Source organism: Miscanthus floridulus, chromosome 8, assembly GCF_019320115.1.
Source record: "Miscanthus floridulus cultivar M001 chromosome 8, ASM1932011v1, whole genome shotgun sequence".
Classification (NCBI taxonomy): Eukaryota; Viridiplantae; Streptophyta; class Magnoliopsida; order Poales; family Poaceae; genus Miscanthus; species Miscanthus floridulus.
Genome location: NC_089587.1, coordinates 105,535,677 through 105,605,608, shown reverse-complemented (window position 1 = coordinate 105,605,608; position 69,932 = coordinate 105,535,677). Strand labels below are relative to the sequence as shown.

General features: G+C 49.6%; 7 protein-coding genes across 10 annotated transcripts in view; 4 read left to right on the top strand and 3 right to left on the bottom strand.

Annotated features, from left to right (window-relative positions):
• Positions 1–24,229: 24,229 nt before the first annotated feature.
• On the top strand, positions 24,230–25,076 carry LOC136469683 (transcription factor AIG1-like). Its single transcript, XM_066467779.1, has 2 exons — positions 24,230–24,397; positions 24,531–25,076. The coding sequence occupies exons 1-2, from the start codon at positions 24,230–24,232 to the stop codon at positions 25,074–25,076; spliced, it is 714 nt and encodes a 237-aa protein (XP_066323876.1).
• Positions 25,077–30,213: 5,137 nt separating this feature from the next.
• LOC136477124 (vegetative cell wall protein gp1-like) lies at positions 30,214–31,318 on the top strand. Its single transcript, XM_066475159.1, has one exon. It carries the CDS (start codon positions 30,616–30,618, stop codon positions 31,114–31,116), a length of 501 nt encoding a protein of 166 aa, XP_066331256.1. The 5' UTR covers positions 30,214–30,615; the 3' UTR covers positions 31,117–31,318.
• Positions 31,319–31,478: 160 nt separating this feature from the next.
• On the bottom strand, positions 31,479–38,134 carry LOC136477122 (uncharacterized). 4 transcript variants are annotated; one of them, XR_010763864.1, is made up of 8 exons: positions 37,780–38,132; positions 37,400–37,441; positions 37,200–37,315; positions 36,912–37,017; positions 36,780–36,833; positions 34,951–35,156; positions 32,146–32,358; positions 31,479–32,038 (listed from the first exon to the last, which is right to left on the bottom strand). XR_010763864.1 is itself a non-coding variant. In XM_066475157.1 (6 exons), the coding sequence occupies exons 1-6, from the start codon at positions 38,071–38,073 to the stop codon at positions 35,001–35,003; spliced, it is 768 nt and encodes a 255-aa protein (XP_066331254.1). In that variant the 5' UTR covers positions 38,074–38,133; the 3' UTR covers positions 34,709–35,000. The 4 variants fall into 4 exon arrangements, 1 of the variants encoding a protein (XP_066331254.1); XR_010763863.1 differs by having other exon boundaries at positions 31,479–32,358; positions 34,945–35,156; positions 37,780–38,134; XR_010763862.1 differs by having other exon boundaries at positions 31,480–32,358.
• On the top strand, positions 32,367–34,559 carry LOC136477123 (vegetative cell wall protein gp1-like). Its single transcript, XM_066475158.1, has one exon. It carries the CDS (start codon positions 33,533–33,535, stop codon positions 34,031–34,033), a length of 501 nt encoding a protein of 166 aa, XP_066331255.1. The 5' UTR covers positions 32,367–33,532; the 3' UTR covers positions 34,034–34,559.
• Positions 38,135–39,663: 1,529 nt separating the features above from the next.
• Positions 39,664–42,545, bottom strand: LOC136473163 (ATP synthase subunit d, mitochondrial-like). The gene is made up of 5 exons (XM_066470847.1): positions 42,211–42,545; positions 41,150–41,231; positions 40,449–40,513; positions 40,173–40,259; positions 39,664–40,058 (listed from the first exon to the last, which is right to left on the bottom strand). Exons 1-5 carry the CDS (start codon positions 42,382–42,384, stop codon positions 39,957–39,959), a joined length of 510 nt encoding a protein of 169 aa, XP_066326944.1. The 5' UTR covers positions 42,385–42,545; the 3' UTR covers positions 39,664–39,956.
• Positions 42,546–47,362: 4,817 nt separating this feature from the next.
• LOC136469682 (uncharacterized) lies at positions 47,363–47,665 on the top strand. The gene has a single exon (XM_066467778.1). The coding sequence runs from the start codon at positions 47,363–47,365 to the stop codon at positions 47,663–47,665; it is 303 nt and encodes a 100-aa protein (XP_066323875.1).
• Positions 47,666–69,062: 21,397 nt separating this feature from the next.
• LOC136473162 (AT-hook motif nuclear-localized protein 28-like) overlaps positions 69,063–69,932 on the bottom strand; it is a 1,609-nt gene continuing 739 nt past the window's right edge. Inside the window, exon 1 of the mRNA XM_066470845.1 lies at positions 69,063–69,932. This exon is cut by the window's right edge and continues 739 nt beyond it. Coding sequence (XP_066326942.1) covers positions 69,494–69,932 — 439 coding nt within the window. The 3' untranslated portion in view covers positions 69,063–69,493.

The window sequence follows — 69,932 nt, the reverse complement described above, 5'->3', positions numbered from 1 at the left end:
CGGTTCTTTTGGTTCGGTTCTCAGTTAAATTTGCCCAGGGCTACGTATGGTTACAGCGTTTGTGTGTACTGTAGCTGGTGAAAAGTGTTTCTGGCAGAAACAACTCAGGTCTCCTGGCCTATTTGGTGGCGCTCACAACCGTTTCAGATTATCTGACACAGGGCACTGTAGTAAGCCGGGAGAAGCTAAAAATTTCAGCTCACAACCGCTTCGCGACCCTTCGTATCCATCAAAATCGACAAAGCATTCTCGTCCTCTCCTGTCCAGCAGCTCCCTCTACGTCCTCTGTCTCTAACTGTATGTTTGGTATTAGGAATCAAACCTACTGTATTCTAGATAGTATGATGTATTATGAGTCTATTTTTAAAATTTAGTGAAATGTTTTTATTTATCATACTAATACTAATTATTAGCTTATGAGAAATGAGATGCTATTCTATAAACCAAACAAAAAAACTAAAGAATGAGATATTTATAGAGTATTTTATTTCACAAACCAAGCACCTCCTATGTGAACTGATATTCTTTTTGACATGAAGTGCCAAAGTTGACATGCAGTGCCAAAGCCAGAACTTCGAGACTAGGGGGGCAATATTTGTAGGGGTCATTTTATCTTAAATTTGTATCTTAGATAATTAAGAGATATGTAATAGAAAAACAATAATATTAGAGGGGCTAAGGCGCTAAGCCCCCTCTAGTCCCTCTCTGTCTTAGCCACCGTTAATATGCCCTCACGTACTCCTTGTCATTGACCTTTGTCCTCTGGAATCATGGCCTTAACCCTAGCAACTGGAACCACCATATGACGACTTTTTTTTTTTTTTTAAAAAAGACTGAGCCACGACCACGACAGTTTCACTCTAAGCTCATGGGGCCTTCAATTAGCTCCTAATCCCTAATCGTTAATCCTTAAACTACATTCACAACTCTAAATGCTTGGCAGAGAAGTTCAACCCTAAACCCAAGTCACTACTACAGAAATGATTTGTGATAACGCCTCTATTTTTTAGTACGGGCAACTCCCTCACTAGCCGTCCCTATAGAGCCAACGCTCGGGTCCCACCTGTCCAACCGCCCCTACAAATGGATCAGTAGAGGCCGCTGGAACTACCAGCCACCATGAAAATGAATCCATTTTCAAGGGCGACTGGTAGTTCCAGCCGCCTCTACTGCTCCATTTGTACGGCCGGCTGGTAGTTCCAGTCGTCTCTACTACTCCATTTGTATGAACGACTGGATAACCAGCCGCCCCTACTAATGTTGAGGGGCTGTTGTCGGGGGAATGGCCTAGCCCATGAAGGAAACATGCCTTGGGCCTTATGCAAAAGCCTAAGGGCCTATTTGTAAATAATGTACCCATCAGGGGCTTGGTGGCAAACTACCAACCCCCTTCTTCTCAATATAAAGGACCCAATGGGTCATGAGAAGGTGACTCAATTGAACTCTTCTCACTTGCCCCCATATTTTTGTCCCTTATTCATCTCAATTTGATCTTTTTAATCTGCTCCCTCTCTCTCTTCCCTGTTTGGAGGAGTAGCATCCTATCAAATAAGAACTAGAAAGTCTCTGAAATAGTTATCCCTCATCTCATGCCCATCAAAATCACACCCTCTCATCTCGCACCCCCACCCATCAACACAATAAGAACCCACCCCCTCATCTACCTCTCCATCGTACTGATATAGAAAATACAAGATTACTACCCACAAACAAAAACAACACTATGTGAGTAAAGGAGCGAGTGTGTAAATGGAGTGTCGGTGCAGAAAGCGACCAACAAGTAAATATTTGTAGTTTTGTCGTACATTGTGATCGGAGGTGGCCTAACACTCAATGACACAGGGTTTATACTGGTTTAGGCAACGTGCCCTATGTCCAGTTTGAGTCGATCGGTAACTTTATTCCTGAGCCCAGGTGCTCGAAGTTTGCAGTGGGGTTACAAACGGGAAGGAGAAAGATGGGGGTACAAGAGGTCCGATCGGCTCTGGTTGGAAGGGCCGAGAGCGACAGGAGCTCCGCTATGAGCTAAGTGTTCAAGCGTGTGCTTGAGGTCCGAACCTGGCGGTCCTGTGGTTGTGAACTAGTGAACTTGATCGATCTAGTGAAAATGGAATGACTTTGATCAACTGAGTCTTTTGGGAGAGAGCGCATCCCCTTTTATAGATGAAGGAGATGACCTTACAAGTGAGAGGGAGAGACTATGTATGCTTCTAAACCTTGTTGCCCACGCCGGCGGGTATAGGATGATGGTAGGTGCCCACAACACTGTTGGATGTTAGATGCACATGGGAGGTTCTGTCGTCCTTGTTTGGGTATGGTAGATGTCGGTATCTGCATATACTGTTGATGCCCAGAGGCATGTGAGGAGTTTCACCATATGCACTCGGTACGGTAAATCCCGGTGCCCACAACACTGTCGATGCCCAGAGGCATGTGGGGGAGCCTTACCGTATGGGAGTTTAATGGCGCCCACAATACTGTAGGGGAAATATAGGCACCTACAACACTGTTTGTGTCAGGGCGGTTGCAGAGTATTGTTCCTGCAGGTGTACAGGGTATGGTCCCTGGCATCGTGGTTTGACTTGTGCGCCTTGCCCTGCTTTCTTCGTCCGTTGCCTGATCCTTTTTGAGCGGGCGTCCTCGGTCGGTTAGTCCTAGACGGCTCTGGCTGCGCTAGTCATAGAAGAACAGTGAGCAGGGTTTTCGTGTACCCTGGTTGTAGACGTGGGGTTGGAGTCGGAAGTGGTGCTTTGGCTAGCCCTTCCGGTCGGAGAGGCCGTCCGGAGGCGACTGGAGACCGAAGTGAGCGCTCCGATCGGAGAGGTGGGCTAGAGTCGAAAAGCGGACGCTGCTCCTCCTCAGCCAGACCTTTCGGTTGGTTGATTGGATCGTCCTTCTGGCCTGCTATTTAGATACTTGGGCCGGCCCATGAGTTGCATGTTGTCTGCTTGGGCTGAGCCTTTGGGGAAGCCGGTCCATGAGGGACCCCGAGTTTATGAACCCGACAGGAGCCCCCAGGGGATTCGGGCAGAATCGTCTGGGGATTTCCGCCTTGACAGCGGGTGCGTGCGAGTGCACCCATGGGTGTAGCCCCCGAGCCCCTAGGCGGTTTGGGCAGAACCGTCTGGGGGGTTTTTCGTGTTGCCAGCGGGGGAGGTTTTTGTTTTGTTTGCGGGTGCGCACGAGCGCACCCGCGGGTGTAGCCCCCGAGCCTCCGGGTTATTCGGGTAGAATCGTCTAGGGGGTGTTTCTCAGCGGGCGCGTGTGTGTGTGCTTAGTCAAAAATGGAGTTTGTTTAACCAAGGCGTCGTTGCGCAGCCGTGGCATTTAGTTTTTTTAGGGATCGGGTGAGACGGAGCTTACGGATCCTGGCATCGATGCGCGTCGTGGGATCGAGCGAGGCAGTTTAGTCAAGGGATCGGACGAGACGGAGCTCACTGATCTTGGCATCGGTGCGCGCCATGGGATCGGACGAGTCGAAAGTCGTGGATCCTGGCCTTGGTGCTGCCTGTGCAGCCGAGGCGGTTAGTTAGTTTTTTAGGGATCGGTTGAGACGGGGCTCGCTGATCCTGGCGTCGGTGCGCACCGTGGGATAGGGCGAGTCGGAGTTGTGGATCCTGATGGGGCGAGATCGGGGTCGCAGACCCAGGTAGTTTTTGGAGTGACCCAGGTGTTTGGAGCGCAGTCGGAGCATAGCTGGATGGGGTGAGTTTGGGGTCGTAGACCCAGGTGTGTGGAGCGCAGTCGGAGCGTAGCCGGATGGGGCGAGATCGAGGTCACAGACCTAGGTTGTTTTGGAGCATAGTCGGAGTGTAGCCGGATGGGGCATGTTTAGGGTCGTAGACCTAGGTGTTTGGAGTGCAGTCGGAGCGTAGCCGGATGGGGCGAGTTTGGGGTCACAGACCCAGGTGTTTGGAGCACAGTCAGAGCGTAGTCAGATGGGGCGAGTTCGGGGTCGCAAACCCAGGCGTTTTGTATCTTGAGCCCCCGAGCCCTATTGGGCTGTAGTAGGGGTCGGTGTGAGTTATGTGCGTTACCCCATCCTCGGTTCCTCACAACGGAGGGGCTGAGTTTTGTCGCTTGTCCCGATCGCTCGGGCTCAAGTGACGCGCTCGGTGAGTTCGCTAATAGGTATGATCGAGTGGAATCTAGGTCCGTCGTTCGTGACGGGGTCGGCATAGACCTCTTATGGCATTCCACTACTCCTTTACCTGCAACCCGGCAGATGCCTGGGTCATTCCAAAGACTGACCCAGGTGGCCTAACGGCCTCCCCTCGACGGAGATTCTGTGGGCTTGGCAAGAGGTTCAGGATCAAACGAGAAGGTTAAGATGACCCTGTCTGCCAGACTAGGCGAGGGCCGCACGGGGCTCATCTACGTTTTTCTCCCCTGGCTCTGTTGTTGCTCATGTTGAATGAGGCAACTGCCGCTTTGTGATGCAACACGGAGCATTGTGATGCATTTTGCTGTATGTGCGATGCTTAGTGCTCGAGCCCCCAGGCGGTTCAAGGCCCAAATCGTCTAGGAGGCATGGGCATATGGAATGAATGCACGTATGGATGTATGAAATGATTTATAAAGAAATAAAGGGGGTCGGTAGTGTTACCTCGATGACCCGAGTGATGGGGTTTGAAGAGCTCTAGTCGGAAATGTCCGACCGGGACCTATGCTCGTAGTTCGTGACGGAGTCGGCATGGCCTACATGGGGCGTCCCTTTGATCCCTACCTTTCTCTCGGTGTGTTTCCTGAGCCGTTTGAATGACTTAAGAAGCCCGACGGTTTCTCTTGGCGAAGATCTCGTTTTGGGTTTTTTCTAAGTCCCACCTCAAGATGCGGAGAGCCGCCTATGTGCGGGGGTGCTTTGGTTCTTGTGCCTAGCGTGCGGTAGTGGCTAGCGTGTGGTAGTTGCGGGCACTATTCGCCTAAACGGTCGTTTAGCCCGTTTAAACACCGTGTAAACGCTACATGGTGGTGCGCCGTTTTCGTTTAATCACCCGTTTACCCCGCTTAATTGGTCGTTTAGCCCGTTTAATGGGATGTTTTGCCCGAATAATGGCTAAACGGTAGGTGACCGACTGTTTACCGTTTAGCGTTTAGGAAAACACTGGTTGCGGGCCATACCCAGGCCATGTCCCATCTGATCAGGAGCCGTTCTGTCGGGCAGGGCACGTCTCATCGGTCAAGGCATGTCTTATCTGCATTAAATGGGAAAGAGAGAGGGTTTTTCGCTCCGACGTTTTGTCTTCCCCGATCGGCACGCCCTCTCCTAACTACTGTACCCTTTTCCTTAAGTAGGAGAAGGGAGAAGGTTTTTGCCCTGTTGTTTCGCCTATTCCTCATCCGCCGCCTCCTTTTCTCTTCCTTCTTGCCGAGACAGTTTCTAGGAAAGAAAGGGGAGAAAGCGAGGGAGAAGAGAAAAAACTCACCAATCCTTTCTACGATCCCAGAGCGAAATGTTGGACTGGAGGTCGTCCACTATGAGGGAGTCGGTGTTGAAGGCCTTCATCGCAAAGGGGTTCCTACCGCCGAAGGAGGTGACGCATTGGAGGGCTCCCGGGGGGAGGAGTTCCTGCAACCTCGCCATGACAAGGTGGTGTCCTTTCTCACCTTCCATGAGCGTGGGTTAGGGTACCCTGCGCACTGGTTCCTACGTGGGCTCCTCAATGAGTGGGGTCTGGAGTTGCAGCACCTTAATCCGATGGGGGTGCTGCACATCGCCGGCTTCATCACCGTCTGTGAGGCTTTCCTCAATATGGAACTGCACACGGACTTCTTCCAGTGGCTGTTCTCTAGGAGAGCCTTGATGGCGGGGAATCCAGCCGAGATCGCGCCGGTGGGGGGTTTCGCCCTGCAGAGGAAACCAAGTGTGGGAGGCTCATATCCCGCGTACATCCCCTACGACTCCAACTGGGGGTGGCATAGGGAGTGGTTTTATATCAGGAATTCAGTGGAGGCGACGTTCCCAGCGTTCATCGGTAGGAGGCCAGAGAAGTAGGACAGTTGGTCGTGGGGTTGTGCCTGCAAGGAGAAGAAGAAGGTGGAGGTCATCGAGGAGGAGCTCTGGAAGATCATGCGGCACGGTCTTGATAGGGTGCGGGTGTTCCACAAACTCTACCGCCGCTGGGTTGCGCTGTTGGCGGAGAGGATGCAGCCGATGTGGATGTACGGTGGCCCGTCAGACTCGGACCGCGCGTCGTCGGAGGATCTACCGGACAACGAGGTCTAGAGTCGCCTTGGCCGGGTGCTGCAGCTGAAGCCCAAAGATAGGGTAGAAGGGAAGCCCACACCTTTCAATTCCACGATCATGTCTAGACTGGTATGCTCCCTTCTATTTTTGTCCGTGCTTCTTCCTCTGCTTTTCCTATTTCTTGATTTTGGGGCATTCGTTCCATAGGGGCTTGGAGTTTACAAGTCCTGGCCACACCTTCCGAAGGGACTGAAGGGAATGGCCTGGTAGGCCACCCAGAAGGAGGCGGCAGACTCCAGGAAGAAGAGAACCAGGGAGGTTCGGCTGAAGCAGGAGAAGGAGCAGGAGATCGCCCGGCGTGTGAAGGCTGGGAACGTAGGAGTGACGTCGAGTTGGAGCTCACGTCAGAGGATCCCACAGATGTGGATGACATGGTTTTCTCTGAGGAGGAGGAAAGTTGGGAGGTCGTTGTGACCTCGGCGGAGCGTCACAACCCTACGGCGATGTCTGCTGGTGATGAGCAGGAGGCGGAGCGGCGTGCGGTGGTTCCCATGCTGAGGAAGCATGCGGCGAGCACGGACGCCATCGATGAATGGGAGGCAAAGCAGACACGGTCACCGCGCCCCTTGGTGGCATCGCCGGTCCCATCACTGCCTACCGCGGACGTGGCCGAGCAAGCCGGGTGGTCCGAGGAGCGGACTGGCACCCGTGTGTCGCCGTGGCAGGTGCTAGTGCGCGACTCACAGCCGAAGGATGCCCCGCCTATTGTGTACATGGTCGAGCAAGCCGGGTGGTTTGAAGAGTGGACTGGCACCCGTGCATCGCGTGACTCGTAGCCGAAGGAAGCCCCGCCCGCTACTGTGGTCGGGAAATCCCGAGTTGAGGGTTGTGGTGACCCGAAGGCCGAGCAGGAGCCGGTTGGGACGACTCCGCTCTCGGCTGAAGTGAGGGGGCGTAGGTCATAGCCTGGGAGCGGCCCTTACCCCGCAAGCCCATCGACGTCGGGTCTTGCCTTCAGAGTTGTGTCTCTCACCTCCCGGTATGTTTTTCTTTGTTTCTTTTCGATCTTTCGCCATTGAGTCTTTTTGGAGTGTGATTTACCTGAACTTTCTATCAATGGCCAGGCAATGATGGGGTTGAGCATCGCCCCAACTCCCATGCAGGAGGCTTGGAGGCCCACCCTACAGCGTGTCGCGGCAAGCAACAGGGGGAACAGGGTGGTGGTGGTGAACCCTTCCCTTCCGGGGGTGGTGCCCCCTGGGTCGGTTGTTGGTACGGTGGCGGCATCGGCGTTGGCAGCGATCCCAGTGCTGACGGTGGAGGTCGCATCGGAATTGACTCTCATGGCCCCTCCTCCACTAGGCACGGCGTAAGAAGAGAGGGAAACTGAGCTCCCTGCCTCACCGGGTGGAGGGTTGCAAGGCCCACCCTTGCGATCGGAGCTGAAAGCGCTGGGGGGAGACGCGGCTGGGATGAAGTCGAAATGCCCAGCGACGGCCCTCGCAACCGAGGTGGTGGAGATCCCGTCCGATGACAAGGTGAATGACATGGTGGAGCTACCGGTGTCATCGCGGGAGCTAGCGGTGGTTCAGTTGGAGGCTGGGCCCTCTGGTGGGCTGCCGGAGGGCAACCTGGAGTGGCCCTGCCCCGAGGACCCAACAAAGGTGTGGTTCGTCCTTCAGGATTCGCAGGAGCGTCAGCTCTGGGACATCCTTGGGGAGCAAGGACATGCCGCGGTGCCCGAACTCGCCAACCTTTCTGTGAAGCTTGGAGACGCCCAGGAGCGGGTTAAGTCCGTCCAGCAGTTAGTCAAGGTCGACCTGCAGCTTGTCGTGGAGGTGAGTTTCCTGTACTTGTCCTTGACCTCTGAATCTTTTGTTGGTTGCCTTAGCATGCTTGTTTTTTGTAGAGTCTGAAGGGGATGTCATCTCGCAAGTCCCGCTTCCTCCGAATAGAGCACGCTCGGGTGGCTGAGCTTGAGCATCAGCTAGATTCCGCTCGCCGCGAGTCCCAGGACCAGGCGGCCGAGGCGACCGTGGCGCGGGCAGAGGGGCAGCGTACAGCAGAGTGGTCGACCGTCGTCGAGCGAGGGCTCGAGGCGGCGAAGGCCCACTAGGCGGTGACCGATGCGGGGTTGCAGACATCCCTAGCGAACACTGAGGTGGCGCTCTAGAAGTCCCTAGAGACCCTTGAGTCGGAGCAGAGCGCCTTGGTGTCAGAGCGGAACGCCCTAGAGTTGGTGCGGAAGGCCCTGGAGTCAGAGCGGAAGACCTGGTCAGAGGCAGACCAGGAAGTGCTTGCGCTTCGGGGCTGGGTGATGGGGACGGAGGAGGTGAACGCTCGGCTGTGTGCGCAGGCGACTCGACAGGCGGAGGAATTCTCCGTCCTTGAGAACTTCCGCATCGGTACGTACCTTTTCTATTTTTTGTCGTGTTGGTTTTTTCCTTCAACCTAATTCTGAGCTTGTCGCCCTTCTTTCAGAGCTAGGTGGATGGGTGAAGACGCTGGAGCGGGACCTGGAGACGATCAAGGCGACCTTTAGCCGGAATGCAGAGGAGCTAGCCAGGTCCCGTGAAGAGCAATGTGCTCTCGAGGGGGAACTTGACCGGATCCACAACGTTGCCTAGCTCGTCATCTCGGAAGTGTTTGGGTCGGCGCCAAGCACTAGCGTGCCCGCCATCTAGCTGGCGGAGGTCCTAGATGCGGTCCGGGACCTTATCACGAGCGGGTTGTTCTACGGAGCGTCGGGGTGCTAACTTCGGTGGCGATGCACCACCCGACCCTAGACTTCGCTACTATCTGCAGTGGGTATGCTGAAGGCTTGAGCACGGAGGACATCCAAACGATCAGGGAGAGCTTGCTGCCGCATGCACGGTCGGTGGCAGAGCAAGTCTCTGCTCAGTGGGTGATGGACGTCCGTCATGAAGACATGGCTAGAAGCATGCGTGGGGAGGATATTGCCTAGCCTACGGATGGCACGGAGCCTAGGTCGGAGGTGGATGTCGCCCCGGCTTTGACTGAGCCAAATGTCGTGCCACCGGGGAGTGAGCAGCCCACGCCTTCGCTGGTCGCACCGACAGCAGATGCCGCCAAGCCGGTCCAATAGCTTGTAAAATATAAGTAGTTTAGTGAACGTAAAAAGTTTAAGTTCGTGGGGGAGCCCCCATGTAAATGTTCCTGTGTGCTTAATGACTACAGTTGGTTTCATTTTCTGTGATGGAGTCAATCCGTTCGGAGAAGCTTGTTCCCTTTTGTTCCTTAGTTTTCCCTTAGCATAATTTTGTTTTTTATTCTTTCTTTCTCATACCTGCCTATTTGTCCCGTAGGTTGCAACCTTGGGAGCCTAGGGCATGGCCCGTGAGGCTCAGCTGCTCGTAACCGTAGGGAAAGGCGGGGTGCGATCGGTCAGAATATTTTAAAGCAAAGCTACGTAAGGGAAATTAAAGGAACGAACTCCCTTTTGATCGGGTAGGAAGGAATTTCACCATATGATAGTAAACAAAACAGAGAGATAGTAGTGCCCCCTAGTGGAGCCCCCGAGCACCCCAGGCCGAAAAGTGTTTGGGTCGGGGTGCTTTTATTAGAGCATACGCTAAGTAAACAATGGTAAGACTAAAACTTAGGGGAAGAAAATGACATAGTTGTTCCAAGCATTCGGAGAGAATGTCATCGTTGTTGTCCTTCAGTCAGTAGGCGTTTGGTCGGATCACTTCAACCTTCAGTCGTCTGGATCCTTGCCTGCTACACCCCCTTTCTCAGTCGCTGCTTCTTCGCCTTTTTCTTCCTTTGGCCTGCCAGCCTACCGTAGAAGGCACTTGAGCAGCTGGCAGTCCTTGTAGAGGTGTTTGACAGGGTAGTCGTGGTTGGTGCACGGGCTCTCCATGAGCTCATGGAAGTGGCCCAGAGGGTCCTGCTGGGGCTACATGCCCACGTGATCAGCCATGGCGACCAACGCCGAGTTGGTCGGTCGGCGGCGATCCTTTCTATTCTTTTTCACCCTCTACGTGGAGGGACCCTCGCCCTGATCCTAGTGCTTGGCCTTGCCTTTACCCCGGTCTCCGTTGGAGCACGGCGGGAGCGGCGCTTGCTGGAGGTTTTGGACAAAGGTCCGTGGTTCTGGGCCATCAGTGCTGGGACTCCAGTTGCTGCTGCTTGTGTCTCGGTTCGGTCCGAGCAGCGCTTAAACAGGCGGTCGGTACGAAGCGGTCGTCAAGTCAAGACGAGGTGCTAATGCGGCCTCCTGTGCCGCGCTCGGCAGTCGTCGTGGTGATCGGGTGGGGCAACCCATCTGTTGCGTCCCCATTCCCCTGGTAGGGAGTGAGGCCACGAGTCAGCGTCATGATATGGAGCTCTCTGCTTGTTGCACGACAGCGGTCTCCACTAGTGCCCGAAGGTTTCGGTGGATCGCCTGTTCATAAGGGTCGTTCTGCTCAGACAGGCCGCGCAGAAGCATTGCCATAGTGACAATGTTCTGGCTGCCCCGAGCGAACTGTGGGGGATCATTCCCCCTGTCCATGGAATTGCGCTAGACCCGACGTGCGTGACCCTGGGCGTCGCTCTCCAATCTATGCGCACGGGGAGCAGTGTGGTGCGCCGAGCGCGCTGGCGCAGTCGGTGGCTGATGCAGCCACTGTTGTCATAGTGCCTCGCCGTGCTCCCGTGTGAGCTCGGGGGTCTTCGCATGAGAGTTCGGTGAGGTGTGAGTCTGTGAGGACTCTGCTTCCGCCGGTGGGTGTCTCAGAGCGTCTGCCATAGCGCACTCCCGGGACGGACGATGGCTAGGCGCCATGTCACCAATGTTGGAGCCGTCACTCTCGCCATCGTCATCCATGAGGTCAAGGAAATAGGTGGGAGCATAGCTCGCCATTCCCACGAATTCAGACGTGAGAGGGGGCGACGCCGGCATCCTTCGGAGCCCCCGGGCGTACGTGTCTGCGGGAGACGTGAGGTCATAGGGGAACCAGTCGTATGGCGGTCGCGTCGAGGACAACGGGGTCTCTCTGGGTAATCGGCAGACGATAGAGAATAGTAAGTAAATAACAGCATGTACATTACTCACAGCACGGTTTGAGCAGAGCGTTTGCTCGGAACGAAGCGCGGATGCCGCGTCGTCGAAGTTGTGCGTCTTGGAGTCGATGGAGGGCGCCCCTCCGACGGGTGCCGGAACGTGAGCCTCCTCACTGAGGTGTAGTATGCCGAGCCGGTCGGCGACAAAGTCTAGGCTTCCGAAGAGGAAGGCCTGGGATGGCTCGAAGACAGGTGGAACCCGCATCCCAAACGGTGGGAGAGCGGGAAACTTGAGTGAGCCAAAGCGAATCGTATCGCCTGAGCTCGCCACAGCGAGGGTGGCGGAAAAGTGGGCCATCCTATGACCAAAAAGTGTTGAACGTACGACGTCTTCCCCACGGACGGCGCCAACTGTCGGTGCAGAAAGTGACCAACAAGTAAATAATTGTAGTTTTGTCGTACGTTGTGATTGGAGGTTGCCTAGCACTCAATGACACATGGTTTATACTGGTTCAGGCAACGTGCCCTACGTCTAGTTTGAGTCGGTCAGTGACTTTATTCCTGAGCCTAGGTGTTCGAAGTTTGCAGTGGGGTTACAAACAGGAAGGAGAAAGATGGGGGGTACAAGAGGTCCGGTCGGAAGGGCCGAGAGCGATAGGAGCTCCGCTATGAGCTAAGTGTTCAAGCGTGTGCTTGAGGTCCGAACCTAGCGGTCCTGTGGTTGTGAACTAGTGAACTTGATCGATCTAGTGAAAATGGAATGACTTTGATCAACTGAGTCTTTTGGGAGAGAGCGCATCCCCTTTTATAGATGAAGGGGATGGCCTTACAATTGAGAGGGAGAGAGTATGTATGCTTCTAAACCTTGTTGCCCACGTCGACAGGTATAGGATGATGGTAGGCGCCCATAACACTGTTGGATGTCAGATGCACATGGGAGGTTCCGTCGTCCTTGTTTGGGTATGGCAGATGTCGGTACCTGCATATACTGTTGATGCCCAGAGGCATGTGAGGAGTTTCACCATGTGCACTCGGTACGGTAAATCCCGACGCCCACAACACTATCGATGCCCAGAGGCATGTGGGGGGAGCCTTACCGTATGAGAGATTAATGGCGCCCACAATACTATAGGGGAAATGTAGGCGTCTACAACACTGTTTGTGTTAGGGCGGTTGCAGAGTACTGTTCCTGTAGGTGTACAGGGTATGGTCCCTGGTATCATGGTTTGACTTGTGGGCCTTGCCCTTCTTTCTTCGTTCGTTGCCTGATCCTTCCCGAACGGGCGTCCCCGGTCGGTTAGTCCCAGTCGGCTCTGGCTACGCTAGTTGCAGAAGAGCAGTGAGCAGGGTTTTCGCCTACCCCGGTCGAAGACGTGGGGTCGGAGTCGGAAGTGGTGCTTTGGCCAGGACTTCCGGTCGGAGAGGCCGTCCGGAGGCGACTGGAGACCGAAGTGAGCGCTCCGGTCGAAGAGGTGGGCCGGAGTCGGAAAGCGGGCGCTGCTCCTCCTCGGCCAGACCTTCCGGTCGCTTGATTCGATCGTCCTTCTGGCCTGTTGTTTAGATACTTGGATCGGTCCATGAGTTGTGTGTTATCTGCTTGGACCGAGCCTTTGGGGAAGCCGGTCCGTGAGGAACCCCGGGTTTATGAACCCGACATGGAGCGAGTGTGCACAGGCTAATAAAAGATTTATACTTCCTCAACCCAACTGAGTGAGACCTAATAATGAGTGAAAAACAAACAGAGAGAAATTATAAACATAAAAACTAAAATAAGATGTGACCAATAATGAATAACAAAAATAAACATATTGTAGTATATACCATTATAGTTGAATATATTTTCCATCATCTCTTATATGCGTAAGGAATTTAAAGTCTTCTTTTGGAAATATAAAATCTGCAATGGGTGCAATTTCAACGTCCAAGTATCTGACAACAATTCCCTTGCCTCCCTGACAAATTGATTCTAATTAGCATAACAATTATACAAAATACATTCACATTTAGAGGGTGTTTGGGACTGCTCCGCTCTCGTTTTCGTAGCTCTGCTTCAGCTCTGCGTTGCCAAACACTAGCTCTAGGAACTCTGCTAAAAAAAAAGGTGAAGTTTAAGGCCAACCCCACTTTTTTTGTGAAGCACTTCAAGAGATACTCCATAATTTAGACTTTTATATCTCCTCATGGAGTTGGAAAGAAATTACCCACACTTGCCACTCATTAATGCAAAAACCAATTTGCTTTCTGAGCCTACCTCACGTACGCACACCTGATTAATTCTAATGGCCATGGTTTTTTTTTCTATTTCTCTAGCATGCATATTCACATACCGGTTACGTGATAATTCTAATGGCCATATTTTTTTATTTCTCTAGCATGCACGTCAGGTTAATGCATTCGAAGCCAGCTTATAGTATAGTACATACATGGATGTATATATACGTAGCATATATATATGGATGTCAATGTTTTTTAATTATATAGTTATTAGAGTATTTTCAAAAGCACGAACATGTTTATATCTGGACATGTTGCTACATGCCGATACTTATTGGAATTACATCAAGCATGCATGCATGTGTATGGGGCAGACGGGTCTCTACAATATGGCCATGACAACTGCAGTAGCTTACCATCGGTGGTATTTGGATCAGATCGTTGCGAACACCGTGATCCGCGGGCAGCCGGGCACACGTGCACCCAATGATCCCACCTGTTCTCCGGCGAAGTCGACGATGGCCGCCGCCTTCCTCCCTTTCATCGATGACATGAGGTGCCATCCGGCCGCGGGCTTGGCGCTTGTGGTAGTCGTCGTGCACTCGTGCGGCGGCGGCCACGGGGTTGTCGAGATGGGATCGGGTCCAAATTGTAAGGGGCAAGAACTCAGAAAGGTAATTAAGATCTTGGACAATGGATGGCTCATATAATACGATGCATAGATCGAACGGTTAGGAGAAATCTTACGTCTTACATGTAAGATCTCGGATGACGGACGGCTCAAATAACACGACGTCTAGATCGAATGGTTACTACAGAGGGAGAGCCCCCTAAAAAACTCGCTCTTTTCTAGTGTGAATTATGTTTTGAAATATATGTTTTTAATAAAGTATTTGTATTTATAGTATTTTAACATCATATTTCAATTAGTAAAAGCAAGCATACACTTATATCCCAGAAAGGTATAACAAATATGTAGCCCCAACAAATTTTCTATCATTTATTTTCTATTTTTCTCGGAAAATATCAAGTCCAATTTTAATTAGGGACATAATGGACCATTTGCATGTAAACAACCCATTTCTGGAGCTAGAGCTAGGCTGTGGGCCAAACAGTACCGCCTGCTCCACAAACTCCACGATGGAGCTGCTTCACGGTAGAGTTGGTGGAGCGGAGCTGCAAAAATAGGAGCGGAGCAATCCCAAACACCCTCTTAGTCTCATTACAAAGACACAAATCTGGAACCTATAAGCCATTAGACTTCAGCAACTTTAGACTATTCCTCTCAACAAAATCTTGACCCATTAAAAAATAGTGTGCTCGAGGCTCTCTAGCGTTGTCGGGGACCAATACTAGGGTACCTAAAGAGGAGGAGCTAATGACCATCAATGTTGATTCGTCCGCGCGATCAAGAGCGCGACTACACCGCTTGCTGGATCCCGCATCGTCCGACCATCGAGGCGGTAGGCCCTACCTCGTCTGACCCCGAGGGTTGGCTCCGCCTTGGTGGGAGCTGTGGCCGCGGGCCCCATTTTGCTCGACCCCCGAGGGTTGGCTCTGCCTCGGCTGACTCCCGAGGGCTGGGTCCGCCTCGCCCGACCCTCGAGGGCTTGGTCTGCCTCACCCGACGTCTGAGGGCTGGCTCCACCTCGTCCGATGTCTGAGGGCTGGGTCCACCGCGCTCGACGTCTGAGGGCTGGCTCCGCCTCGTCCGACATCTACGCGCGACTCCTTTATAACGACGCGCGCAGGTAAGGAAGGGCACTAAAGTCAACCGCAATACCGAGGACCGTACCCTGCATGCCTGCAGGAAAGTACTATCAAGCCATGCCAGAAGGGTGCTTTGTGACCTTCCAAGCATGTCAGAACCCAAACAGTGTTGTAGGCATCGACATTTGCCTTACAGTGTTGTGGGCGCCGTCATTTGCCCTCGGGCGCAGATTCTTACGGAAGCTCACGACAATCACTACGGTCTAGAAGGAAACTCATATCATCCACAGTAACAGACATGCGGTCACTGTGCTGCCTGCTCCCTGTATGGCCATTGATCAGCACCCTGGTCCGCCGCGCCGCCCGTCGGGGCGGGATGGGACGTGACAACTCGCTGACAATGCCAAGACATGGCATTGTCAGCAGACAGACACCCAGCGCGGCCCTGTCAGGGTCAGCGGACATGCGCCCGACATGGAGTTATCCCTGTCACTGCCTGCCATGTGAAGGATGTTCAGAAGCTTACCGGATGCATGACCACCCTCAGCCGTTTCATATCAAGATTAGGCGAAAAAGGATTACCGTTCTTTAAACTGCTCAAAGCATCCGAAAAGTTTGAGTGGTCGGAGGAAGCAGACGCTGCCTTCACACAGCTGAAACAATACCTTACGTCACATCCGGTCCTCACTGCTCCCAGAGAAGACGAAACACTCCTGCTTTACATTGCGGCTACTAACAGAGTGGTCTCTACGGCCATGGTGGTCGAGCGCGACGAGCCCGGCCACGTCTACAAGGTACAACGACCAATCTATTTCATCAGTGAGGTACTCAGTGAGTCCAAGACCAGGTACCCACAGATTCAGAAGTTGATCTACGCCATACTGATAACATCCCGAAAGTTGAAACACTACTTCGACGGATATCGTGTGGTGGTCATGACTGAGTACCCTCTGTGAGACATCATTAGCAACAACCATGCCGCACCCGGCTAGCTGGTCGGGATTTTCGGTGGACGCCGACCTAATATATCAGAGATAAGTTCAGAAGACAATAGTATTCAATACAAATTGTAAGCTTACGTCAAGGTTACAAATACTTATAGCTTGGAAGCACGGAAGGACGTGGTGAAGGAGCATCTCTTCGACCGTGCTTGCTCCACGTGCTCGGCGGGTTCCACTGGGTCTGTTTCCACGACCAGTACCGGCGCCGGGGCTTGGTGCTTGACCCCTTTGCCGCTTGTCCTCTGTGTTGCAGTGGTCGGTGATGTGATCCTTGCTGGCATAGAGGAGCCACCCTGCTCCATCGACTCCAGTTGTCTCCTCCTCTTTCGAGGGACGAGTCGGAAGATGTCTGCATCCTCTGTTTCATCATCTGACAGTGGGAAGATGGCCTGACGACGTTTGTTGGCTGCCGGCCGCTTGCCAGCAGCCCTGGCCGTTGCCTCCTCCCCAACCCCGAGTACGGCCCAGTCGACGTCTTCGGCCCTGGCGCTGGTCTAGGCGGTTGGGCCGACAACTTGCGGCCAATCCACACCAGGGGGTGGAGACACAAACACTGCTGCCCTGTCACGACCATTACTCTGGGAAACATAAAGGCGACAACATAGTCAATCTTTGTTACAACATAACTCTACAGGTACAAGGAAGCATAATTCACCTTTGGGGGAGGTCGGGCCAGCTTGAAGGCATGCTCGATGTCGCTTAACCTGACATAATTGGGATCGGCTAAGTTGAATAGCTCCCCAATCCTGGCCTTGACTTCGATCTTATCAAGCGCCTCTTTTCTGGCCCTCGTTGGATCTGCGCTCCCCTGGTATTCGTAGCCAGGATGTACCCTCCTCTGGCAGGGCTGGATCCTTCGGCTAATGAAGTTCCCGACCACGCTTGGACTGTCCAGCTTCCCCCATAGGATCATCCCGAGCAATTCTGCGATCTGTTCCAAGTGCTCGGGCTTCTCCGACCAGTTGTTCTTCTTCTCTAGAATGAACCCCACGTCGCATAGGGTGATCGTGTTTGGCTCTTCGCGGATGTAGAACCACTTCTTGTACCAGTCGTCCAGCGATGTGTTCCAAGGGCAGTAAAAGTACTGGGCCTTCATCTCGTCGCGCAGATTGAGGTATACACCTCCGCCTCCGGCTATCTTCGAGCCGCCACTTCCTTTCTTCCACAGATAGAACAGATGGCGAAAGAGGTCGAAATGGGGCTGGAAGCCACCATATGCTTCGCAAAGATGGATGAAGGTGGAGACAAGAAGAATCGAGTTGGGATGCAGATTGCAAATCCCAATCTCGTAATACAAACAGAGCCCCTGAAGGAAAGGGTGCACTGGAACCCCAAAACCCCGCTTGAAGAAATCCTTGAAAACCATAATCTCACCTGGTTGTGGATTAGGGTAGCTTTCTCCTTCCGGTGCGCGCCATCCTGCGAGTGCCTTGTTGTGGAGCACTCCCATGGTGACGAGGTCTTCGATGGTCTGCTCGTTGCTCCTTGACTTCCACCACTCCTTCTCCATGACTCCGGCTTTCTTCTAGGCGTCTCTCTTCGCCATTAATCCAACCTTGCTACAGGGGTGGATACGGTGGAGGGGTGATTGGTGATGATTTCGGAGGTATAGGGTTTGGCAAGAGGAAGAAGAAGGTTGCGGCGGCGAATGATAATGGGGATCGGTAAAAAGTAACTTACCAATTCTATATTATAAATAACCAAGGGTTCTATCGTTTCATCCGCCTGAGATTCTTGGGAGACGTGCGCACGTGCCGCAGACGGTTGTTTTCACAACCTCGAGATCTACGCCAATAAACGTGCCCCTTCGTTACCAGTGTACGCGCCTCTTCATTGCTAGTGGGAGAGGGCCCACACTGACGCACCTCTTTACAGGTGCCAAGCGACTGTTTGCTAGAAAGGGCAAGAAGACAGTATGATGTGCTATACCTGTCTGTTTTTTTGACCAGACAAATACGATTGGACTTGACAGAATATGAAGATAAATAAATACACCAAATAATAGTACAAGCGGCGTTCGCTTTTTCGCTGCATGTCTTGTGCTCAAGGATGGTGCAGACCGCTACCGTGCTCAGGGACTGCCTAGACTACTACCATGCTCAAGGATGGTGCAGACCACTACCATGCTCGGGGACTGCCCAGACCACTACCGTGCTCGGGGACTGCTACGACCACTACCGTGCTCGGGGACTGCTCCGACCACTAATGTGCTCGGGGACTGTCCCGACCAATGCTCGGAGATCGTTCTCCTCGGCTACATGTGATTTGTACTCACATACAGTTGAGAGACATTTATTTAGACCTTGCTACAAGGCTCATACTTCGCCTTCCAGCAAGCCCGGGGACTACATTGGTACGATGCACCTGCCGGTGCATCTCGTATCGCCTGTACAATGATTGGATTCTCAACTTAACTAGGAATTTTTTAGACCCTGGCACCACGTGCCTATGTCACCTACTATCAGGCTCGGGGACTAAGTGGGCACACTTCACCTTGCGGTGAATGCGTTTATTTAATCGACCCTTATGCTTTGACTGATTAAACGGATTACTATCGTGCTCGGGAACTGTCCCGACCACTGCTCGGAGATCGTTCTCCTCGGCTACATGTGATTTGTACTCACATACAGTTGAGAGACATTTATTTAGACCTTGCTACAAGGCTCATACTTCGCCTTCCAGCAAGCCCGGGGACTACATCGGTACGATGCACCTGCCGGTGCATCTCGTATCGCTTGTACGACGATTGGGTTCTCAACTTAACTGGGAATTCTTTTTAGACCCTGGCACCACGTGCCTACGTCACCTACTACCAGGCTCGGGGACTAAGTGGGCACACTTCACCTTGCGGTGAATGTGTTTGTTTTCGACCCCTACGCCTCTGATGATCAAGGATGCTACGCTTCAAGATTCACTTACATTTCTTTTCAGAAATACAAGTGGGCACACTTTACAGGATGGAAATCTTTTTCTTTTTTCTTAAGAGCACCATACATTCTTCGGACAACCTACTTCTTCGGCGACAATGGTGGTCAGAGATGTCAAAGACTCAAGCCTTACTTGTCGGAGACGGTTAAAATGGCGTGTCGCAGCATAATACATAGTGCTCGGGGACTAGCTGTGGGGGTATTAACCCCTATACCTTTATGGCTAGGCTTGGGCCGGCCCAAATCAGAGGGTTTGGTCCATCAAAAGACGACGCGTGGTCCGGCCAACCTATTTGGAGTCCCGCGCAAGGAGTCAAGGCAGATTTGGCGATCAAGCAAGATCCTGGTCGGTTAGAATAGGAATCCTTATCTGGCCACCTATGACAATTGTAACTGGCTAGGATTAGTTTCCAGATCTGTAACCCTGCCCCCTGGACTATATTAGGCGGGCAGGGGACCCCTCTAAAAACATCTCTCATTGACATACAGCAATACAATCAGACGCAGGACGTAGGTATTACGCCTTCTTGGCGGCCGAACCTGGATAAAACCTCGTGTCTGTCTTGCGTCACCGTCTTGTTTGTGGCTTGCGCATCTGTCTGCCGACAATCTACTATCTTGGGCATATCCCTAGGTAGACTGCCGACCATATTTCGTCGACACAAACCATAAATCTTAGCATATTCTTTGGAGTCAGGAAGTTATTCCCACTAGTCGGGTAAGTCTTGTGAGTACATTGCGTACTCAGGGTTTATTACCCCTGTTGCGGGTGATGCATGAGAAGTACCTTTGTGTGGAGAATTCTTCTGGTGGGCTCAAACAGAATCTTCGTTCCTATCGCTAGATGTTTATTTAAATTCCGCTGTTTACCATTCCGCACTCTGACATTTGGTAATGTAATAATGTACTTTTAAGAACTTCTGGTGTATGAAATGGACCTGTATTGTAACTCGTTCTCATTATTGGATCCTTGGGAAAAATATGGATCTTTCGGGCTCTCCCTTGGGGTGTTCCCGACGGATACCGCTCGCTGTAGCCTGTTTCCGGGGTGCTTAGTGTCTGGGGGGAGACGAGCACCTCCGTAAGCGTACTACCCTCTCTCGCCCGTTTGTAACCCTTGCTACGAACTTTTCAGTGCTAATAACACGAGCAGCAGCCATGAACTGAACGTAGGGACATTCTGTCTGAACCAGTATAACCCTTGTGTCTTTTTAGCACACCATCCGGGCCAGACACGCAATAACACAAATTTACTCGTTGGTGTTTATTCGAAACACCGACAAGCATAAACAGCTACAAAGCTAGCTAAATCTTCTATCAGTCTTCTTCTTATTGGTTTATCTTTCTCCATCAAAGTAAATATATTTTTTCTTTAATATACCATCCATAATGAAAGGAAAGGATCGCTTATTGCACTCTTTTTTTATAAAGTCAGAATAGCTTATTGTGGGGTTAGATATGGTGGTATCATATAGCCCTCCTGTCAAGATTAAAGATTAAAGATATAACTTTCATAAAAAAAGGGGGCTTGGCACCTCCCAAAATGTGCTCTTTTAAGGGGGAAGGTTTTAATTTCAATTCCTTTTGTGGAGGAGGTTGTAGAAGGTTAGTGCTTAATTAGAGTTTTGACTTTATCTCTCTTCTATGGTGGTTGAGACATTTATGGAGCAAATTAGACCAAAGTTTTGAAGGTACTAGGTAAATTAATTAGGGGGACAAGATTATACCCTTGTTTAGTAGTTCTTCCTTAATTTTAGTGGACTATTAGTTAGTTTTATGGATGTTGATCTAGATCTAGAACTAGGGTTTGGTTTTGTTTTGCTAATAACATTCATATTATCTTTTGTTTGATAAATGGGATTAAATTTGCATGAAGGATGGTAGGTAAAATATTAATTGTTGCTAATTATTTTATTTGAAATTGTTTATTATAATCAAGAAAGTGGATAAATGGGATTAAGTTTGCATGAACGAGTGGGTAAAATATTGATTGTTGCTAATTATTTTCTTTAAAATTGTTTATTATAATTAAGAAAGTGAAAAATGTGATTAAGTTTGCATGAAGGATATAGCGGGTAAAATATTAATTGTTGCTAATTATTTTTTAGAAATGATTTATTATAATAAAAAAGTGGAGAAACATGATTAAGTTTTCATGAAGGATATAGTGGGTAAAATATTAATTGTTGCTAATTATTTTCTTTGAAATTGTCTATTATAATTAAGAAAATGAGAAAACGGGATTAAGTTTGCATGAAGGATATAGTGGGTGAAATACTAATTGTTGCTAATTATTTTCTTTGAAATTGTTTATTAAGAACAAGAAAGTGGAGACATATATATTTCTAATTAGGTGTGGATAATGATGTCATTATTTTTTTCTCTCACATGGTGGTTGAGAGGCATCATATATTTATATTTCTAATCGAAATAAGCATGGCCTTCTAAAACTAGTTATATTCTTCCAAGTAATTATTGATTCATATATATATGAATTAGTCCTTTATGTTTTTCTTTGTTGTTGTCCTACAAGATGGACTACAAGATCTCTTGGATGTATCGTTCATTAAGGTGGAAGTCATGTTTCAATGATGAAATGGATAAATTTATTGAAGCCGCAGAGAAGCATACAATGGCCCAGAATAATACTAAAATTCTTTGTCCGTGTAGCAATTGCAAGAATTATCTCGCATGGAAAGATATGACTATCATCTGATCACACTTGATTATGCGATGATATGTTAAGGACTACAGATTATAGATTCATTATGGTGAAATGGTTGTTACATTGATCTAGAAGAAGAAGAAGTCTGAAACCTAAATTACCTGGACAAATATATAGCTAAGCTCGATGCACAAATATAGATGGTCGTGAACAAGGTGGTGCGAGGGTTAAAAGTCACCCCTACAAAACTGATTTGTAAGGTGACTGGTAATCCCAATCGTCCCTACAAAACTATTTATAGGGGCTGCTAGGATTACCAACCGCCTCTACAAATCAGTTTTGGTAGGAGCGGCTGGCCCAACCGCCCCTATAGTGGCTGGGCATAGTAGTGAGTCTCGTGAGAGATTGCAAAGACCAAAGCCGCTAGAACAGAAAGATGGATCATTAATTGGATCAAATTAATAAGAGCATGTTTGAATTCACTAGTGGTAAGAGCATAATCAAAATTTCCTTAGTAAGCAGTTAAAAATTAAAATTAGTAGACGATAATCAAAATAGACTTGCTATTAGATCTACTAACTATTAGGCCAGTCTAATTTGGGGTCTCATGAGAGTTTCATAGGACATTAAATAAACTAACATGACATAGTATAGATGAAAAGATATATGATGAAAGTTTTACGGGAAAGAAACTTATCCTCTGGATCAACTGGAACTACCACATGTTTCGTGTTTTTTTTTTCCGGAAAGGCTGAACCAGCACAGGTACGCTCTAAGCTCATGGGGCCTTCGATTAACTCCTAACCACTAACTTAAACCTAGCGTTTTAAATCATCGGCTAATGAATTTAACGATTTACCTCCTGAAACAGCTAGCAACCAGTTAAATCAGGCTATAGCGGCAGAAAACAACTAAACTATACTTGGAGCAAATAGTAGATCCTCCACAGTCAGCTATATCAGAAGATAGCGACAGCTATAGCAGAAGATTTAGAACCTTGCCTAAACCACAACCATGATGCCTTATGAGTTCATTAACTAGTGCAAGAGAGCCAAGTCAACTATCCAATCACCTATCAGTAGGTGGGTGTAAACAACCATGATGCATTATGAGTTTTTTCTTTAAATTTAGTGGAATGACTTTATTCTTCTAGTAATACTAATTATTAGTTTGTAAGGAATAAGGTGACGATTGATCAACCTATTTCGTTCTACAGACCAAACAAAAAAAATTGAGTGAAAAGATGGTGAAACTCTCATTCATCAAACCAAATACTACCCTATAGTAAACCAAATAGAACCTCAAGAAACAAGAATTCATTCCTAAAAGTACACTCGTGTAGAATTAAGGTTCCCAAAGGGAACACATCTTAGCTCTACGAAACGTTGGGTGGGGAAAAGCGTTCCCTTTGCGGGCTTCACTCGTCACTTCGCATGAAATGGTTCGATTCTCTCTGGACGGTGATTTTTCTTTCAAGCAGGCAAGCCACTCCTACGCTGCAGCAGCGTTTTGTCCGCCGACGCTTTTCGCTGACCAGCCGACAAGTTACGTTCCGATGGGAACGTGGAAAAGCAGCCCCGGTCCAGCAGGAATTCTGATCCGTCCCTCCCAGTCCCAAAGGCTGCCGCGCCCTGACGCAAAGCGCCGCAGCGATAAGCCACAGGCGCCGTGTCGCTCCCATGTCCCCGCGACACGACGTGCTGCCGGTCGGCTTGCCTGTGTCGCCTCGCCTCCTTGCCCAGTTGCCCTGCTGCCGTTTGCCGCTGCCCAGCCCGAAAACACGCTTCGGCGCCGGGCCAGGGTTAGGCCCTGCGCGGCCGACGAGGCAAAAGGCGTCGAAACCCTTCCCCTACGCGGAAGCCCCGTTTTCCACCGCGGCACCGCGCGCCAGGCGCCAAAACAGCCGTCGTCGCGCCACCCAGCCGAGCCACCCCGAACAAAAAGGAAGCGGCGCGCGGCCCGAGCGCTGCGCAGTCACTGCGCCAGCATGTCGTGGTCGCCCGCCCGCTTGATCCATAGATGTCCCTTTTGAAAACCCCGGCCCGCGACGCTTCCGCTTCCGCTTCCGCTTCCACTTCCACTACCGGACGAGACGAAGCCTGGCTCGGCTCGTATTCTAACGTCCTGGCTCTGGCCGGACAGGCTTAGCACATGCAGCTTCTCTTGTTTGGTTATCGTTTCTGTCTAGCCAAGTCACGGAGAGACGCTGTTTGGTAGGCTCCCTCGTCCCGCACCACTGCTCTCTCATTCGGTACCTCACGCTCAAGTGCGCTGCACCACGGCAGCCTGGCCCGATAGAAACGAGAAAATTTCTCGTATCCACAGAGAGCCAGCTTCGGGCGTCCGTTTTGCATGGCCTGGGACAGGCCCAGTGGCTGGCGCAGCAAGCGCTAGCTGCACCTGCACGCGAGGAGCCTGGTTGGGCTGCATCCAGGAAACCAAACGCGCCCCTAGCGCGCTACGAGCGTTTTACACCAACCCAACTCGCTGGTCCGTTCAGTTTCTTGGGGGCGGAGACATGGTGGTGACGGACGACGGAGAGGGGGAGCGCTCGACGCCGGCGCCGGCGCCGGCGCTGTGGGAGAAGGAGCGGGGCCGGAGCCACAGCGAGGCCGAGCGCAAGCGGCGGCAGCGGATCAACGCCCACCTCGCCACGCTCCGCACCCTCGTCCCCTCCGCATCCCGGGTACGTGCGTGCGTTACACTTTCACACGAGAGACAAAAGCGATCGAAGCAGCATGGCTCCCTTGCGAATGATGCATGGCCGCTCTCTCCTGAATCCTGATGGGGTGTACGGTGGCTGACCCGCGCTCGTGCAGATGGACAAGGCGGCGTTGCTGGGCGAGGTGGTGCGGCACGTGCGGGAGCTGCGCGCGAAGGCGAGCGACGCGGCGGCGGGGGTCGGCCCCGGTGTCATCCCGGGGGAGGGCGACGAGGTGGGCGCCGAGGAGGAGGAGGACGACTACTGGCGGCGGCACGGTGGTCACTTCGGCGCCGATGACGACGACAACCTGCCGCCGCCGCGGCGCGTCGTCAGGGCGTGGGTGTGCTGCGACGACCGCCCGGGGCTCCTGTCCGACCTGGGCCGCGCCGTCCGCTCCGTCAGGAACGCGCGCCCCGTCCGCGTGGAGGTCGCCACCGTCGGCGGGAGGACCCGCAGCGTCCTGGAGCTGGACGTCCGCGGCGACGGCTACGACGACAACGCAACCGCCGCCGCGGGCAACGGGAGGGCGGTGGCGCTGTCCACGCTGCGCGCGGCGATGCGCGCCGTGCTGCTCAACCGGGACGACCACGTCGTCGCCGCCGCCGGGGAGGGATACAAGCGGCCACGCTTCTCCTCCGCGCAGATCGCCAAGGTGCAGTGATCGAACGCCGTGCTAGCTGAGCTGCTAGGCGGTGGCAATATGAAGCGAGCAACGCCGTGCTGAGCTGCTGATGCATTGATCGTATTCGTACAACTGCTTCCAAACTTTTTCGTGCTAATCTAATTTTACGTGTGATTTCAATATAGTTGATCTTGCACTTGAAAAGTATAGTACGTATGATCATCGGACTTGTCAGGGTATACTGTTGGCGATGGTGCAATAATTTAGGGCAAGGTGTGGTGGAACTGCCGGCAGGTTGCAAGTTGCAACGCTGCACTCATGGGCCGGAGGGCCGGATCTAGCTAGGTTTTGACATTTTGTAGGGGCCGAGTATTTGAGCCTTTCCTTTCTCCTCTAAAACGAGGAATTAGGAGTTTGATGAGTATATTATGTAGTGTTCAGAAAAAAGGCCCAGACGAGTCCTTGGTCCTTCATTTCATTTCTCTTTTTTTTGAAACTCTTTCATTTCATTTCCTTAAAAACTGCATTGTTTATAGACGGCTTCCGCCCTCCGGCTCTTCGCACCATGCAATGGGTTATGTTTTAAGTTATTTCGGTAACTCCACAATTCCTTAACTTGTGCATGGCATAAAGGATTTTCAAGTTATCTCAAGTTAACTGAACAATTCTTTAATTTGTGCATAGAATAAAGAAATTGAGTTGCATTGCACAATATTATTCTATGAAATAGTGTAAGACTTGTCTCGTGACACTAAATCCTCTTTCTTCCCCCCCCCCCCCCCCCCCCATCTTAAAAAAAATCATTTTGTGTATAATTTACAACTACAAAACTGATTTTGGAGATAGATGAGTTGACATAGGTTTACCTAATCTACCGCCTCCATAAAACATAGTCAAAAGGACAAAACCCACCTCAGCAAATTGATTTACACAGGTAGATCTCATTAGAGGGCTGCCTCTAGAAAGCCTAAGGCCCATTTAAAAAACAACACAAGGCTTAGAAAGGCTATAGAAAGCACTAGAATAGCAACCCTCAAAAGAGAAGGCTAGGAGTATTTATGCTCCTCACCCAAAAATTGGTCATTATATAGACATTACAGTATAGTACGACGCACCAAGGAGGCGCATAGCTTGCTAGTTGTAAGTACAGAATTAACCAAAGAGGGGGTGAACTCGATTTTGAAAAACTTAAAGCGATTTTTGGAGATAGACTCTCTAATTAACAAAGACGAGCACATCTAGGGACTGCCTCTGTAATGACGACCTCCAAGCAAAAGCCTTCCGCTATTAATTATTTTCAGAGGCAGGTATCCTAAGGTGCCCGTCTCTGTCAGTCAAGTATCAGCAGAGACGGTTGTCTTAAGGGTCTGTCTATGAAAATCACTATTAACAGAGACGGGCATTCTGCGCCTGCTACTAGAAATCAATTAATAAAGGTGGGCATCTTAAAAGGCATGTGCCTATAGAAATAACTGCTTCCAAAAATAATTCATAACTTATTCATATAAAATCGGATGAATACAAACTTAAAAATTATAGTCTCCGACGCGATCTACACCTTTGTAGTTCAGAAGTTTTTGATTTGAACCATTTTCAAAGGTTTTCTCTTTTCCTCACCGCACCACTTGATCTAATACATATGTACTATTAGATCTCATCTAGTGGCATTAGTTAATCATATTAACCAAAGATTTTCCCTCTTTATAGTATGATTATCTATCTTAAACCCATCACTTCTCTACACATCTTATGCCAGTGAAAGCAAAATCTCTATAACTTATATATTTGCCTTGGGGCTTGCCTTCAACTCCATCTATCTCCATCATCTCCTCTTATCTTGAGCCCTTGAACTTCATGCTCCTAGCACCTCCTCCATGGTCTTAATGATTGCTCAAGACAAGCTTGTGGACTAAACACCTATTCATATCACATGAAACATTAGTCCAATAATGTTGTCACTCAACTATCAAAACCAAACTGGGACTTTCACCCATCCAAAGCATTAGTGCCAGAAAGACCTTAATTGTTTGGATCCGCTGCGGCCATCAACTTCTCATCGCATATCATGGAGTCCAAAGTAGGCATGAAACTATAGTCAAGAATGATGGAGTCAAAGAGTGTCGGACTGGGGAACAAGGACAAAAAGATTGGCTAAGTCTGCAATAAAGGGGATCCTCGCTTGGTGGCTCTACACATTCCAGATGGTTGGTCATCCATGCAAGCCACAACTTGATGGTAGATGCCCCACCTCCTCAAGCCAAGATGTGAAGAACTCCTAGAGATATGAGTGATAGACTTCATCAGAGGTCCAAGCACAAACTAAAGATCCAAGGTGGACGAACCGACGCAACAATGAAAACCTCATGCAACACACCAAGGACGGTGATTAGCCAAAGTCAATAGTGAATCATGACACCCATCTGGTGAAGATGTAGCCACACCATCTACCCAACTCTAAGCATTGTGAAGATGGTGATGCTAGGAAGGAGAGCCGAAACATGATGAAACAGGGGGAGACTAGAGGCGACGTTGTCACTCCCTATGCCTATTAGGACGATGACATCGATGCAATGGAAGAAGTAGTGGCGATGCCAGTTGAGAAAACAATAGCGAGATCTAGCAGATCCCTGCTTGTTCCTCTTCTGCTCCTCTTGATAGACGTGGACTAGAAGAGGCGGTCGGCCAAACCAAATTGACTCCACGGAGTAGCGGGTGAGAGTGCGAGCAGCTTGGCGGAGGGCGACACTTTAGTGTGACAGAGGCGAAGAGTGGGCTAGTGGCTGAATAGGACGGAGAGTTGTGGGGTAGGACAGAGAGTTGAGGGTTGGAGAAGCATTGGGCGGAGGGCAGGCGCGACAAGGGTCGGGCAGGGCGACAGTAGCATCGGGGTGGGGTGGGATAGTAGCGTCTGAAAGGGACCGTGACGCCTAAGAGGGGGGTGAATTAGGCAACTTAAAAGTCTAACTCTAAACTATGGCCTCTTTTTTTCTATTATTAGCAAAACCTATGCAAAAGATAAACTATCTAAATGTGCAACTACGGTTTTGCTAGTGTGTTGTTATCTCTACCACAAAAAAGAGTTATGCAAACAATGTAAATGCGGAAGCTAAAGAGTAAGGTAGAGATATGCAAACACCCGTCGACGACTCCGGTATTTTTACCGAGGTATCGAGAAGCATGCAAGCTTCCCCCTAGTCCTCGTTGGAGCCCCTCGCAAGGAATCCCTCGGAAGGGCCAAGCTCCCGGTTGGGTAACTTCGTGGATAGCCCCGGCCCTTTCCCACGCGTAAGTGGGTCTCCGGTGTGCCTTCCGGCAAGCCTTTCCCGGACCGCTCCCTGCCATCTTCACTATCAAGCTTCCGGCCGAACCGCCGCGGGCCTTGTTCCCTCTGGTACACGGTGGCGGCCACACCACAAACACGGTTGATGTGATCTCGCAAGATTACAAGCCCCTCCGATGTACAACAATGATACGCGCAAGCACCAAGGGGTAAGAGGTATGCAAACCTCACTAAACACTAGGCCTAAACCTAGAGCAAGCGCATAAGCGATGGTCTAATAAACCTAAGCACTTCGCAAAGCACCTACGCTAATCACCTAATGAATCACTAAGCACTATGCAAGTGGAGATCACTAAAATGGTGTATTAACACCCTTGGTATGTTTCCTCAACTCCGCCCTTCTCAAATGGCCGGTTGGGGGTCTATTTATAAGCCACACTGAGAAAGTAGCCGTTGTGGGCGAAACCTAGCTTTCTGTTACTGACCGGACGCTGATCACGTCCTGACCGGACACGTCCGGTCGTCCCGACCGTTGAGCGCGCGCGCTGATCGGACTCTGGGCTGAGTCCGGTCATCATCGACCGGATGCGTCCGATCGTGCTGGCGCCGCTCTGGAACCTCTCTGGAAACGATCGGACGCTGCACTTCGTGCGTCCGGTCGTCCAGTGCCGCTGCGTCCAGTCATGCTGAAAACATTGCCGTGACGATGAACAGTGTCACCGGTGTGTCCGGTCACTGCTTCGCTCAGCGTCCGGTCACTGCTGCCGACGCCTGGTGTTGACAAGCAACTGATCGGGTCACCTCTGCCGAGCTTGTTTCTTCGCGATCTTACGTCCGGCTTGGTTCCTATCTTCGTGCTTGAACTTTGCTTGATATCTTGTGTCTTCTCTTGTGCTTTTAGAGTCTTGCTTATGGTGTTGATCGTGGGATCATCATGTCGCCTTCGTTCAAGTCACGTCTTGCACCCTATTAAACTACAAAACAATTACTTGCAAATTCATTGGTTCAATTTGGTCGTGTTAGTCATCAAACACCAAAATCCAAAGTAAATAGACTTAGGGTCCATTTTCCTTACAGCGTGGCAGGATTCCACTTTGCCCTTGTATCCTTAAGAGAGAACTCTAGCAACATTGTGCATATGAGAGTAGTATCATTTTTGTCCTATATATGACATTGACGGTTTTGAAGAAAGTGCTATTGTACAATGAATTGGGATTAGTGCCTAATCATTTGTAGCTTTAAAAATAATATTTTAATGGTACTACCTCTGGTCTGAATAAATCACCCTAAATTAAAGTTGTTTTTAAGTTTGACTTAGTTGGTGTACATATATGGCGCAGTTGTGGCAACACTATTCTCCAAGACATGTGATGAAACTCAATGCGCTTGTATTGCAGTAACATACTCTCCGTGCAAAGAAAATGTAATTCTTTTTTTCTAAGGAGTTAAATAATTTTAAGTTTGACTAAACTAATAAAAAAGTACTACCATTTATGATACCAAATAAGTATCATTAGATTAATAATTAAATAATTTTTTATTGGAGATATAAATATCGATATTATGAACTTAGTCAAACTTAAGAAAATTTGAATGGGTTCAAATCTAAAATTACATTATTTTTTGGAACAAATGAAATAGTAAGGTAGAACGTACTTCCTCATTAAAAAAAGTACGCAAATTCTCACTTCGAAGTCAAATAAATTTAAGTTTGACCAAATTTGTACAAAAAAAATTACTAACATTATGATACCGAGTAAGTATCATTATATTGATTATGCAATATATTGTGATAGTAAAATTAATTGAAGACATAAACGTTTATATTTTTCTATAAACTTGTTGAAACTTAAAAAAGTTTGACTCATCTAAAATCTAGAATTGCATTCTTTTTGTTGGACGGAGGGAGTGAGTTCTTAATTTCTCATTGTTAGATGCACTGAAATTCTTCGTGGGCTCCATTACTTTTCAACGAGCCTGTCAAAAGGTTAGAGCAACATATCCAACAACTGGACCGCCTATCCAAAGTTCAGTTCAACAAATGAGCAAGAACTTCCTAACTCCCAGATCGAACTATACCTGATACCTCCAGAGCGCATTGGCTGGTAAACAACCAAATGTCAGGTGAGTTCAGAAGCCAGACACAGGTGAACCACCAACGACGACCATTGCTCTTGCTCACCAGACCACATGCAGACACTTCTATAAATACTCCCAGCATCAGGTCTCATCTTCACAGGCATATCCAAAGAGCCAAACATCTCTAATACCCCCAAGCAAATACACGCACTAATAGCCATGGCTCGTAGCGGACTTGGTTGCCGTCTTCTCGTCCTGCTCCTAGCCCTGACTGCCTTCAATGGCAGCCTTGCAGCTCGACATCTCTTGGACACAGCAGCTGCGCCAGAGGCCGCACCTGCTCAGCCGTCCATTCCAGCGGTTCCAACCAAACAGCCTCCAGTGCCTTCCATACCAGCAGTTCCAACCACGCTGACGCTGCCTCCAATGCCTTCCATTCCAGCGGTCCCAATGATGACAAACCCAACAATTCCCTCCATTCCTATTCCAAAGTTAGCCCTGCCACCAACAGCTGCTGGCGCAATCCCATCTCTCCCAAACCCGGTGATTCCAACCACCGTACCAGCTATTCCTAAAGTCCAGGTTACCCTGCCACCAATGCCCTCGATCCCCACTATTGTGCCATCCATTCCAACTACGATTCCAACAACAATCCCTACCATTCCCGGACTCCAGGTGCCTCCACTCACCGCCCCATCCCCACAAACCACCAACCCTTGAAGTTCGTTGTAGCGAGACACTTTCCTTACTTTCTGTTAGTCAGGAGTTTGATTCATCGTATATCGTCATTTTCAGTGTGTATGTCATGTTTGTTCTGCTATTTGGGTGATCCTGCTGGCTAGCATGTGGTGTGATTGTGAATGCAGCCAGTCTATTGTACCATTTTGTCTTGCAGTTAATAAAGTATTAGTTGGTCTTTATACATTACTGAGCTGAATGAGTTTTCTACATTATTATTCTTATCTAATAACATAAGTGGTAGCATCATGTGTAGTGCACACCAAAGCTAAAAATACCAAGACCCCTTGTGGAATGATCTCCTAAAAAATAAGCATATCTATCTAAAAGGAAGGGGAATGGAAAATATTGGCTTTGGGTCTGATACTTGGTGTGGCAATGCGTGCCTGAAGGACAAATGTTGAGCCTTGTTCAATATTTGCAATGGACAAGAATGTTCTGTACAGTAAATCCATAATAAGAGATACACTTGACCTTAAGAAGATGGCTTGATAAAGAGTTACAACCAACAACTAACAAGATTACACGACATTCGGGTGTGCTGTAAGTGGTGTAAAGGACAGCAAAATTGAGTGGGAGAAGAATGGCAAGTTCATGATGAAATCAGTTTATATAAACACTGGTGTCGTTCAGGGCATGATAGTAGCTACATAAACATTTGGAAGACGAGAATGTCCCTCAAGATCAAAATCTTTATGTGCCTTACCGTGAAGAATGTGATTAAAGAGAAGATATCATCCATCATGGCAACACACTGAACCAAAACAAATAATAAAAAAGGTCATGAATCCATTATCATGGTGAAATTCAAAAGATAGCAGACTGTACAGTTTACACTGGAGAAGTTCAATATGGCCTAGCAGTTAGCTCGAAGAAGGCGCTGAATATTTCTGGTGCCTACATGCTGGGTGAAAAAAAGCCATGGAGATTACAGAATAAATAGCCAGGCAAATGAATAACTAGACGCTTACAAGTACATACGATTGACAGATTGAGTGTCTCTACACTTACACTCAACCAACTGAAGTTGTGCCAACTGAAAAATCATCCTTAACCCGTGCTTACGGTTTATAGATATAATTCTATTTTCCTGCTACAAGCTGAATTCACTGCATTTCCAAGATTCTCAATTTTTTCATATTCCACATCAAACATGACCATAACAGTACCATCTTTTCCAGTGCCATAGTCCTGTTTAATGTCTTCAGCTTGGAAATGTTGCAGCTGTTTAAACATTTAATTCAGTCATAGCTTTTGAAAGTACATATCAAGTAAGAGATGCAGCAAGGCATAACCATGTTAAAAGAACATGGATAAAACAGAGAATTAAGTGACAGTAGGCAGCAGAAGCACATGATAACTAGGATTTTTAAAAAGAAGCAGCAGCAGCAGCTAACTCAGGGGACTAGCTGAGATCACATGATCAGTTCACTAAGCTTTTTTTTTTAATAAGGCAGTTCACTAAGCTTTGTTTTGGAAAATAAACTGAGAGCTACTCAATTTACAATCAGTTTTAGAGTACAGTTATTGCTACCACCCTCAATGATGCATAGATCCATCCAATACAAGATTACATAATGCAACCATTCAGTATTAACTTTCAGAAACTTGTGTAGCACAAGCATATGCTAGCATTGGCAAAGTAATACTACTTAGAAACCACTTCAATAGGATTTGGGACAACAATAGGTTTCATAATTGATAGTACTTCATTATGACAGATACAAATAACTATGGTCACTGTTTCAGAAAATTAAGAGTTCAACTCTACTCAGTTTCTGTTATATGAGTCAATCGCCAGAGATTAGAGAGGATTTTGAGGAAGAATTGAGGGGAATGGCACAGTACTGTTCACGTGAGCAGTACTGTGAACACTAACCAGGGAAGAGGGAGGGGGAAAGTTGGGTGGAAAAAGAGGAGCAGCTACCCTAGGGCTAACCATCCTTAGGAGGGCATTGTTTTTTTTTTACTTATCTAAAATCTAGAATTGCATTGTTTTTTTTGGACGGAGGGAGTATGTTCTTAATTTCTCATCGTTAGATGCATTGAAATTCTTTCCGGGCTCCCTTACTTCAACGATCCTGTCAAAAGGTTAGAGCAACATATCCAACAAGTAGACCACCTATCCAAAGTTTTCAGTTCAACAAATGAGCAAGAACTTCCTAACTCCCAGATCGAACTATACCTGATATCTCCAAAGCTCATTGGCTGGTAAACAACCAAATGTCAGGTGAGTTCAGAAGCCAGATACAGGTGAACAACCAATGATGACCATTGCTCTTGCTCACTTGACCACATGCTGCTATAAATAGTCCCAGCATCAGGTCTCATCTTCACAGGCATCGCCACAGAGCCAAACATCTCTAATACCCCCAAGCAAATACACGCACTAATAGCCATGGCTCGTAGTGGACCTGGTTGCCATCTTCTCGTCCTGCTCCTAGCCCTGACTGCCTTCAATGGCAGCCTTGCAGCTCGACATCTCTTGGACACAGCAGCTGCGCCAGAGGCCGCACCTGCTCAGCCGTCCATTCCAGCGGTTCCAACCAAACTGCCTCCAGTGCCTTCCATACCAGCAGTTCCAACCACGCTGACGCTGCCTCCAATGCCTTCCATTCCAGCGGTCCCAAAGATGACAATCCCAACAATTCCATCCATACCTATTCCAAAGTTAGCCCTGCCACCAACAGCTGCTGGCGCAATCCCATCTCTCCCAAACCCGGTGATTCCAACCACTGTACCAGCTATTCCTAAAGTCCAGATTACCCTGCCACCAATGCCCTCGATCCCTACTACTGTGCCATCCATTCCAACTACGATTCCAACAACAATCCCAACCATTCCCGGACTCCAGGTGCCTCCACTCACCGCCCCATCCCCACAAACCACCAACCCTTGAAGTTCATTGTAGCGAGAGACTTTTCTTACTTTCTGTTAGTCAGGAGTTTGATTCATCGTATATCGTCATTTTCAGTGTGTATGTCATGTTTGTTCTGCTATTTGGGTGATCCTGCTGGCTAGCATGTGGTGTGATTGTGAATGCAGCCAGTCTATTGTACCATTTTGTCTTGCTGTTAATAAAGTATTACTTGGTCTTTATACATTACTGAGAAAAATGAGATTTCTACATTATTCTTATCCAATAACATAAGTGGCAGCATGATGTGCCTAGTGACATATCAAAGCTAAAAATACCAATTCCCCTGTGTGGAATGATCTCCTCAAAATTAGACATGTATGTGAAAGGAAGGGGAATGGTAGAGGGTAATGGAAGCAATACTGGCTTTTAGTCTGATACTTGGTGTGGCAATGTGTCCCTGAAGGACAAATTCAGCCTTGTCCAATATTTGCAATGGACAATGTTCTGTGCAGTAAATCCATAGTAAGAGATGCACTTGACCTTAAGACGATGGCTTGATGAAGAGTTACAACCAACAACTAACAAGATTACACGACATACTCTTCGGGTGTGCTTTAAGTAGTGCAAAGGACAGCAAAATTGAGTGGCAGAAAAATTCCAAGTTCATGGTGAAATCAGTTTATATAAACACTGGTGTCATTCAGAGCATGATAGTAGCTACAGAAACATTTGGAAGGCAAGAATGCCCCTCAAGATCAAATAGCAGACTATACAGTTTACACTGGAGCAGTTCAATATGGCCTAGCAGTTAGCTTGAATAAGGCACTAAATATTTCTGGTACCTATATGCTGGGCGAAAAAAGCCATGAGGATTCCAGAATAAATAGCGAGGAAAATGAATAAGAACTAGAGGCTTGCAAGTAGATACGATTGAGTGTCTCCACACTTACACTCACCCAATTGAAGTTGTACCAACTGAGAATCATCCCTAATCCATGCTTGTGGTTTATAGATATAGTTCTATTTTCCTGCTACAAGCTGAATTCACTGCATTTCCAAGATTCTCAATTTTTTCATATTCCACTTCGAACATGACCATAACAGTACCATCTTTTCCAGTGTCGTAGTCCTGTTTAATATCTTCAGCTTGGAAATGTTGCAGCTGTTTGAACATTTAATTCAGTCATACATATGATTTTGAAAGTACAAATCAAGCAAGAGATGCAGCAAGGCATAACCATGTTAAAAGAACATGGATAAAACAGAGAATTAAGTGACAGTAGGCAGCAGAAGTATAGGATAACTAGGATTTTTTTTTTTTTAAAAAAGAACAAGTTAATTCAGGGGACTAGCTGAGATCACATGATCAGTTCACTAAGCTTTGTTTTGGAAAATAAACTGAGCTACTCAATTTACAATCAGTTTTAGAGCGCAGTTATAGCTACTACCCTCAATGGGGCATAGATCTAACCAATACAAGATTACATAATGCAACTATTCAGTATTAACTTTCAGAACCTTGTGTAGCACAAGCATATGCCAGCATTGGCAATGTAATACTACTTAGAACCACTTCAATAGGACTTGGGACAACGATAGGTGTCATAATTGATAGTACTTCATTATGACAGATACAAATAACTACGGTCACTGTTTCAGAAATTAAGAGTTCAACTCTACTCAGTTTCTGTTATGTCTCGATCACCAGAGATTAGAGAGGCGATTTTGAGGAAGAATTGTGGGGAATGGCACACTAACCAGAGAAGAGGGAGGAGGATAGGGAGGAAAAGGTGAGCAGCTGCCCTAGGGCTAACCGTCGTTAGGAGGAAAGAGAAAGGGGCAATGGCGGCCCTGCTGCCGACACCGGCATGAGCAACAGAGTGTGAGAGGTTAAACCTCTTAATTCGTTCTTCTTTATTTTCCCACGTATGTTTCCTCTCTATTTATAGAGAAGGTGACTTAGAGTCTTAGACTCTTAAGCAACATATAGATGGAATCTTACAATTATGATCCTAAATAAGAGATAACAAGGCTTGAGGGTTAACTAGATGTGGGGTCATTGGTAGCACGCAGCCCGCAGGGGTGGTGACGGCGGCTGCACTAGTGCTGCCTGGCACCCTTTGCCTGGTCACCAGCGCCTATTTGGCCCATCATAGTTGTATACTGGGTTAACAGTGATAGAGCCTCACTGTAAATAGACTATCAGGAGTTCAATTCTGCTCAGTAGTATATTGGTCCAACATGCGAACAGAACAGTATGTTCTGAAAGATAAAATTGACGTACAATTACTTACTAGGGTCCCAAAATACTATACCAAATAATAACATTAGCACAATAAGTTTTTAAATATATATTGAGTGTTTAAATGTACCTAAAAAAAGAATCATATGTCATAACCAAACCTACTAGTATCAGAAAACCTTCTAGTTTGCAAAAAGATGTTCAAGAAGTTACTGAAATCAGGTCAGTAAATATGCAGGTAATACCAAACATACACACTGTATGGCAGATCAAACAATTAGATGCACAGCCTACTCTGTAAGTCTGTCTGTTGCTGCACGTATATAACAAGTGAACGTGCAAATTCGATAACCTAGACCTAGCTTTTCAAGAATAATTTCTAATTAGTATCAATGCCCACACACCATCAATGCACTGAGACATACTTAAAACAGTTCGTAGTAGACTACGCTTTAATCAAGGATAAAAAGGGGTAGGTAAAATCCAGTTTTACATTTGTGCTCTACATTCCAAAAAGCAATATGATGAATTAATGATAATCACCTGATGATAGACTGTGCCCAACAGATCAAATGGTATTTCCATACCCACACGAGCCTGGAATGTAAATACACACCATGTAAGAACATTATATCGATAAAAAAAGCAAATACTGAAGAATTAGACATTGATCACCTTTGGTTTCACAAGACAAGTAGGAGCATCTTTAAGACATTCAGAAGCAACCCCACCATAAGCTCTCACCAGTCCACCGGTTCCCAGTTTTATGCCTCCAAAATATCTATTCATGTCATTCAAAACAGAGAGATAAGGTAAGGTGATAATTACAGGAATGAATCCTGTCAAAATATGTGGTGGAGTGTACACTGTATAGATGATATCAGTTACTGGTCACTAAAACAGATCGGTAAGGTCTTGATTGAGAACATATGAATGAAGTGTGTTACTTGACAAAATGATTACCTAATCACAACCACCATGACCATATCAATGCCAGAGGAAACGATGGCAGAGTATATTGGCTTCCCAGCTGTGCTAGAAGGTTCACCATCATCGTTGTAACGGAATTGCTCTCCCAGCTAAACACACATACATTCAATATAAATTCACTGTTAAATTTAACACATACATGGCAAGTTTGAGATGGAACTAGAACTACAAACCTTGTATGCCCAGCAATTATGGGTAGCACGTGGATCCTTGACCTATCACACAAAACAAAGTGGACCAAATTAACTTGGTTACTTACTGTATTTCAAAATGAAAACAGAGTTAGAAATTGCACAAATAGTCAAGTACTCTTTACTCTTTAGCATGGATAATTAGTTTGCGGTGGGGATCAGTGTAAATACTGTTTGAAGGAATTCCTTGATGCAACATACTCTAGTGTTTGAAATTACCCCACGTTAGTTGATCGGCCAGGCAACGCAATGGGGCACCGCAATTACAACGAAATCGCAACGCTAACTATAGGTGAGGCGCAGATTCTGCTGCAGCTGGCTATATGTGGAATTATGTGTAGGGAGGGATAGGGAAGAGAAACCTGGTCCAGGAAGGCCATGGCGGCACGCTCGTTGGGGACGGGGGCGGCGATGGCGATGAACTTGCTGCGCTTGATCTCGCGCTCGCAGCTCACGCGCCCGACGAGCGTCGTGTACGGGGAGGGCGTCGCGGATGAGGAGGACGGGGCCGCCATGGCCCGCGCGGGAGCAGGGGCTGGGGAGGCGCTGGCGCAGGCTAAACTACGCCGGACTGTGGCGGCGTCTGGCTGGGAGAGCAGGAGGGGAATGGAGCGGAGGCGTAGGGATACGCGCAGCCGCAGGCGCAGCACCGCCATGTCGCGGGGCGCGTGGCTTGATGGAAACCGTGGGTGCCCGGGTTCCGTGTACCACCGGCCGGAGCTGCTCGCTGAGCATTGCGGGTTCCTACTCAGTGACAGGTGGGGTCAGTGTTGTCTATTGTTTCGCTAAGAGCGAGGCTAATAACACGGGAAATTAGCCGTGTGACATCAGAAAAGATCACAATTTTCTGCGGGCCCCGAAAAAGTTCAGCGGTCTTCAGCGTCACTGCTCTAACTTTTTTGTGTTCTTCATGCCACTACCGTCAGTTTGGGCTCCAACGCCGTCAAACAGCAGGTGTGAAAAGTCGAAAATACCCTTAAGTCTAAATATATCATTAATTTTTTTTAGCATCTTAACGACTTCAAATGAAAAAACTCAAAACTAGAAAGTTGTAGATCTCGTCGAGATCTATAATTTTCATATAAAAATTATCTTCATTTAATTTCGCAAAAAAAGATATGATTTTTCTAAGATATATTAATCATATCAAATCATATTTTTTTACGGAATCAAATGAAAATAATTTTTATATGAAAATTATAGATCTCGACGAGATCTACAGCTTTCTAGTTTTGAGTTTTTTCATATTTAAACTTAAAGGTATTTTTGACTTTTCACACCTGCAGTTTGACGGCGTTAGAGCCCAAACTGACGGCAGTGGCATGGAGGGCACAAAAAAGTTGCAGTGACGCTGAAAACCACTGAACTTTTACAGGAGGTACACAGGGCATTACGATCTTTTTTTAATGGCACATAAAGAATTCCCCCCTAATAACACCGCCAGCCAACTTGCTGGCTATAAGGTAGCAGTTAGCTCTTTATCATTAATACATAACTCATATCTCTCACAGATTTATTTGATTCTTGTCTCCTCTTCTCTCCTCTCCTCTCCCTCAGCATTTAGCTAGCTCACATCCTATTATTATACTTAGCTCTAGGCAAAGTCCCGCGACGAGTAGTGTTGAGCCTGGAGGCCGGTACTTGTGCAATGCAATCCAAGAAGAAAAGGTCCAGTTGGACATTGGACAGTCCATGTCCAATCCCACGTGCACCTGAGAGGCACTATTCATTTTCTCTTTGATTTAGGCCTCGTTTAGATTGCGAAAAAATTTCAACCCGATGAATAGTACCACTTTCGTCTTATTTGACAAATATTGTTCAATCGTGGACCAACTAGGCTCAAAAGATTCATCTCGTGATTTCCAACTAAACTGTGTAATTAGTTATTTTTTTTACCTACATTTAATACTCCATGCAAGCGGCTAAAAATTAATGTGATGGAGAGAGAGTGAAAAAACTTGGAATTTGGGATGCATCTAAACAAGGCCTTAGTAGGACAAATCATTACGTTAAAAAAAGTAGGGCAAATCATGTCTCAAGTTCAACAAAGAATCGTAGGTTCTTCCTTCACAAGTACATACATCAATATTTGCATCCATAAACATTACGTTTTGAAGACTGATGTCCAAGACGGCAGTTTCGACTTTCTAACAATCATAAAGTAGGACAAGTGCCACACTTGCACCGAACAAACATTTAAGGATTCAGACCAATGCGTCACAGAAGGTCAGTAGAGGAAACGGGTGTGCAGAAATCCCCTTATTCAAGTAGAAAGGAGCTAAGAACATATCATAATCTTTGTATGACAAAAGCTGGGATCCTCTTCCAAATGATGAGATCAAACAAAAGATGTTTTGATGGAATTTCAAGAAAGCTTGACACAGTCAATTCTGTAGGCATTCCACCCAAACCCCGTGCACATGCTATGGAAACCACCAATTTGAGATTGCAGATTTCCCCTATACATCTCGGGGCACAGAAAAATTATTGGTTCTTCACAGACATGGAAATGGCAAGATAAGAGTTCTCTCCAATCTCTTCAATATCCCCAGTAATCGTTACGGATTTCATCGTCAAATTTCTTCTTGAGTTCAGGGTGCTTCTCAAAGTACTCATCTGCTGTCATTGTACTGATCTTTTTCTGTACGCACAAACAAGATATTAAAGCGAAAGGGTATGTTATCTTAACAATGACGATAAATGCAAATGATTCAGGAAAAATGGAATTATATGAGCACTGAAGAATATCCCCTACCTTCATTTCCTTGAGTTCAGCAATTTCCTTCTCTATCCTTTCTGACTCCTTCAGAGACGCTTTCTCAGCCTCCTTCAATTCAACGACCTACAGGTAACAACATAAGCACCAAAAAAAAAGCACATCAGCGATAAAGGGTTAATAAAGAACTAAAAAATTGGATGCACTCATCTAGGAAATGTTGGTAGAACTCAAGATACAAAACACACAAACAGAACAATTTTTCAGACAATGAACTTAAAAAGACAAAACAGTGTGAGAGCAGTAGCTGCTGACCAGAGCATCAAACTTTGGCTTGTACTCGGGAGTAACTGTGTCGACGTACTTCGGGATCTCAATGCCTGCATTTATTTCAAGTTTACTACCTCAGAAAGTGGGCAGACAGAACAGAATTATATAGAAGCAAAATGACATATGTAGGACTAACAATCACCGTGAGAAGTACATTCAATAGCGAATAGACCAAGGACTAGTGTAGGCCATCCGCCGCAACAAATTGAGGTGTATGTGTACAGAGGAATGTATTTTTAATAGACCAAGGTCCATTAAAAGTTAAAAACAATATGATACATAGCCTTACATGTCTATAGCTTGTAGTAAAAGAAATGCTATCATATTGCAACACAAGTATCCAACAGAGACTAATGGAGGTACATATAATGACTTGTCCTTCTAACAGTACTCTATAGTTTTACACACACTGAGGCGATTGTTATACCAGAAGGAGCTGAAACCAAAAACACATTGGTGGATTGATCTGTGAGCATCAAAGATCTATATGGGATATCCATGAGTATGAATCTTTGGACAGTAACTAGAAAGGAGCTTGAAAATCAACAGACCAGAAAATTTTGCACAATGCAAACAAGATAATCAACAAAGTACAACAAACACTTTAGAATATCCTCGATGTTCACAGAAAACACACCTTTTAGATTCGATAATTGAAATTAGGTTTGTCATACAAGGATACTTACTTTCATAAGCCTCTTTGTACATATCCACCACTTTTGATCCAATCCCTTTTCTGTAGTACTCCCAATCAATCGGTTGGGGTTCCTACAAAAATAAAATAAGTGCAAGGTTTAGAGAACACACAGATCTATTGATCTAGGATATAGAACTAATACGTGTGGAAGATACAGTACTGCAAGTTTGAGGGATATTGCATTTCTCAGCTGCCCCCCAAGAACTTTCAAGATAGTGTAGCAAAGGAACAAGAAGAAAAGCATCCAACATGACAAGAGATATCACTCAATCAACTCCATACTAATCTTATTTCAAAGGAAGCTTGCAGCCTACCAAGGCATATGTAATTGCAGTTTGAATAATATAAAACTTACAACTCAGAAGGCTAAAACAAACCGTTTGAGCAGAAAAGCCAACACTTTGTTCACATATGAAGCCAAAAATGGCCCTCTCTGGTCTCAAAAAAAGTTGTCCTTCTATATTTGATAGAATAGGTATTTTCTCTGAAATCACTCAATTATTCAAATGCAATGCCTCCATCTTCTCTCATCAGAAACTGAACGGAATCTTCTCATAACAAAAGAGTTTCCCAGATCCTAGGTAGTGGAGGGCTTGAGCACAGTTTCAAAGTTGACCAAATACAGGATAAACTGCAATGGTTCTAGCAGTGTCCAGTTGCTGTGTTCATTACCGATCAATACTAAAACTAAAGAAACAATAACCACAAAGTGAAAATGCAGCATAGCTGGCACTGAATTTAAACTAACAGCTATCTGGGAGCTATCCTAATTTGTACAAATATAACTAGGAATCAAACAACGTTACATCAATATGAGACCACTAGCGCTCAAGAAAAATGTAATGTAATCATATATAAAACGCCCGCGCACTAACAAAAGCAAACAGACCCGATTGCCTCGATTACCCCCGCATGAAGCCATTTGTACATAGACTACTCAAACGGATCGATCCATCAAGAGGAAGGGGTCAGCGCAGGAAGAGCGGCGCCAGATCTGGAAACCCTAAGTCAGATCAGCCCAGGGGGAAGGAGAAAAGCGGGATCGGGCACCTGGGAGAACTTGGTCTGGAGCTGGTGGTTGACGTCCTCGAAGGTGCGGCGGAGGGTGGCGAACTCCTTGCGCGCTTCCTCGGAGACGAGCATCTTGGCCATGCCGTCCCAGTCGATCGCCTTGCCGGCCTTCACCGCCACATCGACCACCTTCTTCGCGCCGTTGCCGCTCATATTCTCCGGCCCGCCGCTGCCTCCTCCCTAGGCCTGCTGGGTCCTGCCGACTCTCCCCTCTCTTCCTCTCGCCGCCGCCGCCGCCGCCGCCGCGCTGCGTTCCGACCGAACAATGAAATGGGTATACGGGGATGGCCTGGTGGTGCTCGTGGAGTGGCAAGAGTCCAGACAGGAGAGTATTTTGTGGGTTCAAACAGGCCGGTTGGTTGGGCTGAAACAGTCCGCGTCTTAAGGTCGTTGGGTTGGGCTGTATACCATGCCTAAAGCCCATTTTGTTCTTTCGGCGAGAGGAATCTAAAGTCCATATTGGTGCGGAAAATGTCCATCTGACCTCTTCAACTTCAGCCGGAATGCAATTTGTCTCTGCCAAAAAAAAAAAAAAAAAAAACTGGTGTTCTGACCTCCAAATTCGAAACACTGAAATTGCTCTTAGGATGGTTTTGAAAAAGATTTTGGCTGAATTAGCATCATGTCAGCCACGAGATACATAAAATGAGGCATGCTGATAGTTTAAGAAGGTAATTAGACATTATATGACAAAAAGTGCTAAAAATTATTCAAATATTTTTCTAAAGAAATAGGCAACTAAAAATCCAAAAAAATATGATTCAATCTTAGAACATTATTTGAAAATATGTTCTAACTCGAAAAGATAAGGACTGAATTCATATTTTTCCTAAAACCATGATAATAGATACAATCTCATTGAATGGGTTCATTTGCATGTTTGTAAATAAGGAATAGAAAATAAAGCATGTTTTTCTGTGCTACGGTGGTGTCGGGTACCATAAAACGGGGTACCCCGAGCGTACACCAAAAGAATCACTTAAACCCCATAAAAAACAAAGCCAAAGGGTAAGCCATTTGTTAAATCCCGGCCTCGTCGAAGCCCACCGGCTCTCCGCCTCGCTCCTGGTCTCGCACGGGAGGACTCGACGGCCGGCCAAATCTCCGCCTCACGCGAGGCCTCGCACAGGGGGCCTCGACGGGGAACCGATTCTCCGTCTCGCCCGAGGCCCCGCGCGCAAAGCCTCGGACAAGATGTCGATTCTCCGCATCGCTCGAAGCCGGCTCGGCAACAACCCGTCGCTTCCGCCTCGACCAGTCTCCCCGACAGCGCGTCGCGTCCCATTAATGCGCCAACTACTCCCGCGATAACAGCCGAACGACGGCCCAACACCGCGGAGCGGCCGACGAGACGAGAAGTCACGTCAACGCCATACCGTCCCGGACAGGGCACGGCGGGGATTACCGGCCACTATGCTCCGGTGCTGTGCCCACGATCAGCGCCTGCACTACACTGTACCACCTAACCCCCGCCCCAGAGACAACACGGCATGGGGAGTCTAGTCCGGGTCATCATAGCCTCGGAATCAGCGACGAGATCAACTGTTCCCTCCGAGCCTCGGCAATCTACGTCAGGGTCTCGGCAATCTCGGGATTCACGTCTGTCGAGACCCCCACGATGGCTCGGCCTCGGCACCAACTGAGCCTCGGCTTCTCACGCAGTCAACACACAGTGACCAGCACGCCGACCGCCACGCCCGCTTCAAGGTAACACTGGAGCTCCCACGACGCACAGGATCAGATGTGACCAGTGCGTCGCCCCAGTACTTCAAGGACGAGACCACTCCGTCGCCCACGCCTCCACAGTAACAGGCTACAGGGCTCGGACATGCCACCTCCGTTCGCACGACGCCGTGTAGCTAGCGCATGTGTCACCCTTGTCCCCCCCTTCAACTATAAAAGGGAGGGATCAGGACCGTTTCTAGGGGGAGATGGAGGATTAGGTCTAGGCCCACGCGATGAACTCACGCATACACGCACGAACAAACATACGAGTCTCTCGCCCTGCTTGTAATCCCCTACTACGAGCATTTCGGTGCAAGGAATACAAGATCGATCTCTCGGACTGGACGTAGGGCACCCCTTGCCTGAACTAATATAAACCTTGTGTCTCTTTGCATCACCATCCGGGATCAGGAACACGCAGTACAAATTTACTAGTTGGCTGAGGACCCGCCGGTCCGAAACACCGATAGTTGGCGCACCAGGTAGGGGCCTCTGCGTGTCAGCTTCATCATCCCAACAAGCCCCGGATGGCAGACCCCGTACGACCACTGTGTCTCGGCACGATGATCTGGTTTGGGAGCCTAGAGTTCATGTCTCTAGGGCATGAGTATGACATGGTACTCCTCACACCCCGAGCCTCGCCGGCCGATGACGACATCACGCACCCACAGCCTAGGCGCAGGTGGCGCCTAGGCGGCCGCTCTCGTTGCGCTCACCAGGCACAACGTGAGCGGGGCCATGCCGACACCACGTGAACCCAGGGCGACACGCCGCGCTCCGCTGATATCCTATGCCCAGCTGTTGGCACAAGGTCCCTGGTTGGGGACCTGTCTAGCCTGAGCCTAGACAAGGGAAAGACGCCGGTGGCATGCGGCAACGCCCCGTCGCCAAGCTCTGCCCTGCCACCTCCTGAGGAGCTAGCTCCGGCGAAGCAGAACCCGGCGATGGCACCATCTCCGTACCCCTTTGGGTTGAGAAATGTCGTCGCCTCCTATGCTTATGCCTACGCTTCCACTCACGCGCCGTGCCCTCGGGACACCACCAACGTTTCGCCCTCGACTTCGGTACCGCGACTTTGACTCACTCCCACGCCGACTCCTCGGAGGAGGACGAGGCGTGGGCTGGAGCGAATTTCTCTGGGCTTCACGACCCTGAAGCCATGCGCCGCTTCCTGGCCGCGAGTGACTATTGCTTCGGCTGCTCTGACTCTAACGACGAAAGTACTTATGATCCCACTCGTGAGTGCTTCCACGTCGGACTCAGGATGCCAAGCACGAGCGATGAGGACGAGGGGGTGGGCAACCATACTCCGCTTCGCCAGGGAACGGGCGATGCCACGCCCTCACGCATGGTCCCACCGGCAGCGCGGAACGAGAACCTTGCCCTCGGACAGCTTCGACGCTCAGACCTGGAGCAGCTCCGTGAGCTTCAGGCCAAGGTCGAGCAAGATCGACTCCTCCTGCAATAGCTCCGAAACACTCTCGAGCAGGAGCAGCAAGGTCGCGGTGACGGCGGAGGAGCCCGACGGTGGGCCCGCGACGTCCACCACCGCATCAACGACGACGAAGGGGGCGAGCATCCCCCAATCTTCAATCGCGCTAGCCAGAATGTCACGGCTGCCGTAATGCTAGTCCGCACGATGCCCGAGCCCTCTACCACGGAGGGTCGACGGGTCCGCGGTGAGCTCCGGGATCTCCTCGAGACCGCCACGGTGTAGCAGGCCGAGAGTTTCGCCTCCCGGCGGCGCGGAGCCACCTCGGACCCCCCCTCGGCTCCGCATCGACGGGATAGGGAGGCCTTGGTTCATCCCGAGCCTGCTCGGGCGCCGACAATCCACAGGGTCCCCTCGATCCACGACCGCCTCAACAACCGACGTGAGGCGTAGGGCGACCACGAGGTGGTCGGCCGACGACGGCGCCACGACAGTGAGGGGCCTGCTCAGGGCTACCATCCGCATCAGGGCAGCCGCTACGACAGTGAGGAGGACTGTAGTCCCTCTCCCGAGCCGCCTGGCCCACGAGTTTTTAGCAGAGCCATCCGCGTTGCTCATTTCCCGGCCCGATTTTAGCAACCAGCCAACCTCGCGAAGTACAACGGCAAGACCAACCCCGAGCTCTGGCTTGCCGATTACCGCCTGGCTTATCAGCTAGGCGGCGCGGACAATGACCTGCTCATCATCCGCAACCTCCCCTTGCTCTTGTTAGACTCAGCACGAGCCTGGCTCAAACACCTTCCTCCCTCACAGATCCACGACTGGCGCGACTTGGTTAGGGTCTTCGTCAGGAATTTCCAGGGCACATACGTGCGCCCTGGAAACTCCTGGGACCTTAAGAGTTGTCGCCAGAAACCGGACGAGTCTCTTCGAGACTTCATCCGGCGCTTCTCCAAACAATGCACCGAGTTGCCCAGCATCGACTCAGAAATCATCCAGGCTTTCCTCTCCGGCATCACCTGCCGAGATTTGGTCCGAGAGTTAGGCTGGAACGTGTCGCGCTCAGCTGCCGCGCTCCTCGACATCGCCACCAACTTCACCTCGGGCGAAGAGGCAGTTGGAGCCATCTTCCCCGACAACGACGCCAAGGGGAAGCGGAGGGACGAGGCCACCGAGGCCTCGGCTCCCCGCCTCCCTAGGGAAAAGAAAAAGGGACACCGGGGGAAGCAGGAGATCCTTGAGGCTGATCTAGTCGCGGCCATGGAGCGCAAGAATCCCCGAGGCCCTAGGGGCCCTGGGCTCTTTAACGACATGCTGAAGAAGCCCTGTCCTTATCACCAGGGCTCGGTGAGGCATGCCCTTGAGGATTGCACCATGTTCCGGCGTTATTACGCCAAGCTTGGGCTCCCCGACGACGACGCCAAGAAGAGGGGCACCGGCGACCGGGACGACGACAAGGACGAAGGGTTCCCCGAGGTGCACAACACCTTCATGATCTTTGGCGGACCCTCGGCGTGCCTTACGTCACGCCAGCGAAAGAGGGAACGCCAAGAGGTCTTCTCGGTTAAGGTGGCCACTCCCCGATACCTCGACTGGTCTCAGGAAGTGATCACCTTTGATCAGGATGACCACCTCGACCATGTCCCGAATCCCGGGCAGTACCCACTTGTCGTCGACCCGATCATCGGCAACACCCGACTCACCAAGGTGTTGATGGAAGGAGGCAGCGGCCTCAACATCCTCTACGCAAACACCCTAGAGCTCCTAGAAATTGACCGGTCGCGGCTCCGGGGTGACGCCACACCTTTCCACGGCATCTTGCTGGGGAAACACACATGACCCCTCAGGCGCATCGACCTTTCCATTTGCTTCGGCACCCCCTCCAACTACCACAAGGAGGTCCTTACCTTTGAGGTGGTTGGGTTCAAAGGAACCTACCATGCTGTCCTGGGGCGGCCGTGCTACGCCAAGTTCATGGTGGTCCCCAACTACACCTACCTCAAGCTCGAGATGCCAGGTCCCGATGGCGTCATCATGATTGAGTCCATGTACAAACATGCATACGACTGCGACGTCGAGTGCATCGAGTACACCGAGGCTCTCGTGGAGGCCGAGACCCTCATCGTCGACCTTGACCGACTCGGTAGCCACCTGCCCGAGCCCAAGCATCGAGCTAGGACTTTCGAGCCCGCAGAGGCCATCAAACTTGTCCCAGTCGACCCTGCGTGCCCCAACGACCGGGCACTGAGGATCAGCGCCACTCTTGACATCAAATAGGAAGCCGTGCTCGTCGACTTTCTCCATGCGAATGCCGACATGTTCGCATGGAGTCCCTCGGACATGCCAGGTATACCGAGGGAGGTCGCTGAGCACACCTTGGACATCCGGGCCGGCTCCAGGCCGGTGAAGCAGCGCCTGAGCCGATTCGACGAGGAAAAGCATAGGACCATAGGCGAGGAGGTGCAGAAACTTCTGGCGACCGAATTCATCGAGGAAGTGTCCCATCCAGAGTGGTTAGCTAACCCTGTGTTAGTCAAGAAGAAAAATGGGAAGTGGAGGATGTGTGTAGATTACACCGGTTTGAATAAAGCCTGTCCAAAAGTCCCCTTCCCATTACCTCGAATCGATCAAATCATCGACTCCACTACGGGATGCGAGACCCTGTCTTTCCTTGATGCATACTCCGATTACCATCAAATCAAGATGAAAGAGTCCGACCAGCTCATGACTTCTTTTATCACACCTTTCGGCATGTACTGCTATGTGACTATGCCCTTCGGCCTCAGAAACGCAGGGGCCACATACCAGCGGTGCATGACTCAGGTCTTTGGCGAGCACATTGGGCGAACCGTCAAGGTCTATGTGGATGACATCGTGGTCAAGTCCAGAAAGGTCGAGGATCTCGTCGGTGACCTAGAGACAGCCTTTAAATGCCTTAGAGAGAATGGCATCAAGCTCAACCCCAAGAAGTGTGTGTTCGGGGTCCTCCGAGGCATGCTCTTGGGATTCATAGTCTCGGAACGCGGCATCGAGGCCAACCCAGAGAAGGTCACGGCCGTAACCAGCATGGGACCAATCCGAGACCTCAAGGGAGTGCAGAGGGTCATGGGATGCCTTGCGGCCCTAAGCCGCTTCATCTCGCGCCTTGGCGAAAAAGGCTTGCCTCTATACCGCCTCTTGAGAAAATCCAAACGCTTTTCTTGGACCCCTGAGGCCGAAGAAGCCCTCGCCAAGCTCAAGGCACTACTCACCAATCCTCCCGTCCTGGTACCGCCAGCCAGGGACAAGGCCCTCTTACTCTACGTCACCGCAACGACCCAAGTGGTTAGCACGGCCGTGGTAGTGGAGAGGCAGGAAGAGGGGCATGCTTTACCCATCCAACGACCTATCTACTTTGTCAGCGAAGTGCTCTCCAAGACTAAAATGTGCTACCCCCACATCCAAAAGCTGGTCTACGCCGTAGTCCTGGCCCAGCGCAAGCTACATCACTACTTCAAGTCCCACCTAGTGACCGTGGTATCGTCTTTCCCCTTGGGAGAGATAATCCATAACCGAGAGGCCTCAGGTAAGATAGCCAAGTGGGCCGTCGAGCTTATGGGGGAAGCCTTGACTTTTGTGTCTCGGAAAGTGATTAAGTCTCAGGTCTTGGCCGATTTTGGGGCTGAATGGACCGACTCCCAACTATCACCTGCTCAAATTCAAACGGAGTGCTGGACCATGTACTTCGACGGGTCCCTGATGAAGACCGGGGCAGGCGCGGGTCTGCTCTTCATCTCGCCCCTCGGAGTACACATGCGCTACATGGTTCGGCTCCACTTCACTGCCTCCAACAACATAGCCGAGTACGAAGCCCTCGTCAACGGTTTGCAGATCGCCACCGAACTCGGAGTACGGCGTCTCAACATCTAGGGCGACTCACAGCTCGTCGTCGATCAAGTCATGAAGGAGTCAAACTGCCTTGACCCCAAAATGGAGGCCTACTGCAAGTTGGTACGCTGCCTAGAAGACAAGTTCGACGGTCTCAAACTCAACCACATCGCGTGGAAATACAACAAAGACGCAGACGAACTGGCAAAGATGGCATCGGTACGGGCTCCAGTCCCCCCAAACGTCTTTGCCAGAGACCTCCACAAGCCTTCCATCGACTATGCCTCGACAGCGGAGGAGGGCCCACCGACCGAATCCACCGTAGGGCTCGACACCCCCTCTGCCGCCGAGACTCCTTCGGCCGAGTCCGAGGTCATAGAAGTCAACACGGAGCCTCCCTAGACTGACCAGGACATGGATTGGCGAGTCCCGTTCCTTGATTGTCTCGCCCGAGGAGAGCTTCCTAGTGATAGGACCAAAGCCCGATGGCTTGCATGACAAGCCAAAACTTACGTCCTCTGCAATGGCGACTTGTACAGGCAAAGTCCATCTGGCGTCCTCCAACGATGCATCACTGCCGAGGCAGGCCAGGTCCTACTTTGGGACTTGCACACGGGGGCCTGCGGGCACCATGCGGCGCCTCGGACGCTCATCGAAAATGCCTTCCGCCAAGGGTTCTATTGGCCGATGGCGGTTGCCAATGCCACCAAGTTAGTACGCTCCTACGAGGGATGCCAGTACTATGCGCGGCAGACGCACCTCCCGGCCCAGGCCCTCCAAACCATCCCCATTACATGGCCGTTTGCCGTGTGGGGGCTCGACATGGTCGGACCTCTACAGAAGGCCCCCGGGGGCTACACCCATCTGCTAGTAACAATTGATAAGTTCTCCAAATGGATCGAGGCTCGCCTAATCAATCAAATCAAATCCGAGCAAGCGATGTTGTTCTTCATGGACATCATCCACAGGTTCGGGGTTCCGAACACCATCATCACCGATAACGGGACACAGTTCACAGGCCAAAAATTCCTGACATTCTGCGACGACCACCACATTCGTGTGGCCTGGTCGGCCGTAGGACACCCAAGGACAAATGGCTAAGTAGAACATGCCAACGGCATGATCCTACAAGGCCTCAAGCCAAGAATTTACAACCGGTTGAAGAAGTTTGGCAAGAAATGGCTCGCCGAACTCCCGTCGGTTATCTGGAGCCTGAGGAACACTCCAAGCCGAGCCACGGGGTTCACACCTTTCTTCCTGGTCTATGGAGCCGAGGCTGTCCTCCCCACTGACTTGGAATATGGTTCCCTGAGGCTACAGGCCTACAACGAGCAAAGCAACTGCACCACCCGCGAAGACGCCCTCGACCAACTGGAAGAGGCCCGAGATGTGGCGCTACTACATTCGGCCAAATACCAGCAAGCCCTATGGCGCTATCAGGCACGGCGCATTTGAAGCCGAGACCTAAAGGTAGGCGACCTAGTGTTGAGGCTAAGGCAGAGCAACAAGGGCCGCCACAAGCTGACCCCGCCGTGGGAAGGACCATACATCGTCGTCCAAGCGCTGAAGCCCGGGACCTACAAGTTAGCCAACGAGAAGGGCGAAATCCTCTACAACGCTTGGAACATAGAACAGCTACGTCGCTTTTACCCTTAAATTTCCAAGCATTGTATACATTGTTTCTCGAAATACAATTAAGAAGCGTTCTTCAGTTGTTTTAATTCTTCGAGAAACCCCGCGAGCCCATCAAAGGCCTCGGCATTATGATAACATCACAAGGGAGACATGGCTCTGCCTCTGCAGCACTGAGCCTCCCTCGGGGGCTAGATGGGGGATTCCCCCCTAAGTCCCATGCACCACTTTTTAGTCGTTTTTCGAAAAAAAATCCTACGCCAAAACTCTCTAGCACGCTCTGACGAATCGGTTGTGAAAAACCCAAGGACCGAAAGTCTATCTCAGGGCTAGAGGACTGGTAGAGTTGCGAGACGGCCTACGCCTCCGGGCTACGGCACTCCCTCACCACCTTTCGCCCAAGGGGTGGCTTAGGTTCTAAGGGGACTTTTGTTCATAAAAGACATCTGATCAGAGACAACAGAGGGCAGAGGCTCGGAAATATAAGAAAAATGATTAAGAAGCACAAGTACTTTAAAAAAAGGCCTCGACGGCCACAAGTGTTAGGAAACAAAGTTAATCTCTATTCTATTTACATGGCCTCTTGGGCCCAGGTCAAGGCTCAGGGCCTCCAGCATCGGCGGACGGTGGGGGAGGGACCACCTCCTCTTCGAACAGCTTGGCCAGCGCTGTACCGGGGCCCTCCGCCGCCTCTATCAGCTTCACGACCGCCTCGTCGGCCTCCTCCTCATCATCGGGCAGGATGTAGCCATTGCTGATGGCCTGGAGGTCAACACCGTTGTAGTGCGAGGCGATGACGGCCAGCGCACGCTTGACGCCTGTATGCAGCGCCCCTTGGAGTCGCTCGCACACTTGGCCGCTCAATGCAATTAGGTGGCTCCCAAGAGAGCTTCCTAACTAGACCCCCTCGACTTCTAGGGCCTCGCAGGCAGTACGAGCGGCGCTCTTCAGCGCATCGTGCTCCCCGATCTTGTTTTCAAGCACCACCTGCACGGCGGCAGAGGCCTCGACTGCCTGGGTGACCTCCTTCTCTAGCTCTATGCCAAACACAATGAAATGAGGCTAAGCGCAAAGGAAAACAAGCCAGAACAGGGGCGGAAGTCTACAGGACTCACCCTTGGCCTTCTGCCCCCAGCGTCGGGCCTCGACCTGAGAGGCCTTGGCTTTCTCCTTCCAATGCTGGGCCTCGACCCGGGACGCCTCAGCCTTCTCCTTCAGGCACTGGGCCTCGACCCGAGAGGCCTCGGCCACCCTGGAAGCGTCTCTCCCCAGCTCTGCATTACACTAGGGAGTTAGGGAGCGAACACAAGAAAAGCGAACAAAACGAGGGGAATAAGGCTCACACTCGGCCTTTCCCCTCCAGACCATAGCCTCGGTCCGGGAGGCCTCAGCCACCATAAGGGCCTCATCCAAGTCACCTTTTGTCAGCTGGTGCGCACTCTGCTCCGCTCCTAGCTGCCCAGCAAGGACCTTTCCCGAGGCCGTGGCTTCTCCAGCCTGGGACCTAAAGGCGTCCCGCTCACCGACCACGCGGGTCAGCTCCTCCTCCAACTCCTTGACCCGCACCGCTAGAGGGGTGACCTGCTCCTGGGTCGTGGCTGCCTCGACCTTTGTATCGGCACAACGAAGGCGGAGGTCCTCCACCTCCACGCCGCCAGAAGTTCATTGGCGTCGGCAAGCAGGCCCTTTTGCCGCTGGAGCTGGTCCCAGACATCCCTCTCCCACCGGAGAAAGACCGACTTCCTGAGAGACCGAGTCTCGAGCTCCTAGGTAAGCAGAACAGGGGGCATTCACTACAAGAAAACTCGGAAGAAGACGACACCGCATGAGAAAAGAAAGCGTGGACCTGAGCGACTCCAGGCAGATCGTCGGCCACCACGGACAGTGCCATCCACAGTGACCACTCCGCTAGCTGGCGGTATTGCTCGAAGATACCCCAGCGCCTGCCCTCGGCCGTGTCCTCAAGGGCGAACAGAGGCTCCCCCTCAGGGTCGTCCTGGCTCTACCATCGGACACGCGGGTGATCCCACACATGGGGCTCGGGTCGTACCCACACAAGGGCTGAGCTTCCCTCACCCAGGGTCGGAACAGGCTGTTCCACGGCGCCGGCCACCTCGGCGTCGACCACCTCCCGCGCCTGAGAAGTATCGTCGGAGGAGATCGGATGGACCTCCGCCTCCTGGGTGCTCTCTCACAACGACGGTGGGCCTTGCACCAAGGGTGCCACCAAGGTCTCCGCCGCCTTCATCTCCACCTCTTGGGCTGACAGCCTCGCCACAATCACAGCAGCCTCGGTGGTCTCGGGGGCTCCGGCCTCCGCCTTCGTGGCCTTGGTGGTCTCGGGGGCTCCGGCCTCCGCCATCGTGGCCTTGGTGGTCCCGGGGGCTCCGGCCTCCGCCATCGTGGCCTTGGTGGTTGCGAGGGCTCTGGCCACCGCCACTGCGGCCTCGGCGGTCCTAGGCGCCTCGGCTTTCATCGCCTCGGCCTCAGAGACCCCGAGAGCCTCGACCTCGATGGCCTCGGCAACTGAGGGTACCTCGGCCCCATCCAACCCACAAGCCTCGCCCTCACGGGGCGGAGGCGCTCCCTCCCCCGTCTACGTCGGGGTCACCTCGGCAGCCCCTCCTTGGGTGGCCAGCTCCCTCGGATCGGCCCTCGCCGACGCCGTGCCACGTTGTATGGCGGCTTGCGCCTCCGCCACCCAGTGGGCGGTGGAGCCAGGGTTCACCTTGAGCGCCTTAAGGGGCACCAAGGTAGGCACCTCCGCAGGTCGTTTCCGATTAAGGACAAAACACTTACAGGGTCAGCACGAGACTGAAGAACGAACGGAAAACACTGTGGCTCCACCAAAAATACGCTTACCTCGAGCGGGGCTGCAACCGCTTCGGCACGATGACCCTCGTCTGCAAAGGCGGTGGCGGCGACAGAGGCACGGCCTCTGTATCCGCCGGCACCGGCCGGTCCTTGATGGACCCCAGCGCCTCCTTGGTCCTCTGCGGGGGCAGTTGCGTCGCCCCCGCCGCCACCTGCTCCACCGCTGCCATCGAGCCCACCAGGCTGATGGCACGCTTTCCTAGTGCCCGCACCTCGGGCGTGTCGGCCTTGGCCCCGAGGCGGGCGATTTCCGACCTCGGGTCAGCTCCTCCTCCTCCCCCTGGGAGCACCGGGCTGCTTGCTGACACCCCGGGCTCCATCTCTCCGATGTCAGGGAGATGGTCCAGGGGACCCCTCCCCATCTCACCCTCATCATCTCCATCCGAGGCGTCTGTCGATAGCGACGGCGATGGGGACGCCTCCAACGGGAGACCGTCCTTCCTTTGCTGCTGACGTCGCTTCTCCAGTTCCTCGCGCGCAAGGATCTCCTTCGTGCGCTTCGCCACCTTAGCATCCTTCCACCTTTTCTATGCCTTGGCGTGTGCACGGTTGGCCACCCGCCGCCTTGCGTCCTCGGGAACGGGCGGCGGGGAGGCTCGCACGTCCCTCATCCCCTATAGAAACGGCAAACACGGATAAGGGAACAAGAAACAATGAGAAACAGGGAGGCCTCGGGGGCTGCAGCGTCACGTGACTTACTAGCGAGAGGAACCCCCGCGATGGGCGCATCGCGAGGGGGGTCAGGCCACCGCCCCTCGGCTTCGCCTCCACCGTCCCCCTCACCCGGCGAAGAATTTCCTCGTCGGAAAGGGCGGAGGCAGACATCCGTATGCCCTCGATTGGCTCATTGAAAGGTCCTAATATGGCTAGAGGGGGGGTGAATAGCCTATTTAAAAATCTACAAATCAACAAGAGCAATTTGATTAGTATGACAAATAGCATAATGCAAACTTGCTCTAGCTCTACAAGGGTTGTAAGCCACCTATCCAATAATTCTAGTTGCAATGATTACTTAAGCACACAAACTTGCTATGTAATTACTCACTAAGAGCTTCTCAACCTTGCTACTCTAAAGAGCTCAACTAGATGAATGTAAATAAAAAAGCAAGCTCTCAAATCTAATTACACTAAAGAGCTTGTATCAACTAGTTTGCAAGAACGTAAATGAGTGAGTAGAGTGATTATACCGACATGTAGGGGATGAACCAATCACAAGATGAATGTATAGCCAATCACCGGGAGAATTCCAAAGACAAGAGACAATTGATTTTCTCCCGAGGTTCACGTGCTTGCCAACACGCTATGTCCCTGTTGTGTCGACCAACACTTGGTGGTTCGGTGGCTAAGAGATGTTTCACAAACCTCGTCCACATGATTGGACACCGCAAGAACCAACCCACAAGTGAGGTAACTCAATGACACGAGCAATTTACTAGAGTTACCTTTCGGCGCTCTACCGAGGAAGGTACAACTCCCCTCACAATCATCGGAGACAGCCATGAACAATCACCAACTCGTGCCGATCCTCCACCGCTGCACTGAGCCGTCTAGGTGGTGGCAACCACCAAGAGTAACAAGCGAAATCCGCAGCGCAACACGAATACCAAGTGCCTCTAGATGCAATCACTCAAGCAATGCACTTGGATTCTCTCCCAATCTCACAAAGATGATGAATCAATGATGGAGATGAGTGGGAGGACTTTGGCTAAGCTCACAAGGTTGCTATGTCAATGAAAATGTGCAAGAGTGATCCCTTTGAGCCGGCCATGGGGCTATAAATAGAGCCCCAATCAAATAGAGCCGTTATACCCCTTCACTGGGCAAAACGCGCTCTGACCGGACGCTGGCCCTCAGCATCCAGTCGACCGATGGACGCCACGCGTCACCAGCTTCAAACGTTGTTCGTCAGATTTCAACGGCTATGAAGCTGACCGGACGCTCCGGTAAAACTGACCGGACGCTGAAGCCCCAGCGTCCGGTCATTTCCAGTAAGCTCCCCGAGGCATATTTTTTTGACCGGACGTGTCTGGTCCACCTTGACCGGACATAGACCAGCGTCCGGTGCAATTCCCTCGGTACTGTGCAGACCTGTCAGTTTGACCGGACACAGAAACCTGTGTCTGGTGCTTTCAGACCCAGCGTCCGGTCAGTTGACCGACGCCAGCGTCTTCGCGATCAACTCGTTTTTACTTCTAACTTCTTCACCCTTGATCCAATGTGCATCAACTCAAATGCCTTGGATGTGCTCATCATGCTCTTCTTAGGATGTGTGTTACCAACTTGTTTTCCTGCTTGACATGCACTACATAGCTTATCTTTCTCAAAAGTGACATCTTTCAAGCCTCTAACTAAGTCATGCTTGATTAACTTGTTTAATTGTTTCATTCCAACATGACCAAGCCTTCTATGCCATAACCAACCCATGCTAGACTTAGTGATCAAACATGTTGACAATTGAGCTTCTCTAGCATTGAAATCAATTAAGTATAGATTCTCATATCTAAATCCTTTGAATATCAAGTTAGAGCCATCTACACTTATGATCTCTACATCATCCACACCAAATATGCACTTGAAACCAAGATCACACAATTGAGCTACCGATAATAGATTGAAGTTCAAGCTCTCTACTAGTAGCACATTGGAAATGCTCAAGTCATTGGATATTGCAATCTTACCAAGCCCTTTGACCTTGCCTTTGCCATTGTCACCAAATGTGATACTATCAATCCCATTGCTCTTGCTTTCATTGATTGAATTGAACATTCTTGAATCACTGGTCATGTGTTGTGTGCACCCACTATCAAGCACCCAATGTCTTCCTCCAGCTTTATAATTTACCTACAAAAGAAGATCAATTCTTTTTAGGTACCCAAACTTGCTTGGGTCCTTGTAGGTTAGTCACCAAGGTCTTTGGTACCCAAATGGCTTTCTTCTTTGGGCCCACAATCGGTGTACCAATGAACTTAGCCTTCACACCATTGGCACCCTTATAAAGCATGTAATAAGAATCAAATTTGATTGAGGATACATTAGGTAGCTTATTCTTGTTAGTCTTGTAATTTTGCTCTATATGCCCAACTTGCTTGCATCTATTGCAAAATCGACCATTGCCCTTCACAAAGCTAGCTTTGGGAGTGACAAAGGCCGCCTTGCCTTTCTTGGGGGTATAGCCTAATCCCTCTTTGTTGAGAGAAAACCTTTGGCTACCCAAGCACTTTAGCAAGCGGGCATCTCCACCATAGGCATTGCCTAAGGCACGAGTGAGCTCATTCACCTCCTTCTTGAGGGTTTCATTTTCCACCATTAGTGATGTATCATTCATAGGTGGAGTGGTAATGGTTGTGCTACAAGAAGTGTTAGTGGGAGCAACAATAATGGATTCATGAAAAGATTCATCAATAAGATCACATGTTAGTCCCACATCACATGTTACTATCACTTGCTCCTTCTTGGCTTCCTCCTTCTTGACTTGCTCAATGAGAGAGGAGTGAGCCTTTTCAAGCTTAGAGTGAGCTTTGCCAAGCTTCTCATGGGCATCCACTAGCCCCTCATGAGTGGCATTGAGCTCATCAAAGAATTGCTCAAGAAATTTTACTTTCTTGCGCAATTCTTTACACTCCTTTCTCTTCATCTCATTGCAAGCATGCACTTGCTCACACATGTCCAAGAGCTCCTCCTTAGAGTACTCCTCATCCTCATCATCACTCCTACAAGCATCACTTTCACATTCATCATCACTCTCATCATATTTTACCTTGGTAGGCTTTGCCATGAGGCATGTTGATGAAGTGTCGAAGATGGAGGGCTTGTTGTTGATGGCGATGCTTGCTAGTGCTCTCTTGATAGACTTCTTGCCATCATCACTAGAGTCATCACTATCTGATGAGCCATCACTATCCCATGTGACTACATAGCCTCCACCCTTCTTCTTCTTTTGGAAGGTCATTCTCTTCTCCTTCTTCTCCTTCTTTTCATTCTTATCTTTCTTGTGCTTCTTCTTCTCATCTTCATCATTATCACTATTGTAGGGACAATTTGCTACAACATGATCGGGGCTCTTGCAATTGTAGCATCTTCTCATATATTCTTTGCTCTTTGTGCGATCTCTTCTTTTTCTTGCACCATAGCCCTTCTTCTTCATGAACTTGCCCATCTTGCGCACAAAGAGAGCCATAGCCTCATCATCAATATCACTAAGATCTTCATCATCACTTGATTCTTTCTTGGACTTGCTCTTGTTTTTGTATGATGATGAACTAGCCTTGAATGCTATGCTTTTCTTCTTCTTGTCCTCTTCTTCCTTCTTGTCATCCTTGTCATCCCCCTCCCTTTCCACACGGTATGTCTCTTATGTCATGACATCACCTAGTACTTGGTTGGGGGTAATGTCCTTTAATCCTCCTCTTATGATGAGCAATCTTAACATCTCAAATCTTGGAGGTAAGCACATCAAGAATCGATGGGAGACATCATCATCCTTGATCTTCTCTCCCAATACCTTCAAGTCGTTGACAATAACTTGCAATCGATGGAACATCTCCGGAATGCTCTCATCTTCCTTCATCTTGAAGCTTGTCAATTTATCCTTGAGGATATACAACTTGGCACTCTTCACCGCCGGTGTGCCCTCATATGTTTCCTCCAATCTCTTCCACACATCATTTGCTCTATCACAATCGTTGATTTGCTCAAACACTTTGAAATCAATGGCATTGTATATGGTGTTGAGAGCCATTGTATTGCATTGCTTGTTGATCTTATCTTGATTTGTTGGATTATCGGGATCAATGATAGCATAGCCATTCTCGATCACTTTCCATACTTGATCATTTATTGAACCAAGGTACATCCTCATTTTTCTCTTCCAATAACCATAGCATGTGCCATCAAAGAATGGTGGTTTGCCCCCCCACATGGTTGAACACAACTTGAGCCATAATTTGACACCGAGGTTGTTAAGCCTTTAATCAAATGGTGACCACGGCTATGATACCACTTGAAAGGTCCTAATATGGCTAGAGGGGGGGTGAATAGCCTATTTAAAAATCTACAAATCAACTAGAGCAATTTGATTAGTATGACAAATAGCGTAATACAAACTTGCTCTAGCTCTACAAGGGTTGCAAGCCACCTATCCAACAATTCTAGTTGCAATGATTACTTAGGCACACAAACTTGCTATGTAATTACTCACTAAGAGCTTCTCAACCTTGCTACTCTAAAGAGCTCAACTAGATGAATGTAAATAAAAAAGCAAGCTCTCAAATCTAATTACACTAAAGAGCTTGTATCAACTAGTTTGCAAGAACGTAAATGAGTGAGTAGAGTGATTATACCGACATGTAGGGGATGAACCAATCACAAGATGAATGTATAGCCAATCACCGGGAGAATTCCAAAGACAAGAGACAATCGATTTTCTCCCGAGGTTCACGTGCTTGCCAACACGCTACGTCCCTGTTGTGTCGACCAACACTTGGTGGTTCGACGGCTAAGAGGTGTTTCACAAACCTCGTCCACATGATTGGACACCACAAGAACCAACCCACAAGTGAGGTAACTCAATGACACGAGCAATTTACTAGAGTTACCTTTTGGCACTCCGCTGGGGAAGGTACAACTCCCCTCACAATCACCGGAGACGGCCATGAACAATCACCAACTCATGCCAATCCTCCACCGCTGCACCGAGCCGTCTAGGTGGTGGCAACCACCAAGAGTAACAAGCGAAATCCACAGCGCAACACAAATATCAAGTGCCTCTAGATGCAATCACTCAAGCAATGCACTTGGATTCTCTCCCTATCTCACAAAGATGATGAATCAATGATGGAGATGAGTGGGAGGACTTTGGCTAAGCTCACAAGGTTGCTATGTCAATGAAAATGTGCAAGAGTGATCCCTTTGAGCCGGCCATGGGGCTATAAATAGAGCCCCAATCAAATAGAGCTGTTATACCCCTTCACTGGACAAAACACGCTCTGACCGGACGCTCCGGTCATACTGACCGGACGCTGGCCCTCAGTGTCCGGTCGACCGATGGACGCCATGCGTCACCAGCTTCAAACGCTGTTCGTCAAATTTCAACGGCTACGAAGCTGACTGGACGCTCCAGTAAAACTGACCAGACGCTGAAGCCCCAGCGTCCGGTCGTTTCCAGTAAGCTCCCCGAGGCATATTTTTTCGATCGGACGCGTTCGGTCCACCTTGACCGGACATAGACCAGCGTTCGGTGCAATACCCTCGGTACTATGCAGACCCGTCAGTTTGACCGGACGCAGAAACCAGCGTCCGGTGCTTTCAGACCCAGCGTCCGGTCAGTTGACCGACGCCAGCGTCTTCACGATCAACTCATTTTTACTTCTAACTTCTTCACCCTTGATCCAATGTGCCAACCACAAGAATTTGCATCTGGCGCAATAGAAAATAGGCATTTCATTTTCCCAAAAGCGCCGAAACCCATCTCAACCCTGCAAACACCACCTCCTTTGTAGATGTGCCAACACCACCAAGTGTATCACCTTGTGCACAAGTGTTAGCATATTTTCACAAACATTTTCAAGGGTGTTAGCACTCCACTAGATCCTAAATGCATATGCAATGAGTTAGAGCATCTAGTGGCACTTTGATAACCGCATTCCGATATGAGTTTCACTCCTCTTAATAGTACAGCTATTTATCCTAAATGTGATCACACTCACTAAGTGTCTTGATCACTAAAACAAAATGGCTCCTATATTTTATACCTTTGCCTTGAGCCTTTTGTTTTTCTCTTTCTTCTTTTCCAAGTTTAAGCATTTGACCATCACCATTGTTATCACCATTGTCATGATCTTCGCCATTGCTTCATCACTTGGAGTAGTGCTACCTATCTCATAATCATCTTGATAAACTAGGTTAGCACTTAGGGTTTCATCAATTAACCAAAACTAAACTAGAGCTTTCACTCATCCGGCCTCATCTTGAACAGGCGCCGCCGCCGAGCCATCAGCGGTAGCACCCTCCGGCAGTGGAAGGCGGCCACGACCACAGATTCAGTAAGGCCACGCTCCCGCAGCCTCTCTAGCCCCTCCAGGAGCGGCTGCAGCTTAGGCTGATCCTCTCTCGGGACGCCATACTTCCACCTCTCCGGGCAGCTCCCCACGATCTGCTCGGTGTAGGGGGAAGTCCACCGTCGTCGTTGCGAAGATAGAATCAGCTCGCGTACCATCGGCGATTGGTTGACGCGAGCTGGGCCGGGATGTAGAGGTGCTGCCAGTCCTAGCACACTTGGAGAGTGCAGCTGTCGGCCCTCACCGCCTTCCTTGTGCCCGACGTACCTATCGGCTTGGTGGTATGCTCCGCCCGGAAGAGGTGGAGCCATAGCTCCCAATGGGGAGCAATCCCTAGAAACCCCTCACAGACAGCGACGAAGATGGCCGCCTGCGCAATGGAATTGGGGTTGAAGTTGTGGAGCTCCACGCCGTAATAGTGCAGGAGCGCCCGCATAAACCGGTCCACCGAAAGGCTGAGGCCACGCTCGTGAAAAGACACGAAGCTCATGACATAACCGTCGTGAGGCCTCAACTCTGGCTCGCCCGACGGAGCGATCCACTCTGGCCTGTTGGGGTCAGTAACTGAACGAAGGAGCCTGCCATCGACGAGCGACTGAAGCATTTCCACGATGACGTTGGATGGACCCCAAGGGTCCGCCTCGATGACAACAATGTCGCTGGCCATGAGTGCGATGGAGGGTTCGACTACAGCGGTGAGTCTCTCTCTCTCTCTCTGCCTCGCCTCTCTCCCTTCTTCCTCCCAGGGCTCTCTGCTCTAGCGACAGCTCAAAGACGGCAAAGCTATTGCGGGCAAGTAAGGAGGGGAGGGGCGAGGCTCATTGCGTATTTATGCAGGATGAAGACGAAATGGACGGGCGACGAAATCGGGGAAGTTTCCCTCAGATCCGGCGTGCTTAATCCTGATCCAATTTTACTGCCCACGTGCCCACCTTTTCCTCATTAATCGCGGGAACAGTTACGTCCCATCCGCTGACACCATGTCGCGCTCGACCGCTGCAGCAGCAAGCGTCGTTCCACCTCCCCGAGAAAATCGTCTCAAAAGGCGCGCCAGCCGTTGTCGAGCCGATGGGGGAGATATCCCCCCCACCCTATTCCTTTCGGATGAAGGAACTGGGCGCCGAGCCCATTACGGTCCAGGGGTTCGAAGGCTGGGCCCCTAAGGGTTTCGACAGCCACCCCAGGGTAGCAGAGTCAGGGACGACCGCGGGCGAGCCCACACAGGGCCGAGGCCTAAGCAAGAGAAACGCTTGGGACGCCCTAAGTCATGTCCGAGATCGGTAGGGAGGTCTCCGAATGGGATCCCACCGTAGGGAGACACTGAGCCACCGGGGCCCAGCGAACGGCCTTGGCACCCACTAGAGAAACCCTCTGGTACTCTTGGAGTGCGTCTCTAGACCACCAGCCGACCCCTAGCGAACGGGGCACGGGCCTCCACTCGGACTCACCCGATAACAGCTCACCAGAAATGCCACTGCTCACGCCTATCGAGGGTAGCTTGGCATATTCCACTCCTCCTTCCGAACGAAAAGGAAGCGTGAGGGTCATACAAAAAGCCAGGGGAACCCCTGACAACCCTCTTGCTCCATGCAGAGGCTAAGGGGCTCCTCCTACAACCTTGCCGAGACCCAGCGACCTAGGCTCACATTCGAGGGGGCTCAGCAAAACAACCCCTCCTTCCGAACAAAAAGGACGCGCGAGGGTCGATTCAAGAAGTCAGGGGAACTCCTGATGGCCCTCTCGCTCCGTGCAGAGGCTAGGGAGCTCTTCCTACAGATATGCTGAGACCCCACGACCTAGGCTCGCACCCGAGGGGGGCTCGGCAAACAAACCCTCATGCGCGAGGGGCGTACAAAAAGCCAGGGGAACTCCTGATCGCCCTCTTGCTCCATGCAGAGGCTTGGGGGCTCTCCTTGCAATTTTGCCGAGATAAAGCGACCCAGGCTCGCACACGAGTGGGCTCGACAAAAAACCCCTTCGTCCGAACGAAAAGGATGTGCGAGGGTCGAACAAAAAAGTTGGGGGGACCCCTGACTGCCCTCTTGCTCCGTGCGGAGGCTCGGGGGGCTCCTCCTGCACCCAAGACAAAGACAAGCGACCCAAGCCCGCACTTGAAAATTCGAGAAAACACGACAAAGGGCATCGAGCCCATTACGGTCCAGGGGTTCGAAGGTTGGGCCCCTAAGGGTTTCGACAGCCGCCCCAGGGCAATAGAGTCAGGGACGACTATGGCAAGCCCATATGGGGCCAAGGCCTAAGCGAGCAGAACCCTTGGGACGCCCTAAGTCGTGTCCGAGACCGGCAGGGAGGTCTCCGAATGGGATCCCACCGTAGGGAGGCACCGAGTCACCAGGGCCCAGCGAACGGCCTCGGCACCCACTAGAGAAACCCTCTGGTACTCTTGGAGTGTGTCTCTGGACCACTAGCCGACCCCTAGCGAACGGGGCACGGGCCTCCACTCGGACTCACCCAATAATAGCTCACCGGAAATGCCACCGCTCGCGCCCATCGAGGGTAGCTTGGCATATTCCACCCCTCCTTCCGAGCAAAAAGGAGGCACGAGGGTCACACAAAAAGTTAGGAGGACTCCTGATCGCCCTCTCGCTCCGTGAAGAGGAACGGGGGTTCTTTCTGCGATCTTGTCGAGACCCCACGACCCGAACTCGCACTTGTGGGCTCGACAAATACGATAGCATCCCTCGGTCAACGTGAGAAAAAGACCCTAGAGGAATGAATCCATTCCCCCAGGGCCTCGGGGGCTACACCCGGCGGGTGCGCTCGCGCGCACCCACCGAGGCCTCGAAATATGAAACACTATTCCGCCAGGAGCTACCACAAGTCAAAACCTCAAGAAGAGCGCTCACTCTCTCCTTGAGGTTCGGGGCCTACTGTTGGGTACCATAAAATGGGATACCCTGAGCGTACACCATAATAATCACTTAAACCCCATCAAAAACAAAGCCAAAGGGTAAGCCATTTGTTAAATCCCGGCCTCGTCGAAGCCCACCGGCTCTCCGCCTCGCTCCTGGTCTCGCACGGGAGGACTCGGTGGCCGGCCAAATCTCCGCCTCGCGCGAGGCCTTGCATAGGGGGCCTCGATGGGGAACCGATTCTCCGTCTCGCCCGAGGCCCCGCGCGCAAAGCCTCGGATAAGATCTCGATTCTCCACCTCGCTCGAAGCCAGCTCGACAACAACCCGTCGCTTCCGCCTCGACCAGTCTCCCCGACAGCGCGTCACGTCCCATTAATGCGCCAACTACCCCCGCGATATCAGCCGAACGACGGCCCAACACCGCAGAGCGGCCGACGAGACGGGAAGTCACGTCAACACCATACCGTCCCGGACAGGGCACGATGGGGATTACCGGCCACTGTGCTCCGGTGCTGTGCCCACGATCAGCGCCTACGCTACACTGTACCACATAACCCCCGCCCCAGAGACAACACGGCATGGGGAGTCTAGTCCGGGTCATCATAGCCTCAGAATCAGCGTATGAGATCAACTGTTCCCTTCGAGCCTCAGCAATCTACGTCAGGGTCTCGGCAATCTCGGGATTCACGTCTGCCGAGACCCCCACGATGGTTCGGCCTCGGAACCAACTGAGACTCGACTTCTCACGTAGTCAACACACAGTGACCAGCACGCCGACCGCCACGCCCGCTTCAAGGTAACACTGGAGCTCCCACGACGCACAGGATCGGATGTGACCAGCGCGTCGCCCCAGTACTTCAAGGACGAGACCACTCCGTCGTCCACGCCTCCACAGTAACAGGCTACAGGGCTCGGACATGCCACCTCCGTTCGCACGACGCCGTGTAGCTAGCGCATGTGTCACTCTTGTCCCCCCCTTCAACTATAAAAGGGAGGGATTAGAACCGTTTCTAGGGGGGACGGAGGATTAGGTCTAGGCCCACGCGACGAATTCACGCATACACGCACGAACGAACATACGAGTCTCTTGCCCTGCTTGTAATCCCCTACTACGAGCATTTTGGTGCAAGGAATACAAGATCGATCTCTTGGACTGGACGTAGGGCACCCCTTGCCTGAACCAGTATAAACCTTGTGTCTCTTTGCATCACTATCTGTGATCGGGAACATGCAATATAAATTTACTAGTTGACTGAGGACCCGCCGGTCCGAAACACCGACAGGTGGTATCTAATTGGTGGGGCTTGTTGAGTCAACGTAGAGTAATTATAATAGATAATGAGAGCATATACTTATAGCAAATAAACTCCAAAATAAGACCATACAAGATTCAAATAATTCCAAGTGGCATCATAAGGTAGAGCATGATTTTAAAGAAGAGCTGAAACTGGTTTCATAAATCTCTAAGTTAAACCATTTTTTATGAATTTTCTAAGAACATATCATATTTTAGAATTCTTAATTGGATATTTGTCAAAAAGAACATCGATCCATTCTAAATGTACTCTTTAGTTTTTTTATGAAGTCTAATAGACCTCCCTAAATTATCAACGTAGTTCGATTTACCAAAAGGCCGGCTGACGTGACATCGTTAAAACCGATTTCCAAACCGCACAGAAAGCAAATTCAGACAGATTTTTGAAAGCTGAAACAGGACAATTTTGTTATTTGTGGGCAAATTGGACTTTGACGGAAGTTGGAGACGTCTTTTTTCCTATCGGTATTGACAATGATACTATAGCTACTACTTGGCGCCTAAGAGAGCTTCATATAAGGAAAACACTAGCAAGACTCCCATTTCGAAGAGAGATTAGACATTTTTTGCCAAAAACAGGTGAAAATAATAATAGAATTTGTTTTTATATTTTATTGTCTTCCGTTTGGTATTCTCTTATCCCTGCTTTGAGTGTAACAATTAGTTGATGAGCTGAAAACTTGTAGTAGGATGGCTCCTCGACACCTTTCTTTTGAACGATGAAGGGAGTACAGTACTAGTTAGCAGCAATAAATGCTTGAGAAGCGATCGCATATATACGCGCATGGGCATGTTAACACCGGAGTCGCTCACATGTACTCCCTCCGGCCCCAATTACGAGTCATTTTCGTTTTTCGAGAAACAACTCTGATTAAATATATATTAAAAAATATTACTATTTATAATACATAATTATTATTATTAAATGAATATTTGAATTTATTTTTTAATAAACTTATTTAGAGATAGAAATATTGCACGTATTTTTTATAAATATGTTAAAGCTATCGAGGAAACATACGGGCCACAGGCGGCGGGCAGTGCAGGCAGGCAGTAGACTTGAAAGCCGTGAAAGCAAAGAATGGATCGGATCATCGGAGCCTTCCTTGGAAAGCCGAGAAAGCACGCGACGCGCGGGAACTGTAGGCGCCACTGCAACGTATCGGTAATATCAACATCGCGATCCGTCCCATCCCATCCATCCGAGGCTTTCCGAAAGCTGCGCGTTGTCGCTCGCAGTCGCAGCATCGTCGGCGAACCCAACCCGGCCTTGACTCTCCTTGAGAGCTGAGAGGTCTCTTTGCTTCGGCACCGCGACACTTCGATCGTTCTCCCGCCCTGCAGGGGTTTCCTCCGTTGGACGTACTCCTGTGGCGCGCATCCAGCTGAAACGAACGGCTGCGTGGTTGCACCCATGCATAGAGGAGCTGGGTGGTATACTGCGACCTCCATTCATTCATAAACGCAAGGAATGGACGAGAGGACGGAGGAGGGGAAAATGGCCATGCATTCCGTCTGTACGCGCGGAAAGCCGGAAAGCACAGCGCGCCGCTGCTCTACGGCACGGCTGACGATTGCGGCGTGACCCTGGGCCGGTGAGAGATTTCCAGCTGAGCGAAGGCCGTGAAAGCGAAAGTGTGAAGGCGCAACGTGCGCTGGCAGCTTGCAACCTTTGCATGTTTGCTCAACGGCTCCTTCCCGGCCGGACCGGATCCATCAGGTTCACATGCACTTATCCTGTCGTGCTGCCGTGCATGCATGGCCGCCTGTCCTGTCACCATATCCGCACATATCTGACGAAGAGATCAGAGATAGGCTGGGACGTCAGGCCTGTCACCATCGGTAGTCGGTACGTACAGTGAAATGTAAATGTCATAACTCCAAATAAAAATAATTATGTACTATCCTGTAATCATCTGAAAAATCCAGGATATTTGCGATCTATGTATAGTTATGGTGTGTTTAGTTACATTGGTGAAAATTTTTGGGTGTCACATCGAATGTGTCGGAAGGATGTTGGAAGGGGTTTTTGGATACTAATAAAAAAATAAATTACAGAACCCATCAGGAAACTGCGAGACGAATCTAATGATACTAATTAATCGGTCATTAGCACATGTATGTTACTGTAGCACTTAAGTCTTTTCATGGACTAATTAGGCTTAAAAGATTCGTCTCGTGATTTTGCCGAGAACTGTGCAATTAGTTTTTTTTCATCTACATTTAGTACTTCATGCATGTGTCCAAACATGCTCTTTTACTGTAGGAGGCAAAAAAAAATTTAGAAACTAAACAGGGCCTTACATTTTCTAGGGTCTGATTGGTAAAAAAAAAAACTAGGGTCCGCCGGTCTGGAGACGAGAAGAGCTAAGCTTAGAGAGAAAAATACCAGTGATAAGCTACCATTACGGATGGTGTCCGTAACAGCGCGATACAGAGGCTGCCGCAAGCAGAGGATATATAGGATCTTGCCAAAGCACCGGCCAAACACGACGACGTGTCCGCTCTGGTTCCCTAACCTCAATCTTGAACGACGACTCTTGATGCTACATCTATCACCACCGATCGCTAGCTTCTAATATTAATAACCCGATGCTAGGACATTCTTCCACCTCCCTTGTTTGCCGCCGCTATTGTTCTCCTATCGCCTAAGACTACCTCCCCAAGCTCATCACGGTCTCACAGAATCACCCGAGACCTTAATTCATCACACTCTACTAGAAGTCTAGCAGCCTAATCACCCATCTGCATAGATACTTCGACGACTATCAGAAAATAGGATTAAGTAAAGGGTCACGTTAGGCTTAGGCCCTGTTTAAATACCACAGAATTTTAATAATCCAGAAAAAAAATCTCAGAAATATCTATCAGCCTGTTCGCTGGTTGGTTTCTGAGCTGATAAGTCCGGCTGGTGCTGTTTGTTGTGGAAGGAAAACAATGTACCATGACTGATTCGTTGGTTGGTTTCTGAGCTGATAAGTCCGGCTGGTGCTGTTTGTTGTGGAAGGAAAACAATGTACCATGACTGATAAGCCCTGGCTGAAACCAACCAGTGAACATGCTGAATATATGTTATCCAAACAGTTCATATTCTAGAGAATTTTAACATACAGGCACAAAACCCAATAAAACACATCAATTTTTTTTTATCCAGATTCTTAGAAATCCGTAAGGAAACAAACGGTACCTTAGACATCTGTTGATAGATTTTGGATCCAAAGATCTATCGAATTTATATACATTTGATTTTATTTAATCCAACGGCTCATACATAGCTTCCCAACTCTTAACTTCTCCACGTACAATTCAACCCCGTTAACTATTATGATTGGTTTTTTTTCTGTATTAGACAATGTATATGTGCATAAGCAGACGACTCCCCCCTCCCCCCCACCCCCACCCACCCACACACACACACACAAAAATATTATTACATCCTATACCTTTACTAGAAACATAAAACATGTAATACTCCCCTCCTTCATGAATAAATCATTCCCTAGATTGTCTATAAATTCAGTCAAATGTAAACAAGTCAACATAAAACCTCTAATACTCCCTCAATCCATGAATAAATCAATTCCTAGATTGTCTATAAATTCGATCAAACATAATAAAGTGTTGATTAAAACAACTATAGGAATTGATTTATTCACGGACGAAGAGAGTAGAACATATAATGTAACTATATGTATGCAAATAAAATGTAAATAAACAAACACAATTTTATCATATGTGCCTTGCCTATACAAAATAATCAAACGCGAAGACACTACATATATTTATGTTGACTTAGGTTTTGCTGCATAAAGTCTAATACAGACTAAGCCTAATACAGTACATGCAATCAATCAGACCTATGTCATCAAAGCCGCTACCAACTATATGATCACTCTACCATCCCGGCCCAACCTACAACCTCTAATGAAGGTGGCACCCTACCACCTTGCCTCATATCCGGTGCCATCTACCTTTTACCATCTATGCTTATTTGGATACATTTATATCCAGCTTAATCCACATGTGTTAAAGTAGATTAGGTATAATTTAAATTAACTTATACCGCAATCTGTTTTAACATATATATGCGGATGGTGAATTTGAGATGGATACGAGTAAAAAATAAGCTCTGCAAACAAACAAACCTAGAAAACCCCAGCCCTAGCTATTGCCCTACTACCTGCTACCCTAACAAACTCTTAAGCAAATCACACTGTCATTTCCATGTCTTGATACCGCCGATGGCATCAGATATGTCAACTCATTACGTAAACAGAAACGTTGAACCCTAACAAATTAAAAGTAGTACGTAGTGACAACTAGCTAGAGCATCAATGTATGAGATACTAAAAAACCCTAACACTAGCCAGATGATGAAATGTCTCGATACAAATTAGGCAGAACGAAACAATCAGATGTATAGTTACGACGGATCGAGCAGACTCTGATGTCAAGAAAAAAACCATTGTGTTGTCGGAGGCTCGGGGCCGCTATTGATACGGCGGGCGTGGGCGCTCTGCACTTGCCGCCGGCGGCCACAACTCTTGGGACTGGCGCGCGTACAAGGGCACCGGCTGAGTCGCCGCCGGAGCCAACATGGTCTGCGGGTGCAACCCGCTCGCGTCGTGATGCTCCTGTGGCTGCTGATGCCCGTGCCCACGGTGACGGTGTTCGTCGGCTTCGGCGCCACTGCCGGAGACGGACGCTGCTGACGCGTCGTCCTCGACGGGGAGGCGGTGGAGGGTAAGGTCGGTGAACGCGGCAGCCAGGACAACGACGGTGGTGGCGGCGACAAGAGGGCCCACCACAGCGCCCCCGACGATCTGGCCGTGCGGGCCGGCGAGCGATATCGAGAGGTCCCTGCAGACGGCGGCGGCGGCGCGGGGCACCGCCGCGGACATGGACGGCGCCAGGAAGGTGGCCGAGATG

Coding starts and splice junctions, on each gene's coding strand:
- LOC136469683 (XM_066467779.1), top strand. CDS start 24,230: ATGGTGGTGACGGACGACGGAGAGGGGGAGCGCTCGACGCCGGCGCCG. Junction 24,398..24,530: donor TCGTCCCCTCCGCATCCCGG/GTACGTGCGTGC, acceptor GCGCTCGTGCAG/ATGGACAAGGCGGCGTTGCT.
- LOC136477124 (XM_066475159.1), top strand. CDS start 30,616: ATGGCTCGTAGCGGACTTGGTTGCCGTCTTCTCGTCCTGCTCCTAGCC.
- LOC136477123 (XM_066475158.1), top strand. CDS start 33,533: ATGGCTCGTAGTGGACCTGGTTGCCATCTTCTCGTCCTGCTCCTAGCC.
- LOC136477122 (XM_066475157.1), bottom strand. CDS start 38,073: ATGGCGGTGCTGCGCCTGCGGCTGCGCGTATCCCTACGCCTCCGCTCC. Junction 37,018..37,199: donor GTCATGGTGGTTGTGATTAG/GTAATCATTTTG, acceptor TGACATGAATAG/ATATTTTGGAGGCATAAAAC. Junction 35,157..36,779: donor TGGGCACAGTCTATCATCAG/GTGATTATCATT, acceptor ATGTTCAAACAG/CTGCAACATTTCCAAGCTGA.
- LOC136473163 (XM_066470847.1), bottom strand. CDS start 42,384: ATGAGCGGCAACGGCGCGAAGAAGGTGGTCGATGTGGCGGTGAAGGCC. Junction 40,514..41,149: donor GTACAAAGAGGCTTATGAAA/GTAAGTATCCTT, acceptor AAATAAATGCAG/GCATTGAGATCCCGAAGTAC. Junction 40,059..40,172: donor CTGAACTCAAGGAAATGAAG/GTAGGGGATATT, acceptor TTGTGCGTACAG/AAAAAGATCAGTACAATGAC.
- LOC136469682 (XM_066467778.1), top strand. CDS start 47,363: ATGGTGGTCCCCAACTACACCTACCTCAAGCTCGAGATGCCAGGTCCC.